At 34.4% G+C, this 72,089-nt stretch overlaps 3 protein-coding genes and 1 pseudogene across 3 annotated transcripts; 3 read left to right on the top strand and 1 right to left on the bottom strand.

The window, feature by feature from the left end:
• Positions 1 to 2,125: 2,125 nt before the first annotated feature.
• LOC125829263 (60S ribosomal protein L35a-3-like) lies at positions 2,126 to 2,488 on the top strand (annotated as a pseudogene).
• A 29,145-nt stretch (positions 2,489 to 31,633) lies between these two features.
• LOC125829242 (calmodulin-binding transcription activator 4) lies at positions 31,634 to 52,371 on the top strand. The gene is made up of 13 exons (XM_049508490.1): positions 31,634 to 31,779; positions 41,757 to 41,882; positions 41,969 to 42,084; positions 42,262 to 42,350; positions 42,638 to 42,683; positions 43,031 to 43,427; positions 46,162 to 46,292; positions 46,492 to 46,582; positions 46,680 to 46,903; positions 47,691 to 48,376; positions 50,234 to 50,813; positions 51,112 to 51,402; positions 52,056 to 52,371. The coding sequence occupies exons 1-13, from the start codon at positions 31,767 to 31,769 to the stop codon at positions 52,152 to 52,154; spliced, it is 2,889 nt and encodes a 962-aa protein (XP_049364447.1). The 5' UTR covers positions 31,634 to 31,766; the 3' UTR covers positions 52,155 to 52,371.
• Positions 52,372 to 53,413: 1,042 nt separating this feature from the next.
• Positions 53,414 to 54,352, top strand: LOC125829255 (uncharacterized). Its single transcript, XM_049508508.1, has 2 exons — positions 53,414 to 53,660; positions 53,778 to 54,352. The coding sequence occupies exons 1-2, from the start codon at positions 53,478 to 53,480 to the stop codon at positions 54,249 to 54,251; spliced, it is 657 nt and encodes a 218-aa protein (XP_049364465.1). The 5' UTR covers positions 53,414 to 53,477; the 3' UTR covers positions 54,252 to 54,352.
• A 99-nt stretch (positions 54,353 to 54,451) lies between these two features.
• Positions 54,452 to 57,196, bottom strand: LOC125829262 (nuclear transport factor 2B-like). The gene is made up of 2 exons (XM_049508514.1): positions 56,746 to 57,196; positions 54,452 to 54,761 (listed from the first exon to the last, which is right to left on the bottom strand). The coding sequence occupies exons 1-2, from the start codon at positions 57,040 to 57,042 to the stop codon at positions 54,687 to 54,689; spliced, it is 372 nt and encodes a 123-aa protein (XP_049364471.1). The 5' UTR covers positions 57,043 to 57,196; the 3' UTR covers positions 54,452 to 54,686.
• Positions 57,197 to 72,089: the final 14,893 nt, after the last annotated feature.

Here is a 72,089-nt window from a genome sequence, read left to right as displayed (position 1 = left end):
TACTGGTAGGATCACGCGGCTATCCCACTAAGTGCAACATACATAAGCCATTACAACATAATAATAACATGCATACACCGAACATATACAATATCAAAATCATTTACGAATAGCGATCAAGTTCACAATTCTCAATTACACAGTTATGTCAAGTCAATAGCCCTCTCATGGAACCCAAACCCAAATTGTTAGCATACCGGTACATGGTATCCGATCCAATATTTATGCTAGAACGTGGCAATCGATCTCATATTTATGCTGAAACGTGGCAACCAATCCAAGTTAGTGTGTCGGAACGCAACACTCGATCCATTAAACAAGCCACAATCACAAAGTACATTCTGATAATCATACAATCAAGTCATGATTCATGGCATTCATCATTCATCTATCCTCATTTACAATTAATGTGATCAATAATGCAACATTTGCATACATACATGTATCATAATGAAGCAAGAACAAACATACATCACACAATCATAGAATCACAACCATCACCTACCTCGAACAAAGCTTGAATCCCTTAAGAAACTTGATTCTTCCCTTTCCGAATTATTTCCATTTGTTCTTGGTCTACAAACAATCAAAATAACACGGAAATCAATAAACAATCACTAATTACCCGGATTACTAACAATCCTATCAATCCTAGATCAAACCCATGATCCCAATATCCAAATTAGGGCTTTTTCTACCATAATTCTCATATCAAAACTCTTCCCCATCGATAATTACCTATTAGATTACGTTCTACGGATCGAAAAACAGATTCGGTGAGTGAAAATCTTACCTTTAGCCTCAAGAATGGTGGAAAACTGTCAAGAAAGGCCTTGGGTTCGTTCCTTAGCTCTCAAGTTCGAAAATTGCATAATAAAGACGTTTTGGGGTTTATTTTTGACTTCAAGTCCCGTCTGCCCCGCCACAGCTGTACCACCCCGCTGCAGCGGCCCTGCGCTGGCGACACAAATTCCCGTCGTAGCGGCTTGCATGGAATAGTGAGCATATTTATTAATTCCAATACCCCCATTTCACAACACACCTTCAACCAATGACACTCTGAAACTACCCGTTCATGCCAAGATTAGTTTCGGGAGTTCTACTTGCCCAAATTCAATTCCGTAAAGTCGTACGGGTTCCTTAATGACTCATCTATCTACTAATGAGATAGAATCCATAATTAGATCACCCATGGCGGGACAGTGGCCTGGAATTTCCTAAATTTTTGTTTTTCCTAATTAACGATGGTTCGGGTCGTTACAATTCAATTTTTGGTAATCTATACACATTCTCACACTACCATCATTTTCCTTAAAAAAAAACTGGAGCACCGCATAGGGAAGCACTAGGACGAATAAATCCCTTATCAAGAAGCTCTTGGATTTGAGCCTTAAGCTCTCTTATTTCTATCGGAGCCATGCAATATGGAGGGATAAAAATGGGACGAGTACCAGGTTGTAAATCAATGCACAAATCTATATCTCTATCCGGAGGCATACCAGGCAAACCATTAGGAAACACTTCTCTAAATTCTGACACTACAGGAATAGACTCAATAGATGGACACTCAACCTCAACATCCCGAATATGAGCCAACTAAACCAACCAATCTTGCTCTACCGGTTTACTAGCCCAAATGGAGGATATGATCTTAGCTTGCTTAGGCTTGTACACCCCTTCCCACTCTAACTTTTCCCTTCCCGGAATTTCTAGAGTTACAGACTTAGTATTACAATTAAGCACAACATAATAGGGGACAACCAAGTCATGCCTAATATAAGGCAAAATGGTCTGGTGGACCCTTGTATTTGTACCCGTTTGTATTGTGAACTCTTCTACTTACCTCTTTGTCATCTGAACCCCCGAACTCATTTAAACTCAACTTGTTGAACCCTTTCAACTCATCGTGACTCTCAATCGCGCTGATCTCACATTCCATGTCAGATAAAATTTGCCACATCATTTTTTATTTTTATAATAATTTCTTTTTGGACAAAAAAAATCATAAAGTTTTGATGCAAATTTTATAAAATAAAATTTTAATTTATTCTTTTAAATTAAAATTTTAATTTAGGCTTCTCCACTATAAGGGATTTTTTTTCAGTTTACAACTCCATAATCGAAAATGGTGAAGGGACGCCAAGGAGAGTGTGTGAGACTCTGTACCAGAGGAAAAGTTCTCGGATACAAGAGGTCGAAATCGAATAAGTATCCAAACACTTCATTGGTTCAGATCGAGGGAGTGAACACTAAGGAGGAAGTAGATTGGTACTTGGGGAAATATATGGCTTATGTATACAAAGAGAAAACAAGAAGAATAACTCACATTATCGCTGTATTTGGGGAAAAGTTTGTAGGCCTCATGGAAAGAGTGGTGTTGTTAGATCTAAGTTCAAGTCCAATTTGCCACCAAAGTTCATGGAAGCTAAGGTTAGAGTTTTCATGTACCCAAGCAACATATAAGCAAGGTACCAAGGCGATGCATATGCTTGGACAAAAATGGAGATGGCTGAAAAAAGTAGGTCAATGGGTGAAGAAGAAGGGTTTCTTTTTTCTTTTTTAAGTTTATTATTTTACTCTTTTAATTTAAATATGATGTTCACTTGCCTTAATAGGCGTGTGGTCTCACACTCTTGCCAACTCAACCATATTAACGCCAAATAAGCATAGTCAATGGTCAGAGGGGTTTGATATATTGTGTTTTATTAAGTGTAAGGGTTCAGTTGATAAATTATTAAGTAAAAGGGCCCATAATACAAACTGATACAAGTATAGGGGTCCATCAGACCATTTTGCCCTAATATAATAGCAAAATCAGTCATATCAAAAATCACCAAATTAGCCCAAGTCTGAAAACTCATAAACAAAATATGACAAGCACGATAAACATGGGTGACTATGACAGAATCTCCAACTGGGGTAGAAACATGGATGGGGGCATCAAGTATATCACAAATCATAGCAAATTCTGAGGCAAATCGTACAGATACATAAGAATTAGTAGAATCCGGATCAAATAACACATTAGCCATCCGGTCACAAACAAGAATAGTACATGTGATCATTGCATAAGACGTCTTTGCCTTATTCTTGCTCGGAAAGGCATAACACTAAGCCCTATCATCTTGACGGGCGACTTCCCTGTCTGGTTGCGCTGCACCTCTACCTGCGTTACCATTCTTCTACCCCCAGGGCCTCGCTGATTACCTCCTCGCCCACTTTGTGGACGCCCTCGACCATTATTACCACTTCCCGCGGGTACCACTGCTCTAGTCTGCTGTTGCGCGGACTCCATCATACGTGGGTGGGGACAATCTCTACTCATATCCCCAGGTTCTCCACAGTTGTAACATGTACGATCAAAAGATGGCCTGTTACCAGTCGAAGGTGCAGCTCCTTAGCTATCCCAAATCAAATTATGAGGTGGATTTCCCGCGTAATTAACTGTAGAAGCGGGCATAGCGGACTGAATTGGCCTGGCTGCAAGTGTTGGCCTCCCTGGCCCTTTGGAATAAGAACCTTGAAAGTTACCCGAGTTCTTGGCCCTTTTAGCCAATGTCTTAGCCTGATCGTCTCGCCTCACCCCCTCCACTTTCTTAACAAAGTCGATTTCCTCATTAAAGCTTCTCCCTGCAGAGGTCATATGAACAGATAATACCTGCGACTCAGAATTTAGTCCCCTGATAAATAAACAGATCATTTCCTCCTTAGTAGTCACCAATTGGGTAGCATATCTAGACAAGGCATGAAACTTGGCCTCATAAGTAGCCACAGACATACCACTTTGCTCCAAAGACATGAACTCATCCTTCTTGTGATCTCTCAAAGTCCTAAGTACATATTTCTCTAGAAACAGAGCATGAAATTAGGTCCAAGAAAGTGGGGGTAAAGTTGAATAACGATCAAGTTCACAATTCTCAATTACACAATTATGTCAAGTCAATGGTCCTCTCATGGAACCCAAACTCAAACTATTAGCATACCAGTACGTGCTATCTGATCCAATGTTTATGCCGAAACGTGGCAACCGATCCCATATTTATGCTGGAACGTGGCAACCGATCCAAGTTAGTATGTCGAAATGCAACACCCGATCCATTCAACAAGCCAAAATCACAATTAAGTACATTCTCATAATCATACAATCAAGTCATGATTCATGGCATTCATCATTCATCTATCCTCATTTACAATTAATGTGATCAATAATGCAATATTCGCATACATACATGTATCATAATGAAGCAAGAACACACATACATCACACAATCATAGAATCACAACCATCACCTACCTCGAACAAAGCTTGCATCCCCTAAGAAACTTGATTCTTCCCTTTCTAGATTCTTTCCGCTTGTTCTTGGTCTACAAACAATCAAAATAACACGGAAATCAATAAACAATCACTAATTACCCGGATTACTAACAATCCTATCAACCCTAGATCAAACCCATGATCCCAATATCCAAATTAGGGCTTTTTCCACCATAATTCTTAGATCAAAACTCTTCCTCATTGATAATTACCCATTATATTACGTTCTACAGATCGAAAAATGGATTCGGTGAGTGAAAAACTTACCTTTAGCCTTAAGAATGGTGGAAAACTGTCAAGAAAGGCCCTAGGTTCGTTCCTTAGCTCTCAAGTTTGAAAATTGCATAATAAGATGTTTTGGGGTTTACTTTCGACTTTAAGTCGTGTCTGCCCCGCCACAGCGGTACCACCTCGCTGCAGCGGCCCCGCCTTGGCGACACAAATTCCCGTTGTAGCGGCTTTCACAGAACAATGAGCTAATTTAATAATTCCAATACCCTCATTTCACAATACACCTTCAACCAACGACACTCAGAAACTACCCATTCACACCAAGATCAGTTTCGGGAGTTCTACTCACCCGAATTCAATTTTGTAAAGTCGTACGGGTTCCTTAACAACTTATCTATCTACTCATGTGATCGAATTCATAATTAGATCACCCAATTGCTATAAGATTTTCCTAGACGTCACAGACTTCGATTTCGTCTAAATCTGGACTAGGTTGGAAAATCTCAAGTTACTACGAAAAAGTTTTTCGGCCCAAAATTTTTCCCCATTGGCTTTTCTGTAACAACGGAACCCGATCGTTACATTTTTCAACGACTATTTAAATTTATTATTTTGATATTCAAATTTAATTTTCAGTAATTTTCTTGTAAAATTTTATATAGATGCCCCAAATATAAGGTACAATAATAATTACAATATAGCCATAAAAGAAATATTTTTAAAAATAAAAAAACTTTTTTTTTCTTTTTTCATTCAAACTTTTTATTATATTTCTATTATATTTACAATAAAGAATGAAATAAAAAAATTAAATAAGAATAAAAAACTCAAATAATGATAATCAAATAAGTAAAAAAATAATGCATGCGTGGAAAATATCAAATATACAAATAAACTTTGCTAGAAGGATCATATATACCTCTACATGAATTTTCTTATAATAAAAAATAAAAAAATAAATTTAAAATAATATTTTTTTCTATCATTAGATGAAAATGTTATATTTGAGCCACTTTTGTAACAGTATGGTATATGTGAGCAAGTTTTATAATGGTAAGAATATATGTGAGACACTTTTATAACAAGGTAAGGACTTAGAATGTTTAGTAATTTCTCTAATCTTTTTTAGTTTTTCTAACACACAAAATCTCTTTCAAGAGATACTCTTCTTTTTCTTTTGGGAAAATGCACAAGTACTCCCCCAGCCTATGCCCAAAATTCCTAAGACACACCTAACCTTTACTAAGGTCCTATGACCCCCCGAACTTATTTTATATATAATTTTCTACCCCTTTTCAGCCTAAGTGGCACTATTTTGTGGGCCCAACGCGTGTTGACAATTTTTTCAAGGATAGTGCCACGTAAGCTGAAAAGGGGTAGAAAATTATATATAAAATAAGTTCGGGGGGATAATAGGACCTTAGTGTAGGTTAGGTGTGTCTCTGGGATTTCGGGTATAGGTTGGGGGGGTACTTGTGCATTTTCCCTTTTCTTTTCTGATACAAGTGATTATTATACTATTTAAAAAGTTACCCCATTAAATTTTAGGAAGAGAAGTTTTAGCTTTCCTCATTTTATTTAGGAAAAAAAGCCTAATATACCCTTCGACTTTATCATATAGAACTGATATAACTTTTCATTTGCAAGATTAAAAAGGTTGGAGAAATTATTAAACATTCCCTCAGATTTTATGTATTTGAAAAACTAAAAAGGTTGGAGCCAATAAACAGTCTAATAATCTGATACTCGAGAGTTGCCATTGGGGTGAGGTTGAAGAATGCCATATCATAACACCAATTAGCAATGCCCAGATATGTTGAGCTCCAAGAGTTGTAAAATGAAAGGGAAAGCAGTGCGCCTTACCTTGATAGTTACTGGTGTACCAACTGTTGAGGAATCAACTTCTACTACTATAATGATCTATTTCGTCGTTACTGAAAATATTTGCGGTAAAGATATACAAATCTCATTCGTCATAGGGTTATGATCAAATATTTGGTATGTGAGTGCATTACTTATGAATTAAGGTCGTACAATGCCCCAATCACAAAGTTAGTTGAAAGTGCCCTTACCGATTTAGTTTTGAGCATTAATTTAAACTAAGGTCAAGTTCAAATGACCATATCTTTTAGCTTATAATGAATTAGGTGGCCCATGAACTATCAAATTAAAGTTCTCCGAGTCTTCTTTCCAACTTCACCAAATTTGCATCACTTGGAGTTTGAAGCAAAAGGTTATGACCGTTTTACTAGAGTTTGTCTGTGCTAAAAAGTTGAGGTTGAGGCCGCTATAGCATAAATTAGGCCGCTATAGAGGAAATTAGGCCGCTACAGCGGGCTGCACGAAATTCAAAGTTATTTTCAGACCTAAAACGTTATTTTACTCCCAAAACTCATCCAAGGTCATGCTTGGGCAAGGGAGGGGTGATTTATTCAGTTTTTCAGAATTTCTTCTTCAAGGTAAGTCCTTCCATCAATCTAACACTCGTGTGATTCTTTAGTCCTTAGAAAATATAGTTGTGGTCCTAGGAGATGGTTTGAATTCATTCTAAGGTAGGGAAAATCCTATTTTATGAGGATTTTAGGGTGTATGACCTTGGGCTAATCTTAAGAATGTTTATTCTTGATTTATTTATCATATATTACTTGTATAACCATGAAATTTATAATTCTAGGTGAATTATTGGTGGCAAAGCCTTGAATGGGTGGAAAAATCATATGAGGTTGGCCTAAGATTTGAGATTTGAATATAATCTAGAAATATTTAGGCCATTTGTGATTGATTTTGTATTATATTATTATTTTAGACCAAGATCAAACTAAAGTTTCACAAAAGAAGTCAAGATTCGCGATCAAACTTCTGCAGTATTTGTTTAATAATAATTTAATATATACTTTATATACTTATATACCTAGGGGTTTCCCGCAGGCTTTTTTATAGAGAGAGAGTAAGGGGGGGGGGGGGGGGCATGGAAGATTGGTCCGCTCCGAAAAGCTGAGTTTTTCGGTTCGAGTGAAAGCATCATAATTCTTAACGGATTAACGGTTTATCCAATAAGGAATTGAATAATTCATCCCCGAACTGATAAGGAAATTGAGTAATCCATCATCCGAGAAATAGTTAATTGTAAAAAAAGTATCCGTTTCTCAATCATTTACTTGATAACCCAATACAAATAAGTTAATAAATTAACTTTGTAATAACTAACTTTTTTATTATGGTTAAATTTCAAGTACCCTTACTATAATGCTATATAATGCTTACTTACTATATTCCCTTAGTTAAGAGACGTTGAGAAGATAATCCAAACCTGAGAAGTTTTGGCTTAATTTAAACTAGTAGGAGAGAATAAGATGAAAACAAATTTTATGGGTGGGGTTTGCTTTAGGGAAAAGGAGATGAAAATAAATGTCAAACTTAAATGATAGGTTGTTGGATATAAAGTCTGAGGAGATGAGTGGATAACCCAATAAAGCACATAACATTATTGTAGAGAACTTATGGACATTAATGTCTCATTCAATCATATCCAAATAATTAACGTGAGGCTCCACCTTAATTATATTCTAGTAGACCAGTACCATGCTTATGTTTCATCATCATTCATGACTACTTTCATCTCAATTATTGTGAGATAGTTAAAATTTCTTCATATTTAATTAAACGGTAATGCTAAATGGTCAGAAAATATGGTCAGAATTTGACCAGAAAAATAAAAAATCTATTATATCTTTTTTATTTTAAAATAAATTAATTTTTTTTCCATTTTTTAGTTAAAAAGTATTAAAAGTTAAAAGTATAAAAATGTTCAAAAAGGTAAAATAGCATCAATAAAATACCATTCTAGTCAAATTCTGGCCAAGAGGATTTTTCCTTAATTAAAAATATTGAATTTGAGTCATGAATGCAAAAATAATATTGTTATGAGAGCTATTGTTGCTCCCAAGGGTCATACAATGCGTGGATTCAAATTAATTGAAGTTAAATACGAATATCAGATGTTGAGTAAAAAATCAAATTAATACATGAGACTACTCCCGCTGATTCATTATAAGTGGTATTTTAAATCTGGACACATGACCCTTTACACTTTGTTTAGATGATTGTTATGTATTTGATTAATCATGTAGCATATTGTATAGTATTGTATCGTATTATTTTAATTAATCCTATATTCGGATAGATTGTATCATTTTTTGTCGTTTCATAATGTCACACATGCCAATTTGAAGGATTATTAAATAATAAGTAAATATAAAATAAGAAAAGGTAACGACACAATCATACTGAATCAATTATTACACAAAATGAGACTTTTTATCGGTACCTAACGTTAAATTTAACGATACAATACAATAAAATTTAAATAACAATACAATAAATATTTTATTTAATCTTGCAATACAATACAATAACTAACAACTACCTAAACAAGTTGTTAAGAAATCTATTCACTTCTACAAAATAATAAATATTTTTATTTATTTTTAATTAAATAATACACACTCTCTCTCATATTACCTATTCACATTACTAAAAAAAGTTGTCTCATATTTCTTATCCATTTACAAAACTCAAGATTGAATTGAATAATTTGTTTTCCTTTAAAACTAATTCTTTTAAAAGTATAAATATTGTAAAGTTTCAAAAAAAGTTCTTCTATTATTAATCTAGATATTCATGGATAAAGAACAAAAATCATTGTATTAAAAAAGGGTTAAAAGGTAAATTGATTTAAGAAAAATATATTTCATATTTATGATTTCTTAAAGAGTATGTATATAAAAAAAAAAAATAGACAAATAATATAAAATAGAATGGGTAGCTATTTGATATCTTTCTTGATTACATAAAATTCTACTTATCGAAATAGAATAAATTAGAAAGAAGACAATTGATACCTCCATAATAATAACGAGAAACACTAATACTTATTTTGAATCAAAATAAAAAGTAAAAACACCACTTACTATATAATAAAAAGAATAATAAATAATTACTTTAATTCCAAGTCAGTTTCGACCCGACTCCTTTAATATGTGTGGATAACATCTTACCTATTGTTTGCATAGTGTTGAGCACCTAATAATAAAAAGGATAATTTCAAAAGCACACAATTAACTAATTTATTTTACAAAAATAAGTTTAAAATTTACATTACAAATTTTAGCCCAAAATATAATAACTTATTTTTGATTAAAAAAAAAAGTATTTTTATCGTTATAACAGTCTGCAAACAATTCATGTGATCTTCCTTTCACTATTTCATTATATTCTAACGAGAAAATGGTCTAAAAAACCCCAATCTATACCCGAAATCCCAACTACACACTCCAACTTTACGGGTGTCCTATTACCCACCTGAACTTTTTATTTCTCTATTTTATACACACCTAAGTGTTGACCTCAACACATAAACCAAATAATTAGGCCTGCGTGATTCCACACGCTCGGTCCCCCGCCTCTTCAACTCCCATTTCTTGTTTTTTCCCTCATTTCCCTCCTAAAACGTAAAAAAACAAAAAAAAATCATCCTTTCTCATTTTCAATCCTTCTCCATTAGCAATGCGCTCTGGTAACGAAGAGCGCAGGTTGACAGTTCCACCGAAATGGCCATAGCACCGTCGGCGACGGTCAGACGACCTTCAGACCAATGCGAAAATATACCCATGGAGGAGACGGATCTTCTCCAACAAGAATCACCTTCAAATTCCAACCACAGCTCCTCGAATTTGAATTACAATCCAGCGATCACTGTTCATCTTTCGGAGGAGGAGTTAAAGTGGGAGCAAGAAATTATTTCCCTAGCCAAATCTGGAGTGATTCAGATCGTTCCAATTGATGGAATGGAATCTACACCTCAAAATCTACCTAATACTACAAAATCACAACATTCTATCTTACCGTTTGAGAGATCTGCTCAGGCGATTTTGGGGGGAGAATCGCCAAAATCGCCTCTCAACTCAAACGGAGTTTCGCCGGCGATAACTGAGATTCAAGGGAAACAAATCACTATGATGGAATCCCCTCAGCCCAGCGCACCCAATCATGTAAGTAAAATCGATATGAACAGAGATTGTAATTCAGGCAAACTAGCCGGAGCTCAGGCAAACAAAATTTTGGAAGTCAGCTCAAAATTTTGGGTCTCAAATTTAATTTCGACCAAGAAGTTCGCAAATTCAGCAAAATTCCGTGTTTGCATCTCACTACAACGTTGAGCATTGGGTCTGATTCATCCATACAAAGCTTATTCAAGTTTTCATTTGCCATTTTTAATGAATTTTGAGAAAATTCAAAATTCAAATTAGAGACCTAAATAAGAAATTAGAGCAGATTACAAACTTTAAATTCAAGATTTGAAGTAGAAATGAACATTAACAACTAAACCCTACTTAATTTTGAGAGGAAATTGTGATTTTTTTATAAAAGGAACAAGGGTTAATGATAGGGAAGAAGAAATAATGGTTTATTTAAAGGTGGGGAAGATGACCGTTGGAGATGGAGGGTTTTTTCGTCAAAATTAACCTTCTAACGCGCCTAGAGGAGGTTACGCAAAAAGAAGTCCAAGATAATTGCAAGTTGCCTATTACACCCTATCTTATCCATAGTTCGGAAAGTTCAAGTTTGCAATATTTATACCATCCATAAACTAACTTCACTCTTCATTTGGTCATACGCCATGAGCACAATCCAACTCATTCTTATGAGACAAATGCTTCAAGTAAAATCTGCAAAAAGAGAAGATCAAGTCAGTCTACAAATGTCAGAAAAATGCACAAATGGAAAACCTAGTAAATTACCAAATATAAGCACACACTGTCACATGTATGGCTTTTAAAAGAAAAAACTCTAATGAAGTTATTACATTCTAATAAGATTGAAGTTGTTGATCCACAAAATAAAGAAAGAGTAACATTACCTAACAATCATTGATTTCAGATTTGTTCTCAGAAAATGAGAATTGTTTTAGCAAATGTAGAACCACATCGATGCAACATGTCAGTACTTCATATATCTTGAGATAGAAAATCTCCAACACTTGCAGTTCAAGATGCCCGTATGACAACACAACCTATTCATAATGAAGCAGAAATAAATATATGCTTTCCACCGAGTTTTTAATTTACCTATAATTACAACCTGTTCATACATGGAGCAGAAATAAATATATGTTTTCCATCGAGTTTTTAGTTTATCTACAATTGATTCATCGACTCTGTAAACTTTTCCCCCTTATTCCTTTCATTGGTAAAAACAGTAAGTTTAGCTTTTGGGATAAATATTTATCATCAACATTTGATCAAGATCAGTGAATTTCTGTGTTTCAATTTTTATGTTCTTTTAAATTATAGCTCCTTCCAATGCTAGCGCAAAAGTCTTGTAAAGTGTAACACACATATTACTACCATCATGGTCAAATAACTATTATTTGTGGTCAAGCTGATTTTGCACTCACAAAACCATCTAAAGATCTATGAAAGACGTGAAAAATGTGTTAACTATAAATGTGCTAAATTATTAGCACCAAATGCACGGTGCAATAACATAATTATACATTCAGAACCTATTCAAAGTAGTGAAGAAGATAATCACATTGAGAGCAACTTACTTGAAATGCTTTCCAAACCATTCCAACATGTCTTGATTAGCCTTGCCAGATAATTTTACACCCATTAACATGTACTTCTCTCTTTGCCAATTCCGAAAAGTAAAATTTGATGAGTGTTGTGAAATCACAAAGTGGCCACCATGTAAATGCTCCCATTTTTCTACTCGCAAAGACAGTGGATTTGTTCAATTTGCACATGTTTCCAGTATAAAAAAAAGAATGAGAAAAAAGAAAAGATTTCAAGGACATAAGCAAATAACCCATTGAGAATTGCAGATTCTTCAAGCAAAGGAGTGTTGCCTGTCTCCATAGTACCTGAAAGCAAAAAAAATAATCATGTTATAGATTGGCAGGAGTGTTGAAGATGAAGGCATTTTTAAATTGAAATCGTTTATCTACTCCATCCGAGGAAAGCTCATATCTTCTAATACTTTTGCAATTAGGTTCACCATCTTTAATTCATCTGCAAAGTACTCATTGACTGAGTTTCTTTTAGTATCACAAAGAGTAAACTGTTGTCCACTCTAGAGCTTTAAAAGACACAAACCAAGCAAGTTTTCGCACTACCTTGTCTGAGTAAAAATAGGGCAAATAGGAAACTACATAAAGCTCACTCTTATCAGCTAAATATTATGACGACAAAGCAGACATTGAATGATCCAGTTTCCCGCATTGAGAACAATGAATCCGGTGATTTCAAATGAACATCAAAACATGCAAAGATTACCTGATATATGGATTGTGTGATGTGATGCAACTACTCTAAATTACTCTAATTTCAAAGTCATAGAGGGTGATGAAACTACAATATATTATCTGCAAAATGATATACTAACACTATAGATAATATCTATGTTCAGAGTAGAGATGTAGAAGACACAAACCACAAATCAAGCTCACTCTAATCAACTAAGTTTCAGGATGATATCTGACTAATATATGAACTGTCACATAGTTGCTCTAAACTAATCAAATTTCAAAATTACATAGGGCAATGAAACCACAGTGACCCACACGATCACATCAAGCTGTCCACAAATATAATACAGATAAAAACCTCAAAAAAAAACTCATACTGCTCTAAAATAATTACATTTCAAAATCTCTGCGAGCCTTGATAGTTCAGTATCCTAGCAGATACGAAGACAATACAGATAAAAACCTTCAAATAGAAACTCAATTGTTCTATAAATAATCAAATTGCAAAATCATAGAGAGAAATGACACTACAATATCCTAAAAGATCACATTAAACTATCCACGAAGACAACACATATAAACAACCTCAAGAAAAATAATAATCAAATTACAAAATCACTAAGAATGATGACTATAAAGTATCCTAGACGATCAAATTAAGCTATTCATAAATACAATAAAAGTCCTCAAATTGCTCATAAATAATCAAATTTTAAAAATCATATAAATCGATGGCACCACAATACTCTAGAAGACCACATTACGCTATCTACGAAAACAATAAAAAACACTAAAATTGCTCTAAAATAGTCAAATTTCAAAATCATAGAGAGCGTGAAACTACAGTATCTTAGATGATGACATAACAATACACAAAGAGAACACAAAAAAAAACACTCTAGACTTGCAACTGAAGAATTGTTGTTGAGTTGACGGTTAAAGATCTCCTTGTAGCTGTAGAAAGTGTTGATAATAAGACTGAGAAGCTGATTGATCTCAGCTCGAAAAGCAAACGTCTCTGTGTCCAACATTTTTTGTAGATCTAAAGAGTTGTTGCTACTACGTAAAAGAATCTCAGGCAAAGTGAAACATAGAGGAGCTCAAAAGCAAGAGAGGATTAATGGACAGTTTTAAGCAACTTCGTATCGAGGGCTACTTACTTGGAATTCTTTGGAATGCTTTCCGAACCATCTCAACATGTCTTGTTATCTCCTCGTCAGCTAATTTTACACTCATTCACATGTAACTCTCTCTTGCCAATTCCCAAAAACAAAATTTGATGAGTGTCTGTGAAGTTACGAAGCGGACACCATGTAATACTCCCATTTTCCTATTCCCAGAGATAAAAAAAAAATTGGTTCAAGTTGCACCTATTTTCAATACAAAAGGAAATTAGAAAGAAGAAAAGATTCCAAGGACACAAGTAGATAATCCATTGAAAATTACACATTTCTGAGAAATTATGAAAACGAATCCTACAAAACTTGATACTCCAAGTAAATGAGTGTTTCCTATCTCAATTATCTGAAAGCAAAGAAAACACTCATGTTAGATTGGCAAGGACTGCTGAAGCAAAAGGCATATTAAAATTGAAATTGTTTATCTACCCTTCGATGCCGCATCCGTTTCACATTCTTCAAATATACATTACTTTTGGAGAATCTAACATGCACCCATTGCCATTTTTGAAGAGTCCGAACAACATAGGTGAAAACTGAATGAAAAGGTCAGTCTCACAAAAATGGACTCACTCCTCTAGCATATCTAAAGACTAAAAGTAATCAAGTAGTTCGTCAAAGAGAAGAGCAAGATGCAGATCAATTTAGGGGCCAAAGTGTTTTGAGTCATCAATAAATTTTTCCCATGAAGCTTAAAACTAAAATAGCTCAGAATGCAAATATTTTAATCAAACATTCAAAAAGATAGTTAATGGGCTGGAAGATTGGATATAATACATTAAGGTTAATTACTTGTATTTAATTAGGTGAGTTTAATCAACCAAATGTGCCACAATCCCAAATTAGTTGGAGTATCTTTGATATGCCCATTCACTTATTCATAGACAAAACTATGAAAGATGGAAACTTTGAGACAACAATACCTTTTTTGAACGAAGATCGCGTCTCCCTCTTTACTCTTTTTATTGTTCTTTATTTTTTCTTTAAGCATTCTAGTAAATCCTCGGCTCTATCCTCCTTTAGGCTTCTTTTGTACAAATTTGATAGTTTTTTGTATAATTTGTTGAAGCCAGAGTCTAAATGATAATATCTATGCTGAAAATATGAATACTACACTGAAATGCTATAAATGAAAGAGTGATTTTACTTGATACAAATTTTTCAACTTCTCTCACAATATGGTTCATTCCAACCTTATAACCCAAGAAGGAAGTTACCTTGCAGGGTTTGCTTGTGTCATCCTTAGGCACTGGAAAAAAGGGAAAAACAAATTAAAATAGATGACGGATAAGGAAAAGCTTAAATATTTACTAAAAAGTAAAATGTGCAGAAGTTGTAAAGAAGCTAAAAGCCAAACAAAAAAAAAGAGAAGGCTGCAAATGGTAATTTGCATTATGCAGCTTCTGGTAACTCAAAGATCTTGGAACATATTAGAGAACACACATATGTTAAAAGTGATAAATTCAAGAACTGAATCCTACGCTAGCTTATTGTCTTCTTTAATATTGTCACGTTTGAGTACAAAGAAATTTATTCTATCAGATAGTTTCTGTTCAATAGGTTAGCTCCGATGTAGGTGCTTAATGGCCTTTATTGATTCAAAATTAGAAAAATAAAGTGCAATTCACTCATCAATGTCTCTTTATATACTAATCTTTGGCAACGATTGTTTGGCATATGGAGGATGCAAGAAAGTTATCCTTATGATTCACTCTCTATACTATCTCATGAATCAGAACAACTTCATATAATCAAAGATCAATTCAATCAAAATAATGTTCGGTTTGTAAATAAATAACAAACATAAAGTTTTTCTTAGGCAATCATCAAACACTAAATCACTGGAAGGCCGCAACTAAAAGATGGTAGTATTTCATGAATCTAATTTGACGAATTTTACTCCAAAAGATAGATTTCATCTCTTCTGTCAAAGTCGAAGCCATAAAAGATTTGCAAAACACTCACCTTTGGAGCATGATCAAGATTTAGGTTCAAATCTAAAAGTGTTATAGTCTTTTCAGATTTCGAAAGTCTTAATAGAAGAGTTAGTTCTACAGGGCTTAATAATATCACTTACATTTTTGTGCATTGTGATTTGCCTCTTCCAAATAGAAGCTACCTACATATAAATTTATAAACATGCTATTCATTTTCATCAATTGTAATACGCGGTGAAAGTGAACTCAAAAGTTCTGTTGAACTATATGTAATCATTATAAGTAGTTCGAGTACTTCTCGAGATGAACAAACTTTGTTTCAGTATAAGTAGTCATCGAGCTCTTAAAAAATTATTACATGAGAAAGCGGACATTTATATAATTCCACCGTTCACTATAATAATATCTACAATGCAATTATGCTTAACATGATATTGAAACCTTAATACATAATAGCACCACACAGTAGGAATAAGCTTAGAAGCAACTATTTCCCCTGTAATGCTTCCAATTTTTAGAAAACATGAGCAAGAATTGGTGAAACACTCACATGCAGTAACCTTGAACAAAATACAAAATTCAAGAAACTTCAAACGACAATTAAGAGACTGCATGAAAATTGATGAGCAAACACTGGAATAAATTAATAAGAGAAGTACTAAATTAGCAGTACAAAATAAGGTACGAGACTTTCTGCACATTATCCGGTTTAATCTCGACCTATCAAAATTTCAGAAAAATAAACTGACGAAAAAAAGGAAAAATGCAAAGAGCTCTTTGACCAACCTTCTTCAAGGAATGCATCAATTTTAGACACTCACTTCTTCATGAGAACTTCAGCAAATTTGGAGCAAAGGATTGCATCAATTTTTTTTACAGAGAAGAGAGAGAAGTAGAACTGTAGAGAAGCCTTGAGAAATTTGGGGACTAAGTGAAAAATAAAGGTCTCTCACAAAGATAAAAAAAACAAATAAGGATGTTACTACGTGTCTGCCAGAAAAAGGAAAATTGGAGGACATTGAACTTAAATACATACACGTGTAAGCAGGAAAATGCAAGTTTATGGTACAATTTTTGTTTCTTTCGGTACAACTATTTAATGTTGTGTTAGTCCTTTTCTTGTTCACTTATAAATAAGGGTAATATTATACCTCGATATACAATAATATACAAAACTTTTTTATAATAATATTTAAAATCATGATATACAACATACTATAAAATTATAAGAGGTGTTTTGTCACGACTCTGACCTTCTCAAACTATAATAACATATTTTCGCTAAAAAGTATTTTCTTTCATTATAACAGTCTGCATAAAATCACACATCAAGTGATCTTCCTTTCATTATTTCATTATATTATAATAATAGTGTTTAATTTTTTTATATATATAAAACAACAACATTATACCTCGATATACGATAATATACACAATTTTTATAACAATATTTAAAATCACGATATATAATATTAAGCGCCAAATATACAACATTATATATATGCATATATATATCTATATCTCTATATACATATGTATGTGTGTATATATATGTATATCTATATATACATATAATGAAATAGTGTGCAGACTGTTATATTGAGGGATTTGTGGCTAAGTGTCCTAATTGCCAATAAGTGAAGCTTGAGAATCAGAAACCGGGAGGTTTATCCCAAGACATTAGCATTCCTACTTGGAAGTGGGAAGATTTGAATATGGACTTCATAGTAGGGTTGTCACGTACTCGGCACCAATATGATTCGATTTGGATTATAGTAGACCGTATGACGAAGTCGGTCCATTTTATTCCTGTCAAAGTTTTCTATTCGGTGGAAGATTATGCTAAGTTGTATTTGAGGGAGATGGTAAGGTTGCATGGAGTGCCTTTGCCCATTATCTCCGATAGAGGTACTCAGTTTACTTCTCAGTTTTGGAAGTCTTTCCAAAAGGGTCTTGGCACGAAAGTTAAGCTTAGCACAACTTTTCACCCCCAAACCGATGGGCAAGCGGAACGAACAATCCAAACATTGGAAGACATATTAAGGGATTGTGTCATTAATTTCAAGGGAAATTGGGATGACCATTTACCTTTGATTGAATTTGCCAATAATAATAGCTATCATTCTAGTATTGGTATGGCTCCGTTTGAGGCTCTTTATGGTAGAAGGTGTAGATCTCCTATAGAATGGTTTGATGTGGGTGAGTTTGCTTTGATAGGACCCGAGTTAGTCCATGAGGCTATAGAGAAGGTTCGACTCATTAGAGAGAGGTTGAGAACGACCCAAAGTCGACAAAAGTCTTATGTGGATGTTAGAAGAAGAGACCTTGAATTTGATGTGCTTGATTGAGTTTACTTGAAAATCTCACCCATGAGGGTGTAATGAGGTTTGGTAAGAAAGGGAAATTTAGTCCCCGTTTTGTAGGCCCATATCAAATTGTGAGACGTGTTGGTAAGGTTGCATATGAGCTTGATTTGTCAAATGAGTTGGCGTCGGTGCATCTAGTTTTCCATGTCTCTATGTTGAAAAAGTGTGTTGGAGATCCGACATCCATAATTCCCCTAGAAGGGTTGGGAGTAAAAGAGAACCTTTCTTATGAAGAAGTTCCGGTTGAGATCTTAGACCAACAAGTTAAGAGATTGAGGAACAAAGAAGTTGCTTCCATGAAGGTGTTATGGAGAAACCATCTAGTTGAGGGTGCTACTTGGGAGGCCGAGGCCGATATGATGTCCCGGTTTCCTCATCTTTTTCCCTCTATTCTAGCTTGAGGTAATGAGTTCCTCTTGGTTTGCTTTTGTTTGAAGTCATGTGTGTTTTATGTGTTTTCATGATTTCCTTAAAATGCATGTTCATGAAAAAGCTCAAGTTTTGAAAGAAAATGGCTTTTATGATTTATTTTCATCATGTTGTTGTGTATTGAGTATGAGTTGCTTATGGACTTCATGAGATTAGTTGTTGAACATGCCCTAGCCTGGAGTGGAGATTTCCTCCTTGAATATGTGTTTTGTGTATAAATTTCATTTAGGCTCCATGAGATTGTGTTAAGCATTGCTTTTAAGTTTGGAGATGGTAATTCCTCCTTGAATGAAAGAAATCTGAAAATTCATGCATATTGGGTTGTTAAATATAGTTCCTACTTCCATATGGTGTTTTGAGTATGTTTAGCTTGGAGTTGATATTTCCTCCTCGGTTGTGTGCATTTTGATGAGTTGTATGCATGATGGGTTGCTAGTCTTGAGTCTTTTCGTTTAGAAATGTGCCTAGAATCTCATTCGAAGACAAATGATCCCAAGGGGAAGATAATGTAACACCCCAGATTCAAAAGAGGTAAAATAGAATGAAAAGTTGCAGGTGCAATCCACGACGGCCACCCACGGCCCGTGGACTAACCCACGAACCATAGGTAGGGGTCCGTGGTTGGTCACCGAGCCTAGGCTCAGACTCCATGACCACGGCCTGACCAACAGACCATCAGTCAGACCACGGTCCATGGTCCAAGGTCCGTAGGTCGAAGCCCCATTTTCGAGTCTCTGACCACGAACGATGTACGTGCAGGACTGATATATATATATATATATATGCATAACATTATACATTGGTATATAATAATATACAAAACTTTTTTACAACAATGTTTAAAATCATGATATACAATATTATACTCCAAATATACAACAATATATAAAATTATAAGTAGTGTTTTGCCATGATCTTGACCCGTCATTATTGACACCCTCACTAAACCACCCGGTGGGAGAATCATCTACCAACCTAACTCAAATATATAATAGTCGAATGAAACAATTTTTAAGCAAAATGGATTCAGTTCCCACAAACTAAATCAGTTGTCAAAATATTATGCCGAAATTGACCCCTCGAATCTGATAGTCATAGTACCAAAACGTCTAACAAGTCTGAATAAGGAGTTGCAACCCCAACCAGAAAGCATAAATCTAAAGTTTAAAATGTTTGTGTCTAGAAAGATGAACAATAAAATAGGGAATAATCTATGGCAGCCCGGAAGATGTAGCTCACCCTTGGATTCAGACGTCGCACGTCTAACAATTGAGGTCTTGAAGAAGACACCCGAATATGTCTTGTACTCAACAAACAAGAGCAAATGTAGTATTAGTACACAACCACAGTGTACTGGTAGGATCATAAGCTAATTTCAATATATGAAATATGAACAAACAACCATAACATAGTAATATATAATAAACAATAATAACACAAAAATACATATGTCTGGATTCCCCGTCCTCACAATGAAGTAATATTCACGATAACATGAATCATTATAGCATAACAAGTTAACCAGGTTCTCTCATGGAACCCACACATATAGATTGCTAGTGTACCGATGTGGTACTCGTTTCCATTGTTAGTATACCAGTGTGGTATCCATTTCAACAATAATATGTGTCAGCTTGACACCCAAACTGAATCATCAGCACACAACACAATCATAATCACAATGAATAGTAATCACATTTGTACGTTCAAGTAAACATATTCATTGCATGCGATTGACAACATCTTTGATTTCATATCATATCCTTTTCGACTTCCCTAACATATATCATGCATTACTAATGATATAGTTAACAAACACATATAGCATAAATGGGAAAACACACAACCATCACATATCTTGAGTCAAGCCATGAAAATTTTCAAAATTTTGAGCTTTCCCCTTGATGTGAAACCCAACTTGTTCTAAGTCTAAAACAATAAGCAAATACAAAAAATCAATGAGTAATGACTCAACAGTACCCGAATTATAATTAAATCCTAAATCCACATTATTCCCATGATCATTCTATTCAAGAGGGCTTTTACGCATCACTAATTCAAGTTAAAACCTTCCCCAAGAGTAACTCCCTCGATTCTAAGGCTTAAAAATTGAAATACACATTAGGAGAGTAATTAATTTACCTTTATCGAAGAAATTGGTGAAAAAACTGAGGAAAACTGTCATAAATCATCCTTTCTTTTTTCAAGAATGAAGTTATAGAAAATCAGAGATTTTGAGACTTTTTCTACACAAAAACCAAACTAAGCAAGAAACCTACTAAACAAAGCAAAACTAGAAGTGAATACTAAACAACACGGTACTCAACAAGAAACCTACTAAACAAAGCAAAACTAGCTAGAATGCGAGCACTACTTTCATCCCAACCGAACCTCCTCAAACTACAACCTGCATAGTAATCAGCTTAACCTAACAGTTTTACAATACACAACTCACAATGCTTAACAATCACAGTCCAATAGTTACAGTTCACAACCAATAGTTTCAAGTATATTGATCACACTTATCAAGTAAGTCATTCACAAGTATCAAGTAGATCAATCACAAGTGTCAAGTAGATCAATCACAAGTGTCAAAATACATTAAATCACAATAGTCAAACTCTTGCTGGAACCACTTCCCTTCGAAACAATATTACTAGCCGGATCATTCCCTTTGTCTTTATATCACATCACTAGCCGGAACCATTTCCCTTTGGTTTGATATCACATCACCTGCCAAAGTCATTTTCTTTCGGCACAATATCACTAGCTGAAATTATTTTCCTTCGGCTTTATGTCATATCACTAGCCGGAATTATTTCCTTCGACTTTATATCATATCACTTGCCGAACCATTTTCCTTCAACTTATTCATCACATATATCATCATGGTGCAACAAAATCAATGTAAATAAGCAATTTCACACCATAAGGAATAGACAACAACTCAACCAATTCAAATTCACAATAATGCCATCAAAGCATTTCATCAATCAACAAATTAGGATCCACAACAAGGGAATTCACAAAGCATTATAATCAACACGTGCCTTTTTCATTAATTCCATTTTCATTTATTAAGATTAATCAAGTGGAATAACTTAACCATTCACCTCATTCTCATTACACCCCAACAAATACATTGAAGAGAAATATACAATTCTACAAATTTTACATGGTTTAGAAGATCACTTGCCTCAATTTTGTCATTATTGATATATGATATGTATACATACACAAATAAATATAAAAAAATTGTATATGGCCCGTATACATATAAAAAGTTCTTTCGCTACCAAAATTTGATATAAATATTTATTTTAAATAAAAAAAGTTGATGTACACAAACAATAATAGCGGTAAAAGTAACAATTTTTTTATTACTTATATGTATGTAATAGAGAAAAATTATCATGTGTTTTTATATACAAACATCAAAATCGTCAATTTATAAAGATTAAATTTGAATAAAAAATTAGAAGACTTATGCCATATAAAAACTGATGAAAGCAGGTCAAACATGTATATATAAGCCATAACATATAAGATACGATTAAGATTACAAACGCAATTGTACAAGTTCTTCAATTGTATAAAATTAAAAACCTTAAACAACTCAAGGCTTATTTTTACATGAACGCCTATTGTGACCTGCAACTCCACATGTACTACATATATTTTTCTCCTTAGTCCCAAGTAACTTTTTTGCCTTTTTTTCGTGAGTCTTTTTATTGACCTGCTAGGAGGTCTCTTGAATATTGGAGGCATACTTCATCAGCCTGTATATATTCTGGTATCACCCACTCAGTTATATATGATAATAAATTTATAGGCATCTCATAAATTTTTAACACAGTCATATCCGAGCAATATGCATCTAGTGTTAGATTTTTCGATTTCAATACAGCCCAAGCATGTTCACATGATATTTTTTCATACTAAAACCTGTCACAATGCATGTTTTTTTCAAAGAAAAACTACGTAATTTCGACCATCATTATTCACATTGTGCACATATTCTTTTGACGGTATAACCTGTTCATATATATATATATATACACACAAAAAAAAAGCAACTTGTATATACAAATATGTAATACATAATTATTTATATATAATTAAATATTAATACAATTATACACAAATCATACTGTCATCCGTGTGCTCATTGCTTCATTTACTGTGAGTATCTCATGATATTTTTCAATCAATGGTGTAAATATGCATATTGTCATGATTCCATCTTACAAACATCAGCCTGACCTTCTATAGAAAATCAAAGATAGAGAATTTTCTCACTGATACTAGTGCAACATTTATACTTTCTGCAATATTCGATGTCATACTTCACCCCGATGAACTTGTGCATAACACCGATCCGACTTATCATATCTAACTAACTATAAGTATTCTTTAAATCTTATATCTACCTTTTCTATTGTCTCCATTCTATTGTCTCCATTAGCCTATCAAATTCGTTTTACGTGCACGTCTTGGGAATTGTACGGAATAGAGCAGTTAGCTTCTTGTGTGACTTTCTATATTCTTTTAAACCTAATTCACAAGTGTCACCTACAATCATAATGTGTCACTTTGTCATACACTCTCGTAACAGCTTTTATAATGCTCTCAATTTTATCTGACAAGACACACATATTACTCATCATAGAGTAGCTCCTTAACCATGATTCATACATGTGCGAGAAAACCTTTCACCAATCATGATTTCTTAATATGTGAGAATTTTTTTTACAATTTCATTGATGCTTATCTTAAAAGCAACCTTGTTTCATAAAACATCTTTTTTTTTCATAAATATAATCATGCATAACTCTCACAAATCATACTTCAATAATTCATATTCTTCTTCCATAAATTCATTATACTTGAGTAAAAAGCATGGGTATATAAAAAAAATCATTTGGAAATCATGTAGTTCAATCAGAACATGCATAGAAAGATTGAAATTGAATAATTAAATCAAAATCACATAAGATCCATGGAGATTGCATCAACCCTAATCAATTTTAGGTGAAGTTAAATTGGAAACTTGGAAATCTTTTGGGACCAATGGATGAATGAAATCCATTGGTGAATTCCCACATGTCTTGATAAACAAAGCTCAAAATCAATAGAGAAAAAGGAGACTTGAAGCTTGAAACCCTAAGGGGTCGTTTGGTAGAGTATATAAAAATAATACTCAATAGAGTGTATTAGTAATGCTTGCATTAGTAATGCATGTATTGATTATACTTGCATTAGTTATGCATATGCTATTTCTTATGCATTGTTTGGATTGGTGTATTAAAAATAGTATGCATTGTATAAAAATATTTATTTACAAAAGTATCATTTACAATTATGGTGGAAAAGATGTAAAAGTGCTTTTGAGGGGTAATTGGGTCTTTAACCATGCTAATGCCTGTATTAAATCATTTGCATTACTAATACCTAAAAATCTATGGTATTAGTAATACACTCCTCAATACACAATATAGTGTATAACTAATGCAAGCATTAGTTATACACAACATGAAAAAATGCACCAAATAAGGGACTACTAATACATATAGCAAATGCATGCATTATTTTATCTAGTACACTCTACCAAACAACCCCTAAGTGTTCTTCCTTGAGCTTGAGAGAATTTGGAGAGGATGAATGTGGATGAGATTTGAGGTTTTGAGAGAATGAGAGAGTTGGGTTAGTTTGTGGAATAGAAAAGTAGGTATAGAGCTTAGGATTAGAATCAAAATGACATATTATAGATTTTAGATGCATATGAAAAGACTCAAATATCCTCAATGAATAATTGTTGGACAGTACTACGGATTGGACCTACAGTCTGTAGGATTTTCTACGGCCAATACTGATCACCTATAGAACTAACTTCAGAAACCCAAAAATTCATCCAACTTCCAAGATACCTCTCTACGGTTCATCATCTTGTCTACTGTCTATAGACCTCACATGTAGACCTTAGATTACCAATCACTTAAATCCAATCATCATTTCACGAGACCTTTCTATGACTCGTAACTAAGACTACGATTCATAGTCCCTAACCGTAGATCACGCATCTACCAAAATCTCTAAGTGTGGAACCATCGTACGAATACCACTTACGATTTATAGTCCATTTGATGACTCTTCCTGATCAAATCGTAACTTATCATCAAAGACTTGACAATTTTTCTCAAAATTCATATCAGTGTCTAGAGAGGCATCCTACTCCCCACAGAACTAACTACGACCCGTAGGTCAATTCGTAGAACTGGATTTCTGCAACTTCTTCTAATCTTTTCAACCCAAACTCCATTTATGATTTTCCAGATATTACATCTTATCTGAATACACTTCATCCTTTGAAGGACATGTATGCTCCGTGTTGAAAGTTCTAATTCTGAACATTCTAATTTTTTTTATATTTGATGCCTTTATTAACCAATCGCAATCTTCAGAGAAACATTCTAGTGTATAACTACATACAAAATACACTATAATGCATCAGTTTATATACAATAAACAAATATATACAAATATATTTCTTAGTATACAAACAAAACCACATATATACAAATATTAAGAAAAAGTACGAATGACATTATCCGATGGAATTTGACTTCACAGTTCTATATTGAAACGTTTTTGTGATTGTAAGTTGCTCCATCACAAATTTTAAAGTTGCTTTGTCCCGATATACTTGATCAATTTCTACATATTTGTTAAATGGATCTGAAATCACCCCATTACAGTCGCCTGATAAAAATGCAACAATTGGGTCTACCAATTGTGCAATGGTCAAATGTTATGTTCCATATCCATCAATTTCACTCATACAACTTGACACCAAGACCCCCCTTTCTTCCTATGCTGAAGTTTTGCACAGTTCATTGTGTGTATTACACGTATTCAAAACATATACACAAATTAGAAATTTGTTAAAATTAGTGTTAGCCTTTTTAAGCATTACATACACCCTCACATCCTTGACATTGTATATCACTGTTGGTGTATTGCTTTCTTCAACCTTGTACTTGATCTTCAATTTCTTTCTAGTCACATCAACACCAAGTTAATTTGCAATTACATTATAAAACTCTTATGATATATTTTCTTAAAGACCACTCCCTCTATAATATAATCAATGTAAACATTTTTATCGCCATTTTCTAGAATGCATAACCAAAATAGTTAAAGAAGATATTTTTGTAGAGATACAAATATTGTAATTATTAATCAAAAAATAAATCAATATACTATAACCCAAAATTATACATATACATATTCACACATCAAATCCATACATATGAAATATATACATTCGATCACAATCACTATTACACAAATAAAACATTTACATTTCGCATATTGAAATCTTACCCCGTAATTATACATATATATACATATTCACACAACAAACACATACAAATTTTACACATTCATATACACAAGTTTCAAAATGCATATCAATATATTTATTCGACAAGTCTTCATACAAATGGATAATCTTTTATCCAACATATATACCATTTATCTATACATATGCAATATATACATTCGATCATAAATCCAGTCTTAGCAAAAAACATATACAAAAATAAAACATATAAATTTTCACATTAAAAAATTAAATTTTATTGCTAATGTACAATTCAATTTGTTTGTATACAACAAACACAAAACTGAAAATCCATCCACGAATCAAACATCAAATTTGTTTCTTAGAATTTCAATTGTATATGATCAATATGAATTGTATATTGTTTTTCGTTTAAAACATGTTTTTTTTTAAAGGCCAAAGTCATCTGCGGCCCCTTAAAGTTGTTCGCATAATTCACTTAGACACCTCAACTAAGAGTTGTACCTATTGAACACTTCTATCGTTCAAAACATGGACCTATTGAATACTTTTTGGTGACATGGCATCATGAGTGTAATACACATCCAAAAAGGCAAGTGAAGCCAAATATTTTTTTACGGACGAATCAAAATTAGACATGTCAACATTAGAAAAATCATAATTTCTATATAAAAAAAAAATTAAATCTACTCCTGCATTCTTTTTTTTTCTCAATCCAACATACTTATTTGCCTTGCCACCATCCTCGACACACCCATCTACTCCTGCATTCTTTCTTTTTTTCTAGCATAATCCCGTCATCATCATTATCGTTGTTGTTTTCTTCATCAGAAAAGCATTAATTAAAGAAATAAAAATCAAATTGACTCAAAAATAATTCCGGCAAAACTCCATTTTTTCCGACAAGACTAACATGAATCTGAAATTATTTTCTTTGAAATTGCTACAGAATTCAATTTCTAAAGAACCCACAACAGTGAAGAAGAAAAAATATCAACAAATCTTGATTGTTATTCGAAAAAAAGAATGAGATTGAGAAAAATGACAACTACAATACTGAATTAGAATTAAGGAGAGGACGTAGGTGTACGGTTATCGGAGTATGCGGTTTTAGCCGGAGGCCGCTGTGTGTTTTCCGGCGAAGAAGAAAATGAGGAAGAATGGAAGTCGGGGGTGGGCGTTTTGGCGAAGAAGAAAAGGTAGAGAAGAGTTTTTCTTTTTCTTTTTTTGGCCAAAAACAAAATTTTATTTTATTTTATTTTTTAATATATATTTTAATTATTATTATGGACCCAACGCCACATGTCCTTTTCTGATTAGTTACTATGCCACGTCATCGCGAGTGTATGACACACAATTTCTATTTTTAGTTGATTGTCAAAAAATGTTTAATTGGTATTTTTTTCACTAATAAAAGTGTTCAATAGGTACAACTCTTAGTTAAGGTGTCTAAGTGAATTATGCGAACAACTTTAAGTGGCTACAGATGACTTTGGCCTTTTTAAAAGAACACTTACCTAACGTTGAATAATCAAGAATAGAGATCAATCAGTTTTTTTTCTTTTAATTGAGCTTTTTCAATATGACGAATCCATGTGTTATGATGTTATTATCGTAGTAGAAGCCATTTTAGGCAATATATTTTATTAAAAATATGATTAGCGTGAATGATGAGATTTTTTATTATTAGTGTTATCGTATTTATCATCCATGTAGTCATTTTTTTTTTCTTTTTTTTTTATATAAATTTATAAAAAGAAACTGAGACATACAAACGTAATTCTCCATAGCAAATTAATCTAGATATGAAGCGTAATTAGATAAACTATAGCTATGGAGCATTATTTAGTTAAATCACTTTGACATTTATGAAATTTCCCCTTTATTTTTTGTATGCCATATGTATTTACTATTTGGACAAAACTCTTGGCTTGACAAGACATTAATCGAAGATGTATGAACACTAGCACATATGAAAAGAAAGAATAACAATGCTCAAATCTATCGCATGACTTTAACCGGTAGTGTGTATTATGGATGGTAGGAAGGAAATTGTAGACTCTTTCAAGGGAAGGCGCGGAATGCAAAAGTAATTATAAGGCTCATCATTCAAGATGCGCATGGATTGTCACGACCCAAATTCATAGGTCGTGATGACACCTATATTCTCAATCGATAGGTAAGTCAATCAATACTTTTACCAATTACATTCGATATAAGTGACACAATAAGTAAGTGACAAGCATAATATTCTAAATACTAAGTCTTTTAACAGGAACTGCGAAAGAGCTAAAATACCACCCCAAGATTTGGTGTCATAAGTACAAGAACTTCTAAAATAAGATGCAAGTCTAAAACTAATGACAAGTATGATAAAAGAAGTATCATGTCGGAATATTAAATAATAGAATAAATAAGATAGAGGGAGGTGTGGGCTACGGAACAGTCAAGCAACTCACCACAACTCCAAGATAATCCAAGCTTGGAGTCAGAAAGCTCCACAAGATGTGCTCGTATTCGAAATTGGATCCGCACTACAAAAAGGTGCAACAAGTGTTGTAGTATGAGTACAAAATTACGTGTACCCAGTATGTGTCATAGACCGACAATGAAAGAGTAGTAACAGAAGTATATAGGAAATTCATCCCTTAATTTTACAAGTCTGCTCTATACTTATCAGTCAAATTTCATAAAACAGAGATATTCAAATGTCACGTAATGTCCAACCACTCTATTAGCACATAATCAATTAAGAATAAATGACGTAACGAGATGAAATGCAATACAACACCATGAAATGATATGCCTCAGATGTCAAGTACTATTTTAACCGTATATACATGATACTTCTCAGAAATACATCGAGATTTCATGACCCACGGGGGACTCGCGAGGTCCATATACCAACGCAGACGATCTTCACGTGTCTGTGTAGGCGATCTCAATGACTATCATAAAATCAAACAATTTCCAACACAAACTATCTCCACATGCCCAACTTATAATCATAACATCTAACAATTTCCAACACATACGATCTCCACGTGCCCAACTTATACCCAATCTCATGTCTAGGCATGTGCACAATATGATTTCAATAAAAGGGGATGATGATACATCTCAATCAATCAAATACCGATATGATATATAATCACCTCAACTATTACATATATACGGGTTCAATAAAGAAACACAATCACACAAAAGAAATCAAGTTAATAATACATCAGCTAATGCCCATATGTTTTGAATTTCTCGGATTACAATCCGCATTCTATAGTAATAATTTTTTTCTTTATAATCGGTACTTGTACCAATGCTCGTCACATCATTGGTATGAGAGACTCATCTTTCACCCTTACCCATTTTCTATTCTATTTTTAATCTTTAATTAGGACAACGTCCTTCAACAAAGTCTGAAAGTCTTAACATACCTCGAAAGTTGAACACATGCCACAAATTCCTCAAGATTTTTCCTTTTCCTTTCATAAAGCTTCTGAATGTTTTCAATCTATCAAATATGCATAATTCGTAAGCAAGTGAGTCCGTAGACACCCGTATTATTATATGTCTATCCTAGACCCAAAAACTCACTCAAGTCTACCATCAAATTCCTAACTTTGGTGCCCCATGTTTGCTAAATTTCAAGTCTAAAGTTAAGTATCTATTCCTCCAAATATCATAAATCTAATAGTATTCATATAATACAATACCTCTAATATTTAAATATATACCAATATACCCAAAACCAACTAAACTATGAAAAGCTCACGAATTCTCATGAAGTTGGCGAGGAAAAAAAACTTTATATGTTATCCATTTTGTTTTTGACTAGCTCATCTTTTAAACTAAATTTATAATCTTAGGATAATTACTAAAGAAGAATTGAAACATCATAAAATTTGATCCACCAAGCAATTGGAAATTCACGTATTAATATGGAACAGAATGAAAAAAAAAAAAGATTCTTGCCCAACTATTACTAACACTTACCCTGCCATTAATGCACCATATTGCCTCACTTATTCTTGCAACAAAACAATATTCTAATAATAATAAATTAACTTTCTATCCTAAAAAATATTCAATATACATTCAAGTTGAATGATTACCTGCAGCACATAAATAATTATATTGTTTGCGTTGCAGGTAGTTGCTCTTCTAATCTCTTTCTTTTTTTTTCTAAATAAAATAATTATGTATTAAAAGTGACAAATTTCACTAACTTAATTTAATTATATGGTCCAAGTGGTAAGGCGTATTAAATAATTATTGACTTGACCTATTAACTATCAATTATATTTATTATTTAATAATATTCGTTAACTAAATAATCATAGTTACCGAATAGCTCAAATTTCCATTTAAAATTTTACGGGTAGAGTCAAAATAGTCCTAGTGCTCAAAATGATCTAACGGGTCATTAAAATGAGGTTCTCAATATCCTAGACTGACACATTGGTAAAGAAAATTGAATATGTATTCCTGAGTTAAGGTCTGTCTCATAGAGATTTAGATATTAGTTGCTGAAGCAAAACTTAGGGTTATTTGTCTAAATTTGTTGTGTTTTTTGGATCTGTAATTATTACTTGGTAAATATAATCTCACTTATAAAAAAAATATTTATCAAGATACAAATTATGATATAATATTAAGCTCTTTTTAATTTATTAGGTTTGGAGGGGACATTTTATCTAAAGAATTTTCATTAAATGAAGATTATTTTTTTAAAACTATTTTTTTTATGGTGGACAAAGGGGCAAGACAACTCTTATAAAGAGCATTTATGAGTTTAAGCCAATAATATTAACCCAACCCTATTAAATTATCGATTGAACATGATCTAGCTCATATTGATAACTTTACTTTTGGTCCTAAGATCTAACATTTCAAAAAAATTAGTGATAATTAAAAAAATTAAAATCTTATATTTTCTTTTCTTTTTTATTCAATAAAATAGAAGTTCACTAACGGTTGAAAAGTAGGACGAAAACAAAATGAGATGTTAAAAAAATATTACATAGATGGTGATAAAAAATATCAAAAATAAAATAAACATTGTACAGAATAAATGAGAAAAAAAAGTCTACTATTAAAAATAAAAGAATTTTAAAGAAAAATCAAAAAGTTAAAATAATTTTGACCCAGCATTTGTACATAAAATATTTTGAGACTATATTTATTAATTAATACTCATGCTGAAATGTGGGATAAAATAATAAAGTCCTATTTTATCCCCAAATTGTTACGGGTAATCTCACCAACCGAGCAATATTATAGATTATGAAACTAATTTATTTTTCAGTTACAAACTGGAGTCAGCTGTAAACCAGCGAACTTACACCTTCAGATAGTCCATTTTGTTCCCCAAAAGAACAAACGAAACTCCATTTCTGAAGCTTGGTGGTAGCTTTCAGGCTCAGCTCGTTATATCGACTCTTACAAAATTCAAGCCGTCGTTTTCCAGTCAAAATACTCTCTCTCTCCTCCACCACCACCACCTGCCGCTGTTGTCGTTTCCGTCAAGGTCGATTTGCGGTGGCGATACGATCTGTTCAACTTTGGTTGAAAATTTGATATAAAAGTCGTCAGGAATATTTCTCTGCACTTCTGAATTTTCTTATTGAGTGATACAAATCATGGCCGAATCAGGTAAAATAACTCTACTTGGATCACTTATGCGTTTTACTGTTACAGTGAGTTCACTTATTTTTGTGCTAAATCTCTTCGATTAGTTTTGTTTAGATCAATTGACTTGTGCGTTTCAGTATTTTTTGGAGTTGGTTAAACCCTTGTATGTTCAATTTTTAAATATTTAATCATGACATAAGTTTGACTGATCTGAGATACCTGATTGAAGAGCTTCAATGGATGTTAATAAGCATCGTTCCAAGTACCTTTCTCGAGTATTCGCTTGTAACGACTTATCATAAGTCTTTATACGGATCATGAAATTATCCTCTTTATCTGAACATGGGACCTACTATCCTCTGTCAGCATAGTTAGAAAAGTATGACCATAACATATTTAATTTGAGGAGGGTAGATTGTATGCATATCTCACCCTTACTTTAGAGGAAGAGAGACTCTTTCTAATATATCCTCGGCTCAAGGAAAAATAATCTAAAATAATCTAAAATAATCTAGGGAAAGAAGTAACGGAAAAACAGCACATAGTAACAAAACTACAATAAACTTATACGATAGCTGAGCTACAAGTAATCAAAATATAGTAACATCAATCGAAGGACAAGAAACTACAAGAACAATACTATGACTTCTAATATGAATGGACAACAAGACAATGTATTGCTACCTAATACCCTTCTACTCTAATCTTGTGACCTCCACACCCTCATAAGTCCTATCTAAGGTCATGTCCTTTGTAAGCTGAAACCGCACCATATGCTGACTAATTTAAGGGAAAAGAATTGAGCATTGGAAAGAAATAAACGTGAGTGTACCAAAATGGATATAGAGGCTTAGCATAGCTGACACCCACTAATTTGAGACGGATGCATGAGTAGTTGATAGATCGACCATTTCTTGGGCATGATTTCCTTGGTTAGTGGTGATCTAGAATTTTGTGGTTCACAAATGCTAAACGCATGTCAGACTGGAAAAATATGAATGTGTTTGGTGAGTGGATTGTTGTGGTTGTTGCACTCTATGACTTTGTGAGTTGTAAGTTTTAGAATCTTTATTTACTGATTGAAAAGATCATACAAAATTGGCAAAAGCTTGTATAGGAATGAGTTCATTATTTTATCGTTATGATATATTCTCTTTGGAGTGACAGATGCTGTGCTCTATCAAACAAAATTGTAGTATTCTATGCCCAAGTGAAAGAGAATACTAATATAGAAAAGCAACAAGCTTGTCTCTTTCAGCTGATTGACTAAAGTGAAAAGGTTGTCTCATTCAGCTAATTGACTAAGGCCACAGCAAGGGCACACTCACTTCTGATTTAAAATGATTCTTTTTCCTCTGTCCCATGTTAGAAGGGCTTTGGATTTCCTTCGTGCTTGCCTAGTCAGTCAGTCAATCAAGGTGACCGATAATTGATTATCTTGGCTTTGTCCAATGGGAAGGGCTAATTAAAAGATTGGCCTCTGACCGACCCTCACTAGAAGCCTAAAGATCCCAGCTAGTTAGTAGTCCCTGGTTAACCACCTCTTATTGCATGGATTACAAACGGTGCAAAATAAATTCCTTTACTCATTGTCTTCAAATAGGGGAAATTTCCCTCCTACAAATAATGGAAGGTCTTAACAGAGTAGCAGTTTGATGGCATCCTATCCCATTGTCAAATAATGCAAGAAACCTCACTTGTAAATGGTTAAACACTAAAATATTGCTCTTAATGCTAGCATAAGTTAGATGGAGTTGTAGTACACATTTGCTCGAATACATCTCCGCAATGGATATCATTGCTCTTCTAGCCCTCATCTCTCTTGTGCTAGTGAGCTCTTCGTATTCATGCCTTTCCCTGGATTTGTCTCTTCTTCCATCCAAACCATTTCATGCATATACCAGTTGTGAGCAGCGAAGGAGAGCCCATTAATTTGTAAAGCCATTTCACATTAAGGCTCATTATTTGATCAGGGGAGGCTCAACATATTTGGAGGCCTAAAGTGAAATTTCCATTAGAGGCCTAAAATCTTAACAAACTTTAAATGTATTTATTCAAAATTTATTTTTCTTGTACTTTTTAGATGCAAATTATTACTCAATATTTTTTTATAAATGATTTCTTCGAATTCTTTTTCAATTAATAGTCTTAGGTAAGATTTTATCAATTCAACATAGATTTTTTTTCACCAAGACAATTATTATATGAACTGTTAACATAATTCTATCAGTAATAAGTTGACAAATTTTATATAAAGATAAGAATTAGAACCATAGAATCTGATTCAAGGAATTGATAACTTGATATACTTTGTTGTAATGCTTGAATAAGAAATAATAATGAATTTGCAATTCACTTAGTTTAACTCTTTTCTACTATTGATTCATATGTTTGACAGAGTATTACTCTAACTTATCAAAAAATTGAAGAAGAAGCGTGCAAAAGGAGTTAAAAAGAATAAAATAATATGAGCGTTAGCAGAGAGAATATAAGAATGCAAACAACATTTTTTTGATTTCTTCTCTTTGAATGGGATTAAAGAGAATAAAATAATATAATTTTTATTTTAAAAATACTTCTTATCATTAATAATTACATAATTTATTATTGGCACATGAATAATGACATAATAGACTGACCCTGCATTTGATTGACACATGAATAATGACATAATAGACTGACCCTGCATTTGATTGACACATGAATAATGACATAATAGACTGGGTTCTTATGATAAAACATGGCTATTCAAGCTGCCTTTAGAAGTAAGAGAACATAGCTGCCAATCTAAAACCTTATGGCAATGAGTGGAGTGAACCAACAATTTTTAAACCACTTTAGACGTCATTTTATACTTCATGTGTGACACTATATAACTCAACACCCTTTGGCAAACATAACTCAAATTTGAGATTTACATGTTGACATATGAGTGGAGAATGGGCTTGCAAAAGGTTGATTTTGGTGCCATGTGAAAAGAATCTAAGCATTTAACACAGACTAGGTGAATGGGCAAGTTGCCTGAAGTCACAATGGTTAGGAGAGATCAGAAACCTGCATGCAACTTGAGAGACTCAGGCATGCAGAAACTTAAAAAGAAAATCTGTTTGCAATTTGAGCCTTGTAAAAAAGGTTGTTTGCAACTGGAGCCTTGCAAAATAATGTTATTTGCAATTTGAGCTTTATAAAAATGTTATTTGAAACTGGAGAGAGTTAGACATGCAAAACATCTATGGGCTTGCAATGCATATTGCTTGCCCAGTCTTTGTTGACCTGCAACGTTATTGCTTCTACTTTTGGGAGAGGTCTTAGTATGTCTAGTAGTTGTTAGTATCTCTATTGAATTTGCTTATTTGCTTGTTTTGAGGTAATTACATTTTAAGTGGCACTTGTGACATAAGTAGGCTTTTCATGTTAGAGATCGGAGGAGCAGGTGTAGACTTGTATTCAGTATCTGGTATTAGAAGGCAATGTGGAGTTGAGAAAAAAAGGAAACTATATGCGACCTCTATTACTGCATTAATTTGGGTAGAAATCCAACATTTTCCAAACCTGTCAAACGGGTCTATCCAAGCTGACTTGGTACATTACGGGTTTGGCTCGTTGGGCGTGGTCTGTTAGGTTCAGTTCAAGTTCTTTACATGCCGGGTCTAACCCCTTTATGAAACACTAGGACCCGGTCTGGCCCCTTGACCACTAATCCCTTTAACCGGGTTGAACTGTTAAGGGGTTTTGATTATTTTGTTTTTTCATATATGTTATATTTTATATTTATGTTATATATTTAATTTAATAATTTATCATAGTTAAGTTGTTAGATAATAATAACTTATAAGAGACAAATACAAAATGTTACCTTCATAAAAACAAATACTCCCTTTGTCACATTTTATGTGAATTACCAAATTTTGGAAATGTGTAATTATTTTTGGGACGGACTAAAAAAGAAAGAGTGTTGAATGCCCTTCCTACTTATATGATGGTTATTTTCCCTATTCCTAAAGGGTGGAGAAAAATATTGATAATTTAAGAAGAGATTTCTTTGGTTGATAGACAACAGATGGCATTCATAAAGGGGAGACAAATTATGGATGCCATTCTAATTGCAAATGAGCGTGTGGAATCAAGACAAAGGAGTAAGCTACCAGGTATTCTATGCAAACTAGATATCCAGAAAGCTTATGATCATCTAAACTGGGGCTTTCTAATTCAGATGATGAAAAAAATGGGGTTCGGAGCTAGATGGGTCAAGTGGATTAAGCATTGTATTAGTACAGTAAAATTCTCAGTCTTGATGAACAGGACACCAAATGTCTTTTTTCCTTCTCATAGAGGATTAAGGCAGGGTGACCCCTTGTCACCTTTCTTGTTTATTCTGGCAATGGAGGGTTTGAGTAGCTTACTGCACACAGCTAAGGTGAAGGGATGGATTAGAGGTTTCCAAACCGGTGATGTAAATAGTTTGGAGATCACTCATTTGCAATATGCATACGATACCCTAGTTCTTTGTGATGCAGTGGAAGAACATATTTTGATTGTAAGGGCTATCTTCATTATCTTTGAAGCTGTGTCAGGTTTGCATATTAATTGGAAGAAAAGTTTCATCTATCCCATAAATGAAGTTGTGGAACTGGAAAGCTTGGCCACAAAGCTAGGAGGAACGGTGGGGAACCTCCCAACTACATATTTGGGTATGCCTTTAGGGGCAAAAAGCAATTCCATAGTAATATGGAATGGTGTACTGGAGAAATGTGAGAAGAAGTTGTCAAATTGGAAGAGTCAATACCTTTCTAGAGGAGGAAGGCTCACCTTGGCGAACAGTGTATTAGATGCACTGCCTGCATACATGATGTCTATCTTCCCAACACCAGAAAATGTGATAACAAGAATTGACAAAATCAGAAGAGATTTCTTTTTGCAAGGCACTGTAGACAAAAACAAATTCCACCTAGTTAAATGGGAGGAATTGACAGTGGGAAAGAAAGCAGGAGGGGTTGGAATGAGAAATTTGAAAGCACAAAATCAGAGTCTAATGATGAAATGGCTGTGGAAATTTGGAACATATGATAACATGTTGTGGAAGGAAGTCATTATTGCCAAATATGGGATGGAAGATAACTGGACAACAAACATGGTTTCCATACCATATAGTTGCACAGTTTGGAGAGCTATCAGAAAAGTATGGCCTCTGTTGAAGAGAAGAATTAACGACAAAGTAGGTGATGGACAAAAGATTTCTTTTTGGAATGATAACTAGATAGTGGGTGCACCACTACAACATCAATTTCCAGATCTCCACAACCTTTGTATTCTTCAACAGGCCACAGTTGCAGAGATGTGGACCGGACAAGGATGGAACCTAAACTTAAGGAGAAACCTGAATGATTGGGAAGTGGGAAGAGTAGCAACTTTTTACACCATTATGGCCAGCTTCAACAATCTATCTGTAGAAAGGGATACCATAGTATGGAAGAAAGGAAGGAAAGGTATTTTCTCTGTCAACTCAGCTTACAGAGAACTGAATAGATCAAATCATTGGGAGGAAAACTGGCCATGGAAGATGATATGGAAGACCAAGATCCCATACAAAGTTAACTGCTTCATATGGCTATTGGCTAAGGAATCAGTACTGACACATGACAATTTGAACAAAAGGAAATTTCAACTATGTTCAAGATGCTTCTTATGTGGGGAACAAATGGAGAAAATTAGCCATCTCTTCTTGCATTGCAAATGGATAGAACAACTTTGGAGGATGTTCATTAACTTGAGGAAAATAAATTGGGTAAAGCCAGGGAATATCAGAGGAGTCCTCAACAGTTGGAATAGTGATGGTAATGCAGCAACGAAGGAGGAGAGATGGAATATTGTCCCAGCATGCGTATGGTGGACTGTATGGAAAGAGAGAAATCAGAGGTGTTTTGAAGACAAGTAGAATGGACTTCAGAGCTTTAAGATGAATTGTCTAGCGTTATTTTATTTTTGGTGTAAACAAAACATTTAAGTCCAAGTAGAAGATATCTTGGATGTTTTAAGATTATTTGTAAGAAATAGAGGTGATAGGCAGCAATATGATTAGTCTGTAATACCTTTTGAAGGGGAACTACATATTTTGGATGTAGTTTACCTGTGAATATATAGATTAGTGTTACTATCCTCAAAAAAATAAGAGATTTCTTATGGCATGACAATAAAATGAACAAGGGCTATAATCTAGTAAGGCGGAAAATCCTCACTTTAAACAAAAAGCAGGGTGGTCTGGAAATCAAGAATCTGAGTTTACATAACAGGAGCTTGCTACAAAAATGGTTATGGAGGTTCTACTCAGAAGAAATGGCACTATGGAGGAACTTTGTCATTCAGAAGTATGAGATTGAGATTCCGTGGATCACTAAAGAAGTTGAGTCCGTTCGGTAGGTTTGTAGGGAAATCTATAAGAAATCAATGGCAGAATTTTCGGAGGAATGTGGTAATCATGGTGGAAAATGGTAAAAAGACAACCTTTTGGTTAGATCACTGGCTGGGTCATATCAGCCTCAAATCTGCCTTCTCTGATCTCTATTCCAAAAGCTCTTAGTCTCATGCTCAGGTAGATCAATTGCGAACTCAACATGGATAGGACTTGAATTTTAGAAGAGCCCTGAATGATTGGGAAATTGTCACGTTTCCAGTCTACTTCAGATGCTAGGATCTTTTGGTGTAATCTCAAAACATTCAGATATGCATATGTGCAGACTGAACAGAGGTATCTTCTTTGTGAAGTCTTTGTATCGGTTAAGGTATCCTGTTTTGTTTGGCTGGTGGTAAGGAAAGATTGTTTATCTCAACAAAATCTACAAAGAAGAGGTCTCCAGATTTGTTTAAGATGTATGGTTTTTGGTTAGGATGGAAAAAGTATTGAACATTTATTCATGCATTGTAGTATAACTACCAATTAGGGGACATGTTTCTTTTGTATTTTGGGTATAAATTGGGTTATGCTGGTTCTATTAAGGAGTTGTTGAGCTGCTGGAAGAGTGCGGGGAAAAGGAATGTTGAGGAGGATTGGTGGTAGATCATTTTAGTATATATATGGTGGAAAATATGGTAGGAAAGAATTCCATGTATTTTGAAGACGAGCAGTCCCATCCGACTAAGTTGTTCAAACTCTCCAAAAATGTTGCCGCACCTGTGTTGATCCTTCAAAAATACACTATTTTTGGAAGATCCGACACACACTTGTCGACATTTTTGTAGAGTCCGAGCAACATAGACATCCGTGAAGTTTGGATGAATTGTCTTAGTTTTTTTTATTTTTGGTGTAAAACAGAATATGTGGGGGGAAGTACGAGACTTGATAGATGTAACTGTGTAGTATTTTGGATAGGAGTTCCTTTTTTCCCTTTTTGCAACAAAGAGTTCCCCTCTTAACATGTTTTTTTGTTGTTAAGAATATAGAAATACAATGGTTTACCTATTTCAAAAGAAAAGAGTGTCACATTAATTGGAACGGAGGGAGTATAAGAATACAAATGAAAGAAAAACTTTATACTTTATTAATTTTTGAATTTAAAATTTGAATGATTAAAAATTTATTCTTAAAAATTGGCCAAGTGAAAATTTGAAATAAGAAAAAGAAATAAGTATTTCTCATGGAAATAAAAAATCACAAACTTTACTAAGGGCCCGTTTGGCCATGCGATATGGTATCATGATATGGTATCATGAGATGAAATTGAAGGTTTGTTTGGACATGCGATATGTAATTTTTGTGTTGTATATTTTCTCATAAACACAAAAATCTCATAAGTTGTAAACCGCAATGTTATCAAAGGCGCGCTTAAGTCCTGAAGCGATGCTCAGAACGCGTCGAGCGCTTTGCCTCGCTTAATGTGCGCTCAATGTCATCATCAAGGCTCTAAGACAACCATTGATATTTTACTTTATCGTAAAAACAATTAATTTCTTTGTCCTTATATTTGTTATTCATGCTTATAATTATTAGTCTTGGATTATATATATATATATATATTTATATATATGTATGTTTTCTCCATTTGCACCTTTTCTCAATAAAGCCCACACTTTATTTGCGTTTTGCGCTTAAAGCCCCAACGAACCATAGAGTTTTTTTGCACTTTTCACTTTTGTTAACACTAAGATATACATTCTACCCTCCCCAGACTCCATTTGTGGGTTACACTAAGTATGCCGTCATTGTTGTTGTTGGCCTATGGGCTATGGATCGAATCTTGAACCGATCCAATTAAGGGGACAAAATAATGGACACAAGTTAAACCCCTCAAGTTAGAGGGTCACATCAATTAGGGTTTGAGGAGCATTTGGGGGCCTAGTTTGAGAGGTTATATGAAGAGAAAATTAAAGCGAATGGCCAATCAATCATTATTTTAACGAAAAATGACCTAACTATCAGCTAATTATCGAATATGGCCCAAGCTTTTTCTCCACTCTTAGCTAGCGTTTGGTCATAGATTTCCAAATATTTTGAAAAACCAGATTTGGGTGAAGATTGGATTGAAGTTTGAACACATGTTTGACCATAGTTTTTGGGAAATGTATTTCACTTTTTTAACAAAAAAAAATGAAACATGATTATACCCCATAAGTTCAAAAAACATTAAAAATACTCATAAATTTGACAAACTTATCATTTTTATAATGAACTAATAATTAATTATCCAAAAATCATACTACGCTATTTTGATAAAAATTACTAATAACACAAGTACCAGCTATTACAGTTCATCAAGTTACGATTTGTTACGAAGATCCATCGAGGCAAAAAAATAAATATAAACAACAGTAGTTACTAACTATTCTTGAACATAATCTTCCCACATTCTAAGAACGATCTCTTCACGGTGAGTATGTATTTCCAGATTCCAGATTAGATGATCGAGAAGACGAAGCAACATTGTTACTGAGGGGTTGGGTAGGTAGAATTATAGTTGGAGTTATAATTAATGCGCATTTATTTGTAAAATATAAAATTTGGGTTAAGTTTTAAAAATTTAAGAGAACTTAACAAGTATATTTTTGCCCCAAAACCACTTTCTTGTAGATTTTAGGGTTTTTTTGCCAAAAGAAAAATCCCAAAACTTGATAGATTTTATGGCCAAACAAATTGTGCCAAAAAATTTCCCAAAAAAATGCTTGCAATATCTATGGCCAAACGGGTCCTTATTCTTTTCTCTTCCCATTCTTAAAATTTGTTTTTTTTTATATTTGTTTCTTTAAATTTGTTATCCCATTAAATTAATATTAGAATCAATGGTCACTTTTCTTCATTTGATTTTGTATAATAGTGTGGATGCATTATTTATACAACATATATACACAGATATACAGTATAGATACAGTACATATACATTATATAACAATGTGTAAATATTGTATAACAGTGTATATAGATGTATATATATTTCTTGTACATAGTTATACATCATATATAGACGGTTAACACTATTTATACAATATAAATACATTACATATACATGCGGCTGTTAGCTGAATATTTTTTGATGCCTGGTATATTTGTATTAGAAACCCTTATATGAACCATTTCGTGGGTTGACTTCCCACTTGACAAACTATGGTAAGAACTACTTGTACACACTCTGACAAAGGCTTCAAATGTCTTATGATCTTCATTTCAGAGACATGTAACAGAACAAAAGCCAAGAGTTCTGAATTTCTAGGATAACATATGTCAAAAAAAAAAGAAAAAAAAAGCATAACATATTTGTAATTTAAATTTGTAGTGCACAGCACACCAAATATAATCCTGTTGTCACTATTGCTATTATTGCTATTATGATTCAACTTTCTCATTTGTAGTGCACAGCACACCAAATTTAAAGTGTTTCTTTTTAAATATAGTTGTTTTCCTTGGAAACTACTCATTGACCTTATGAATTATGCCACTTTGAGAATGGGTTGTAGTTATATGTTTCTGCTGAACTAGATGATTTAGCAACTGCTGTTATTCTATCTTTCAGGATATGATATCAATGATTTGGTTCGAGAAGCCCAAATCAGGTGGTTAAAACCCGCTGAAGTTCTCTTTATACTGCGAAATCATGAGAACCACCAGCTCTCCAGTGAGCCATCTCAAAAGCCACCCAGTAATCTCCTAACCCTATTACATTGGAGCCTTTGTTGTTAGATTGTTATCCTCTTTCATCATATCATCCTGATATTTTATCACCAGGCGGATCATTGTTTCTCTTTAACAAGAGGGTCCTCAGGTTCTTCCGTAAAGATGGTCATAGTTGGCGCAAGAAGAAAGATGGAAGAACTGTTGGGGAGGCACATGAACGCCTTAAGGTAACCCCTTTTATGAAACTTGTGTTGTTGATATTGCAAATGACTTTCTAAGAAAATTTTGGTGTATTTTTCACATGGATATAATCAATCCCAAAAATGTGCATCTGATGTTCATCTCGCGTTTCCCTAAAAATTTTCATTGAATGAGAAATTCCAATTTGGCTCTTCCATGTTCAGGTTGGAAATGCTGAAGCCCTGAATTGTTATTATGCACATGGAGAGCAAAATCCTAACTTCCAGAGACGCAGCTATTGGATGTTGGATCCGTGAGTGTACTTTCTTTTATTTATCTGTAAAATGGTGTTTTATGGTTATGATAACTTTTAAGAAAGAGGCGTTAAACTCTCCATAATTTCAAATGATAGCGAAATTATCAGGAGTGGCAAAAAAAAAATGAACAAAAGAAATGTGGAATGCACTTAAGCTTAAGATTCTAGAACTTCCTTTTTTGTCATCTCTCTCTCTCTCTCTGAATCTCTTAGAGCAAAAAGTTGAACGGTGACTGATTGTCGTTTTTTCTTTTAATTGTTCACAACTTTGCATGCTTGGGCAGCGCGTACGACCACATTGTTTTGGTTCACTACAGAGACATAACGGAGGTCAGTCTTCTGGAACCAGTATACACAAATATGATGCCATGATAAGATTTCTTGGCACCACCTGAAATTACTTTTCATAAAAGGAGGTCTATTCACCATTATGTTTTTGTTCTTCAGTTTCAACCATCATGTATGTAATTTTATTCCCCTGTGAATGCCACTAGAATGTGATGTTGGCGGTGCTTCCATGATATCTATTGATCTGTATGTTCAGCTAAATTGGAGGACTAATGTCTGTTTGATGCATCTTATCAATCTGTTTATCATCTGAAACTTACGTAAGCTGCAATATAATATGTGAAAAGTATAATTAGTCCCAACATCATTTGTTTTAAATATGAACACAGGGTAGGCAGAATCCAGCCTTCATGTCAGAATCTTCTCCAATTTCTTCTGCTTTCTCTCCCAGTCCAAGCTCCTATTCTACTCCACATACGGGCTCTACTGGCATTGCCAGTGAATCTTATGACCAATACCAGAACCAACCTAGCCCTGGAGAAATTTGCTCTGATGCAATCATCAATAATAACGGGACGTCAGACACCATAGGGAGAACAGAGGAGGTCATCAGTTCTCCGGGGCTTGAGATGAGTCAAGCATTGCGAAGGCTCGAGGAGCAGTTAAGTTTAAATGATGACAGCTTCAAAGAAATTGATCCCCTCTATGCTGATGCAATTAATGACGACAGTTCACTTATCCAGATGCAGGGGAATTCAAACAGTCTGCTGTTGCAACATCATTCAGGTTTGTCATTTTTATGCCTTGATATTATTGTAGAATGCATTCTAACCTGTCTTTGCCGCAAGATATGTCTAGTTCTCCCTCTGCTTTCCTACGTCAATAGGAAATTGGAAGTGTCTGATTTTAAAGAAAAAGCTGAGGTAAGAGCTATACCTTCTGGACATATGGATCCTTATGATTCTCTGCTTTGGATTTCTAGGATTGGCAATTCAAAGCTTGGGGATTTTCATACTTATTTGTGCCTTGTCATTGTGAGAAATATTGGAGAAGTATATTATTGAATTGTTGTGTTGTCTACATTGTTACATTGAGACCTTATTTATAGACACTAGAATACAATCCTTTACAAAGTAGAATACCCTTTACTATTCCTATTTCTATTTGTATTCCTATTCCTATTCTAAATAGGATTGTATAAACCTATTCCTATTCTAATAGGATTGTATAAACCTATTCCTATTCTTATAGGATTGTATAAACCTATTCCTATTCTTATAGGATTGTATAAACCTATTCATGTTCTAACACTCCCCCTCAAGCTAGTGCATGCAATTCATGTACCTAGCTTGTTACAAATGTAATTAATACGAGGATCGATGAGGGGTTTGGTGAGATATCTGCAAGTTGATCAGTTGACTTCACAAAATTGACAGTCAATCTCAATGTGCTTGTCTTTTTATTAAATACTGGATTTGATGCATAATGTCAGTCAATCTCAATGTGCTAAAATCTTCTCATGAAATACTGAATTTGATGCATAATGCCGATAAAACAGTGTGATAAAATTACAGTGTTGAACTTCCCAAACCAAACTTGCAAAGACTGTTTCATACCATAGAGTGACTTACATAATCGACAAAGAAGGCTACTAAACTCCCCCATGTGCAACAAAGTGCTCAAAATCTAGTATAAAGTATATGGATCGTGTTGGAATCAATAGATGAGTCGATATTAAACAAGAAAGTCACCGAAAAATTGGTCGGAACATGCTTATACGCCGGAGTATTAGATTTGATGGCTGAAAGTGGTCACAATCTAAGAAACAAAATTATATGAGTAGGGTCAAAATGATGGCACGACCCAACTAGAAAATAGAAACTATATAGGGAAGGTCGAATTGACGACATGACCCTATTGAAGAAAAGAAATAATATGGGTAGGGTCGGAATGATGGCACAACCCTATGCAAATCAGATTTGAGGAGTCACCGGAAAGACATATGGAACTATGCAAATCAAATCTGAGGAGTCACCAAAAAGACACACGGTGCTATGCAACTCAGATATGAGAAAGTAGTTCGGAAAAATCCACAGTACTACGCAAGTTAAATATGAAAAATAGTCCGGAGAGATGCACGGTGCTATGCAAATCAGTTATGCAAAAACAAAAAGTAGTCACCGGAAAGATGGCACGGTGCTACACAAATTAAATATGAAAAAGTAGTCACCAGAAAGATGGCACAGTGCTACACAAATTAAATATGAAAAAGTAGTCACGGAATGATGGCACGGTGCTACACAAATTAAATATGAAAAAGTAGTTACCGGAATGATGGCACGGTGCTACACAAATTAAATATGAAAAAGTAGTCACTGTAATGATTGCACGGTGGTACACAAATTAGATATCAGAAAGTAGTCACCAGAATGATGGCACGGTGCTACACAAATTAATTGAATTGTTGTTGTGTCTACATTATTATATTGAGACCCTATTTATAGACACTAGAATACAATCCTTTCCTTTACAAAGTAGGATACTATTTACTATTCCTATTTCTATTTGTATTCCTATTCCTATTCTAAATAGGATTGTATAAATCTATTCATATTCTAATAGGATTGTATAAACCTATTCCTATTCTTATAGGATTGTATGAATAGGATAGTTCTAACAGTCATGAACTAGGTAGATATTTCTGTCAATTTGTTTGGTGTGGTTGGCTGCTTGTTCTTGGACTTGAAACTGTTGACCTGGATTCTTTAGTTTTTTTTTATTTTGAAGTGTTTGCAACTGGGTGTTTTTTTCTTTTATTTATTTTATTCCCTAATCATTTTACCTGAGGTTAATGTTGATTGGTACATCAGCATCTGAAGGTCCTTTTAGAGTTAGTGAAAAACTGTACACACATTAGAGTTATTCCATTAAATTTAAACACACAACTAGTTATAGATTTTCATGGCACAAATAGGATTTGAGTAGTACCATTTTATAGGCTTTTATAGGTTCTAATTATCCACTAATGAATATTGTGTCTATGATTGTGTTGTGGAATACTGCTTGTGTGAAGATCTTCCCATTATTCATAAAATTATTTACCTAATCCAATAAAAAGAAGTGAAAGTGTTAACTTTTAAGATCGGGCACCAGTCAACTTGATGCTTCCTCTTGGATATTTACTTCCGTGTCTTTTGTATTTCTGTTGTTGTCTTTACTCCCTTCTAGTAGACTTTGCACTGTTTTTTGTTGCTTACTATCTTTTCTTCACTTTTGCCTTTTTCTTCACTTGAGCCGAGGGTCTTCCGGAAACAGCCTCTCTACCTCCATGAGGTAGTGGTAAGGTCTGTGTACATTCTACCCTCCCTACACCCCACTTGTGGAATTTCACTGGGTATGTTGTTGTCTTTTGTATGCGTTATTTCTTGTACTTATTTTTATCTTTAGATGGAGTTCTCTTCGGTTTATTGTTCAGAAGCAATAAATGTGAAGGTATGCTGATAAGAGTGTGCCTCTGTAGGTGAGAGCAGTGAATCTCATCATCAAGATCTGACCCAGGATGGTCACATGTGGAAGGATATGCTGGATCACTATGGGGTTTCTGCATCTGCTGAATCACAAACCAAATATTTGCACAAGTTGGATGAGAATGTGAGAAACGTATACTTTGTAGTTAGCTCTGTTTCATTAGGACTGTAGATGCATATAACATCAAAATATAGTGTGAGATTTGACCTTATTTCAGGGCCTTCTGGCCAAATACAACATCTGCCTCTTCTCATATACTCATATCAGCTATACAATTCAATTTTAAACCTAGTCATCTTTTTTCATGTCTTACGTACCTTAGGCAATGCTTCAAACCTCATCAGAGAGAAGGGCCATAGAAGCATATGAAAGTTACAAGTGGCGTGATTTCAGTGACAGGGAGGCTCAGACAGGTAATAATTTTTTTCACCTCCAGAGGATAATTTATGTCGACTAACTATAGAATGTCAGGAATTAGTTAATTTCTGGAGAACTTGTATTTCCTTGCAGCTCCTGTACCAGCTTTTAAGCAACTCGAAGATTTCAAGTATACTACATATCCTCCTGCTATCACTACTTTTGGATCCAACCCTGACGAATATACAACAATATTTGACCAAGATCAGATTGGTACTTCTCTTGAAGATGAGATGAGCTTAACTATTGCTCAGAAGCAGAAATTTACCATTCGACATATATCCCCTGATTGGGGGTATTCATCTGAGGCAACAAAGGTATATGTCATGATTTAGTTGATTGTTGCTGTTTGTACCACAAAATTTGTCTGCGCTCCATGGTTTTGGACTTGTGGTGTTCGTTGAACTTTTGTTTTCTGCATGTGCAAGTAATGTTGAAATGTCTCCAGCGGATTGCTTGTATGTTTACAACAACATACGCAGTATAATCTCACAAGTGAGGTTTGGGGAGAGTTGGGGAGAGTGGGGGTATACAGAGACTTCACCCTACCTTTGTTGGGTAGAGAGGATTGCTTATATGTTTGTTTAGTCATTTCAAATTTCAGTATTTTATTTTCTATGCCCCAATATCTTATGATTATAATGGCTTCCAAAGCACACAGATCTCCATTATTTTGCAATTGGCTACTTTAAATGGTATTACTTCAATATCTTAGATGGAATGCTTTTATTTGATGGCTTAATATGGCTCATTATTGCTGGATGCTGAAAAATAATATCGCAATTTAAAGGAATAGAAAGGTCAAAAGGAAGAAGAGCTACTGCTTGCTCCAGCAACCATGCCATGATGGCTAATTCAGCTGTCTTTTATCATCCTTTGAAATGCTCATGCTCGAAAACCCCTTAAAACTTAGATATCCCGGTAAACTTTGATAGCTTTCCAAGAAAGCTGTTTTAAATCCTTTTGTATGTACCTTATATGTATGACCATGCTCAGGATATCGACAAGTTAGTTACTATGGTTGTATTTAATATTTTTCAGCTGATTTGCATCTAGTTTTTTAAAAATTATTATTATTTTGAACGTTCTAGCTGTTCAATGCAGATTGTTATCATTGGATCTTTTCTTTGTAATCCTTCAGAGTGCACGTGGACTTGCATGTTCGGTAATATTGAAGTTCCTGTTCAGATCATTCAAGAAGGTGTCATCTGTTGTCAAGCTCCTCGTCACTTGCCTGGTAAGGTCACCCTCTGTGTTACTAGCGGCAATCGGGAGTCGTGCAGTGAGGTGAGGGAGTTTGAATACCGGGTTAAGCCTGATGATTGTGCTCGAAATAATCAGCCTGATGTAGAAGGAGCTTATGGAAGTACAGAGGAACTGTTGTTACTTGTCAGGTTTGTGCAGCTGCTTTTATCAGACTTATCTGTCCAAAAGGGAGAAAGCTCTGAATTAGGCAATGATTTCTTGGAAAAATCCAAAGCAAGTGAAGATTCATGGTCCCAGATCATTGAATCTCTTTTGTTTGGATCTTCAATGCCAATGATAACCATTGATTGGCTTCTTCAAGAGCTTTTGAAAGACAAGTTCCAGCAGTGGCTTTCTTGTAAATTGCAACAAAAAGATAATCAGATAGGCTGTTCTTTATCTAAGAAAGAGCAAGGAATAATTCACATGGTTGCTGGATTGGGATTTGAGTGGGCGCTGCACCCAATTCTAAATGCTGGAGTCAGTGTTAACTTCCGTGATATTAACGGCTGGACGGCCCTGCACTGGGCTGCACGCTTTGGGAGGTAATCTATGTTTTTTGCTGTTTGGTAAATCACTTCTCTATTCACTGTACTTCAGTTCGCATGTTATGTTGGTATCAGTAGCAATAGAAGCTGGATAAAAAACTTTTAGGAAGTCAAATATGTCTCGCTTCTAGTCCCCAGGGCTTTGGTCTAGTGGTAAGAGATGCAAGCGTGATATGAGGGTTAGGTACGTAACCTGTGTTCGAACCCTGACACAAACAAAAGCTTGTCATTTAAGTGCAGAAAGGCAGAGGGGCATCAGCCAAAAAGTTTCGTTCCGTGCACCATCGGGCTATGGATTTTTCAGTTATTTGAAAGATTAAAAAACCATATCTCGCATCCACATTCTGTGTACAACATAATACCCAGTGTAAACCCATGAGTAGGGTCTGGGGAGGGTAGAGTGCGCGCACCTTACCTCTACCTTGGGAGGTATAGAGGTTGTTTTCTATAGAACCCCGACTTAAGGAATAGCATATCAAAGCATATACTAGAAAAATGCATGACAAAGCATTCTGAAAACAAAACAGTAGCTACAACAAATAGTGCAAAATCGAAGTACAAGAGATAGTAGATAGTACTAGAAATCTGAGGACAAGCACTATTGGAGAAACACTATGACTACTGGAGGGAAAGGATAAGCAAGACTACTAACCTTCTACTTTTTGTGTATGCATACAAAAAGTATGAGCATGGATGATATTTTGAATTTTGCCTCACTCACTTAGTTGCAGCAGTTTTACGGAAACTTTTTGTCTCGTTCCTAATTTGCCTATGATTCGGGCTACGAGGTTGAGATGGTTTGGGCATGTGATGAGGAGATGCACCGATGCCCCAGTGTTGAGGTGTGAGAGGTTAGTTATGGATGAATTTAGGAGAGGTAGAGGTAGACCAAAGAAATATTTGGGAGAGGTGATTAGACAGGACTTGGCGCAGTTGCAGCTTACCGAGGACATGATCTTATATAGGAAGGTGTGGAGGACACGAATTAGGATAGAAGGTTAGTAGGTAGGATTGTGTCCATACTAGTAGGGTGCTTTGTCTTGTTGCCCTTACTAGTAGTCTGAGGACTACTCTTGTAGTTTCTTGTTCTTCGATCTCTGTGACTATCTATTGTTTCATGTAGGTTGTTTGTAGTAGTATTTTGCTGTAGTACTGTTATGTTACTATTTATTGTCTATTGTACTTCCATTATGTCTTTTCTTAGACTATTTTTGTCTTGAGCTGGTGTTTTATCGGAAACAACAGTATTTTGCTGTACTGTTATGTTACTATTTATTGTCTATTGTACTTCCATTTTGTCTTTTCTTAGATTGTTTTTTGTCTTGAGCTGGTGTTTTATCGGAAACAACCTCTCTACATTATCACTGAGGTAGACGTAAGGTCTGCGTATACACTACCCTCAGCACTGTGTGGGACTACATTGGGTATCTTTTGTTGTTCCTAATTTGCCTTTGTGAAATTTTAGAGTTGAGCACATTAGGCAATATTTTCAACCTTTTAAATTCATTGTGGAGTAATATATTGATCAAATGGACAGAATTCAGCTTTGAAACACTTCATGGATGTTGAGATATCAGGGTGGTGTGGGTTAGGCGCACGTCACAGGCCCATTAGGCACCAAGTATCGAATTTTACACCGCTGACAGGGATTTCTTGATTATTCAAGAAAGGAACATAACAATAATATTAAAGAGAGAGTTATCAGGGTGAACTCCTTGAATCTTTCTCCCTTTATATGTCTGTCTATGTTTGCATGTGTAGTGGATTTTCTTTTGACAATCTCTATTCTCTACAAGGGCCTTATGTGTGGTACCCATAAATAGCCACTTGACTAAATATCCATATCTGTGACAGGGAAAAAATGGTTGCTTCGCTCATTGCATCTGGGGCATCGGCTGGAGCTGTTACAGATCCCTCTTCACGAGATCCAGTTGGTAAAACTGCTGCATCAATTGCTTCCAGCTGTGGTCATAAGGGACTTGCAGGATATCTTTCAGAGGTAGCTCTCACCAGTCATCTTTCATCCCTCACTTTAGAGGAGAGTGAGCTCTCAAAAGGTACTGCTGATGTGGAAGCAGAGAGAACTATTAGTAGCATATCAAACACAAGTGCCACCATAAATGAGGATCAGCGTTCTTTAAAGGACACGTTAGCTGCAGTCCGTAATGCAGCTCAGGCTGCTGCTCGTATACAGTCTGCATTCCGAGCACATTCGTTCCACAAAAGACAACAGAGAGAATTTGGTGTCTCTGCTAGTGGAGATGAATATGGTATCCTCTCAAACGACATTCAGGGGCTTTCAGCTGCATCAAAGTTGGCATTCCGCAACCCGCGAGACTACAACTCAGCAGCCTTAGCTATTCAGAAGAAATATCGAGGATGGAAAGGCCGGAAAGATTTCCTTGCGTTCCGCCAGAAAGTAGTGAAGATACAGGTGCTTTAAATGTTTGAAGTCAAGATTGATATTTTAAGCCTCATTATACTCGAAAATATGATAGTTAAGCGGTGATAGACTTCAAATACAATCTCTCACTAATAAAGAAGTGTACATCATATTTATCTTGGGAGAAAAAATAATATATATAAGTTGGGAACATTCTTCAATTTTTTTTATTCTTTTTTTTTTTTTTTTGGTTTTTGGGAGGGTGGAGGATGGAGGATGGAAAATGTTTGGAGATTAGAAAATAATTTGTTCAGCAGAGAAAGTGACTTCCAGGTGATTTCCATGGCAGGCTCATGTACGAGGCTATCAGGTTAGAAAGCAATACAAGGTATGTTGGGCTGTTGGAATCTTGGAGAAGGTGGTGCTAAGGTGGCGTCGACGAGGTGTTGGTCTCCGGGGATTTCGACATGACACAGAATCAATTGATGAAATTGAGGATGAAGACATTCTAAAGGTGTTCCGCAAACAGAAAGTTGATGCTGCTCTTGACGAGGCTGTCTCGAGAGTTCTATCAATGGTTGAATCTCCAGGGGCACGTCAGCAATATCATCGGATTCTTGAGAAGTATCGGCAAGCTAAGGTAAGCTAAAGAATCATTCTACTACGTCATTTTTGTGATTCATATACATGAGCTAGTGAACTTCCAATAGGTGAATATTTACTTAGTATTTTGCATGTCGAATGCTTTATGTACATTTTGGGAATGAATTAAATCCGTTCTGTATCACCTTTGTGAGATTTTAGGGGCACAGATGCAGTAAGTATATATTCCATTATGCTTTCAATTTTCTTTTACCTTTTCTTGAAAGGATGGAAAAAAAAAGGTTTTTGTTATTCCCATCTCCTAGTGTCACATAAATGTAAATATTTGATTTCATGGCTTTAGAGAAGATGTTGTCGTAAAAATAGTCAGGTTCTGGAGTAGCTACATCGTATGCAATGGAACAAGGACAAAGAAAAATCCAAATATGAGGATATTGGTGGCAGTGTCTATGCAACTGGAAAAATATGAGTGAATTAATGTTCTTGTGTGCCTGAATTATTTACAGCTTATCTGGGATAGGGGTGGAAACATAATTAGCTTCTTGATCCATGTGTTTTGTCCACAGCATACTCCATTCTTTTGAAGGAAAAATTCCTTTTTTAAGGAGGGGGATAGGGGGCATTTAGTTCTCCTTTCATAGTTCGAAATCAGGAAAATCGAATCAACTAATAATCTTTGTTGCACTGCAGGCTGAACTTGAAGGAGCGGACAGTGAAACAGCATCAACTGCTCATGGAGACATGTCTAACATGGAAAATGATGACATATACCAGTTCCCTAGTTATTAATCCAACTGACCTCTTCATTGTCATCCAAACTAGTTTCAGTAGGTTCAAGAATTATACATTGAAGTTTGGTTATTTCAATTTGTAAGTCATTGTAAGGTATGTATTTTTGTAGGTGCTCCTGTTCATAATATGTGTATAGGTTTTATAGGTTCAAAACTTGAACTTTATAATATTGGATTCCTGCAAGATTAGCTTGGAAGTTTTATTTTTCTTCTCTAACATGTACTTTTGTGCTTGAGCATCTTTTAGGTGCTAAAAAAATGATCTTTAAAAGGGTAAATACTAGGGGTAGGTTGTGGTATAGCCACTTGCATGACTGCCTATTTGGTTACAAAATCAATCTCAACCCTTCTAAATTGACGGATTTCACTATTCGTGTGGAATCTCACTTGTTGATACTCAAACTTGAATGAAGTTAAAAAATGTATCATTTCATTATCTTGATAGGAGAAACGCAACTAAATTTACTTTTGTGTAGTTGGTAAAATATTTATTTGTTTTTCTCCAAAAATTGATAAGTGAAACCCAAAAAAAATGTATTAGTAATGATTCATTAATTATAGATAGATAGATTATTTTTATGCATTATTTGGTTTGGTGCATTAAAAATATCATGTATTACATAAAAAAAATTATTTACAAAGATACCCTTCACAATTATGGTGGAAAAGATGTCAAGAATGTTTTAAAGGGCAATTGGGTCTTTAACCATGCTAATGCATGCATTAAAATCATTGCATTACTAATATCTAGAAATTCATGGTATTAGTAATACACACTTTAATATACAATAGAGTGTATAACTAATGTTTACATTAGCTATACATAGATTGGAAAAGAGTACTACACAATAAAGTGTATAACTAATATTTGCATTAATTATTCATAGGTCAACAAAAAGTACTAAACAAGGCATTAGTAATACACAAAGCTAATGCATACATTACTCTACCAAACGACCCGTCCTGAGAAAGCGTTTGGTTGTTAAAATTGGAGAAGTAATTTCCTTGCAAAATTCAGCATAATCAATACCTTGTTTGTTTGAATAAAAGAGATGAGTTATGAACATATATATCAACATGACTTAATACTTGTTTGGTTGCAGTTTTGCAATTAAAAATATATATGCAAAAGAATTGATACGTGTGGAGTGATGAAACGGCAGAAGCTGAAGTGGATTGAGGTAGCTGTTGACTCTCTCTCACACTCTATTATAAACCATTTGTTTTGTATTGTTGTATAATATTGTATGACCCACATCCACAGCCACAGCCACAAATCAACACGTCTCTCTTTGAATGAAAGAAGAAGCAACTGGAAATTATGGAAAGGGAAAGAGAAAGGGTGAAGAAAGTGGAACTCATACAGAAAGCAATCAATCAATTAATAAATCATGAACAACTCCAATCAAAAACATGTCATCTTCTTGATGACAGCTTCGTTGCCGTTGATTATGATGAAGAAACCGACCACCGCCACCAACTTCTCTCACAACTTTTAACTCAGGTATGAAATTTTCAACTATTATGTTATGATCATAAAGAGATTAAACAAGTTCAGATCCCCATATTGCGCTACTCTTAGTGCCCAGTTTTCATGAGCTACTACTCTGATTCTTTACAGCTGGATTCACTAAAAGAAGAATCTCAATTTGATCAAATGAATGAATCAACCAACTTACAAGAAGCACCAGTTGAACTTGAAGCTGAAGAAGAAGAAGAAGAAGAAGAAGAAGAAGAAGAAGAAGAAGAAGAGAAGGTTGTGAAAGAGCTAAGGAAGATACAGAAGCAGAATTTTATCACTCAATGTCTTTTATCAGCCATGATTGTCCTCACCTTGACATGGCAACTATCTGAGGTTTCTATCATTTTGAAAATGAAAGATGGATTAAATCATCCCTTTAGATCCATTACTAGTATGCTTACAGGCTGGATTAAAGGCCCTCCACCTGTATTAAATGGTCGAGACGACGATCTAAACAACTCTGCAAAACATCTTAAACATCAAGTTGAAGCCATGTCTCTCCCAAAGCTAAAAGTTCCGGAGCTTCCACATATGGAGTTGCCATCTTTCGACTTCATCAATGAAGAAGACTAGCATTTTCCATTCTGTTTTTACACAAGTATTTCAAAACACAACAACTCATGCATGTAATATTGTAAACCGTATATGAATAATATAAGGTGGTATTATTAGGATTGGTTTGGTTGAAGCATTGATTCATGGTGTGCAGTTTACTAGTATACTTTTCCATAATTTGTTTTCAGCATAAACTTAACAAACCAATGACACTCATATTTTGATCTTCAATACAGGTGGTAGACTGATGTCATCAAAAAGTCAATTCTCCAACATCAACAGAGCAGAAACCGGAGCAACTCAAAAAACATTAAATCATAGCATTTTCTAAAACAAGTACATGAAGGAGAGACACAAAATCTCACTATTTCAAGAAACTTGAATTTCATCCAAAAGTCTTAAACTTGGAAAAGACGGAACAAATTAACATGAGTTGCATTCATCGTGAGCGTATCAGCCATAATTCAACCGGAAAATGTCATTGAAGACGTAGAAGCTTCCTTGTGGTGTTGGCATCAGATGAAACATCTGCAAGAAAAGGAAAATTGGAAGTTTAAGCCACAGAAAATAACAAATTATCAAAGTGTCATCAAGTACAATCTTTTGAAACGAATCCTGTGAGTCACATACCAGGAATGTAATAAGTTCTTTAGAATTCTTTGCTTTAAATGTAACAAGTTATATAGGAACAGTTGGTGTTATTTAAATTCATTGCCGATAAGGGGTTAAATTTAGCTGAGGGCCATTCACCACATATATGAAAGTTTTACCAAAATTTCCATCAGAATAAAGAGGTTAAATCTGAAACTAAGTCATGCCTGAGTCAAGATTAAATTTCTGTTTCTTTTTCGTTAAAACGCATTATTGGGAGTTTGGCCACGGCTGCCCAAAAGCGTTATATAACATGTGACAAAGGTTCCCAATAATTTACACATTGAACAAAGATACCTTCACCGGGGTGGTACAAGAGATACACTCTACAAGCACAAGTTCCACAGCGATCGATCCCGGTACCTTTAACAATAAAAACTGATTTTCTATCAACAATTCCTAAAATGCTAACCCAAGTTCCACAGAGATCGATCCCGGTAGCTTTAACAATAATAACTGATTTTCTATCCACAATTCCTATAATGATAACCCTAACAAAGCTAACGTCCAATAAACTCACTGAGAGTGCATCAATAAAAATGTTTGAGAATAAGAAATCAATTAAATCAAGTTGCACATTAAAGTCTACTATGAGGGAGTCTTACATGTAAGTACACTACCCAACTATGGGAGGTTTTCCTAAACATCTCTGGCCAAAGCTGGACCATGCCAGCACATACTTCCAACCTCTTTAGCTGCTGGATTAGAAGAGGGGGGGCAACAAGACTCAAAAGAGATGGTGGAAATTGATTCCTTCGTGTATTGTATTTGGCGGGCTGTCTAGAGAAAAAGGAATGGTAGATATTTTCAAGATAGAATCAATTCCATCCACAAAGTCAAATGGAATTGTTTAGTATCTTTACTCTTATGGTGTAAACAATAATGCATAAAAGATGTAGATCAAATAAAAAATAGGAAGCTGTAAAAAAAATTTTGGAACATGGTTGTAACCTATTTTGATGGTGGCCAGCCATTGCTAATGCTGAAGAATACTACTTGCCAATTGTCAAAAAAAAAAAACTCTACTCAAAGGGAGGAGTCATTAATTAAAAAATCTACTATGACGGAGACAATCATATGAAACTTAACAAACCCAAGCTCAATATATACACTAACCAAGCCCCTATCAATATTGTATTATAGGTAAAGAAAAACACCAACCCTTTTATGGTAGTGAGAGGCTGTTACAAGCACTGGAAACAAAAAAGAATACAGTATTACATTTTGATAAATGAAAAGAACATCATATACACCATGTACTTTGAAATGACACGAAACGGAATGTAAAGATGTTTGAATTGAAGCACAGTCGTCGTATCAGACTAATGCAAACTTGTAAGTTCTGAAACTAAGCAATTTCTGCCCTCTGTTATTAGAATGAACAATGCCCATGTTTGCACAAATAGAACATAAATGTAATCTGAAGAGATTACTAGACAAGGAAGAAGTAGAAGCGTAACTGTGTTCGTAGTACTTTATCAGCAAAAGACTCTAGCAGCAAGCAATATTAGGAATCAAATAACCTTATTCACATTGCTCAGAATTGTTAAAAATTGCTCAGGAAAATTGTTAATCCAAATACCAAAGTAATTCAACTCAAGCTAAAGGCCCACCATTCTCATTTCCACCACTTAGCATTCAAAACAAAACTTTATATTACATTTCCTGAGTATGAATTTTGATAAATTTCCATTATAATATTGATTATTTATCTCAACTTTTTTCTATTCCCAAACAAAATTCAGCTTCAATGCAGGCAACCCTTAAATAGATAATTCTCGAAAAAATAAACAAACCCCAGTAAAGAATAAATCATAAATTGCACTAACAAAACAAACCCAAATCAGAAATTTTTTAGAACCTGGCCAAACTTAAGAGCATGTTGTTCGCCGGCGAGCTGGAGATGACCGGAGACGACAACAATCATGCCACCAGCAGGACCAGAAGGCTGACAATCAGTAGTAGTGATAGTATGCTGACACTGCTGAAAGGGAAGGCTAGTAAGTTTAGCCACAATATTTTGTGAACCTTGAGTTTTAATGCCTTCAAACGTCAACATGGAACCTTCCTGATACAGATTTCCAAGCCCAGCCCTGTTGGTATCGAAGGTGGAGTAGTAGTGCTCCACGAATGCCTTTGCTAGTTCGTTAGGGTCCATTTTCCGATGAACTTGTGTAGTTACTAAGCCCAAGATAACCAGTCGATGTTGGAGGTGAAGAGTTTTTCTATATATAGGAAGGAACAGACCGCCGCCTACGGTGGCGTCAAATCAACGCTTGTTGTTGTGGTTTTTTTTTTTTTTCTTATGATTTAGGGCAAAAATTGTGAAAGGAGGACTTTATTCCTATTTTTTTTTAAATGGGTAGAATATACTTAAAAATTCTTTAATCTTGTGATTTTAAGTATGTTACATGTAAAATTGAAATTAAAGAATTGTTAAAAATAAACTAAAAAAGAGAAAGTAATTTATCAATTTAAGTAGGAATATAGTTATAACTAAGGTTAGAAAATATTTTTTATGCAAATATATGCGTTATTTATTTATTAGTTTAGTGCAAACCTTGAATTTAGATAATTTATAATTATAGCTCAATTCAGAACTAGAGCTAAGTAGTTATAACCCCAACTTGCACACTCTTATTTTAATGGTAATATATGACTTTCACTTTAGTGTAATCGTTTATAAAATAGGCTGTCATTTTGGTTAATAGTATAATTTGTTAAGATAGGGTTAAAAGATAAGTGGATTAAATCAATTAAGTTAATTTCCTTTTGTTTGAACCAACAAAGTAGAGACCGGGTACAATAGTGTAAATTACTCAAAGAAACTAAAAGAAAAAATACAAAAGAAAAAACGTCAAAAATTTTCTTTCATTAGAACCTTAAGAGAATGGATATAATTATGTTTTTAGAGAGAGTTCTGATGTTATCCCTTCATCTGAAAGAGCACATTTATAGGCCAAAAGGTCAAGTCTAAGTCATAATGTGAAAAGACTATACATTAATTTTGGAAGGCTACCTAGCACATGTTTGATCTGGCATTAGGCTCGAAACTTATTAAGGGCAGGTCAATGCTAAACTCAAAATAGACTGGTGATCTGATGATGGTCATTATGAGAGTATTTCAGCTATAAAGCGCCTTGTTTTCGATGAGAGATCATGCAAGCTATCCAGCTACGGAGTGGCCAATTGATTGTATTAATGATATACTGATCTTGGTCATGTCAGAAGACGAGATCTTGAAACTTTCTTCGATCTAAGGTAGAAAGAATCAATATTTCTCTAGTTTTGATTTAACCATGTACCCTAGTCTAGATCGCCCATTTGTCGAGGGCAAATTTCCTCCCAAACAAATGATTCCCTAATTTTTTTTAATACCAATAAAATGTATACGAAAAGTGAAAAAAAATTGTTCTTCGAATCGGGTCAATAACACCCTGATCTTGCTTTAGTATTTCTGCATCTGTTCCTCTTTAGCTTTGCATATGTTATGGATTTTACATACCTCCTCTTTGATGAACTTGTTGCAATAGAAGGGAATTAGTTGTTTTTTTGTTTTATTGGAGGGTGATATGAGTCTACTGTGAACTTATGGACTGCCTCATTCGGAGGAATATCTGTGATGTCTTTTTTCACCAGGAGGTCTACAAAGAGGACTGTCATGCACCAAATTAGAGGAGGCAAAATTGACATCAAATACCTTATTCAATCGAGTTAGCCCCTACAACATAATGGAAAGGGAACGAGGGCCATTTAGGCCATCACAATAAACTGTTGAAACAAGATAACTGAACTGGTGAGGTCACAACAACATCAGTAACATAATGAAAGGGTCAACAACGCCAACTTAACAAATAAACAACTAGCAAGTTGACGATGCAATAACTGAAATCATATATACAGAAGCCGACAAGGCCATAAATGAATGTTGAAAAGACCTAATAGAGTATGTTCATAAGTCTTTGCGAATACTGCAACTCAATTGATTCAGACAAAGCCCCGACAGTATCAATAACTATATGCAAAACACAAGTATGCAAAATCTACAGACAACCAACAACTTCAAGAAGAATGGAGTAGCTGAGACAACTCCCCTATTGGAAAGGCCAATCAAGACATTGTTCCCCAGGCAATGGAATGTCTGTACGAATTAAAATGTACTGATATATAAGACATAAAGTAAGATCATAAGTAGCTGAGGTAAAAATAATAATAGAGATACCTCTTGAAACTGGAACTATAATAACCTTTATGACCGACATCTGACCGAATAGTAATCAAATATGCATGGTATATAATTATACGTCGTAAACACACACACTCTTCATTTGTCTCAAACCCATAGCAAATTTATCTTTAAAATATATCTCATTTAGTCCAACACATAAAATTTTCTAGAATACCTCTTTAATGACCAAAGTAGCCCTCTTTTAATTTTTGTCAAACCAACCACCATTTTTGGTGAAATTACTAACCAAGCTATAGTATCAAAATTATCTTCCACCATTCCGTCTGTTACTTACTCTAACTCGCGACTCCTTCTGTCGAAATTTTGAATTTTAAAAATCCTGCCATTCTTCTCATATAAATACTACATTTTATCTCTTCGTCAAGGGGCAAGTTTTCACACTCTTACATTTGATATTACTTAAATTTTCGAATTGTCTCTCGATTACACTTGACTTTATTTGAAGAACGAGGGTAGTTTCGAGGTCGATACTTTCCAGTTCATTGACCCACAAGAGGTAAATATAACTCCATTATGTGGGAAAACTTTTATTTTAGGACAGTTGGTAATGGTTGGAATCATGGGAAGGGATAATTTTGTATGATAGCGGTACGTGATGATATGAATTGTATTTCCATTTTATTTGATATTCATTCACTGATAATGTGGTGTAAGTGCCTAATTTTGTGTTGTTGGGTAAGATCCTGGAGTGACTAATTCGATATCGACCAAACAAAAAGAAACAAAAAATTATTTTCATTAATAAAGTTAGAAAGAAGAGTTACACCTGTAATGATCCGGTTGGTCATTTTTGGTAATTTATCATTTTGTCCCTTTCGATATTTTCCCTATATTAAATGTACAGAAGTATTAATTATCTCTCTAACATGATTTTTTGTAACTATTTACCCTCCTTATATGACACATGCCAAAAAAAATCATTTCATCTTACTCAGATTGGTTGTACATTCTCTCCCATAAAAAAAAAGATTTTTTAACCAAAATAAAATTCTTCACCTCCTCTGTTTTGAAAGTTTGTTCAATTATGGATGCAAACAATTAATGTTTCAATTCTAATTCAACACAACAGACGATAGGACCATCAAGTATATGTGATAAATCACGACTGAAGTGGTGATTAATTTACATAATGTATTTAAAATATTTGGTATTTTGTTCGTGATTGTTAGTTCTAAATCTAACCGTATTAGTGTTGTATGTGATGCTGTTTTTAGGTCGTTTATAAACACAAAAGTTCATGATTGAATTTTAGTAGATGAGTTGGTGTAATTGATAGTGTTTATTAGGTTGTTAATGAACACCAACTTTCGCTATTGTTTTTTTTATATATGTGATGGTGTAATTGATAGAGTATTATAGGTTGCTTGTAAACACAAATTTCATGATTATTGTTTAATGGTAGATGAGTCGGTATAATTGATAATGTATTTTAGTTCGTTTATAAACACCAAATTTGGTGATTTTTTTTTGGTAGATCTTTGATAGTGTATTTAGGTTGTTTATAAACACCAAATTTCATGATTATTTTTGGTAGATCTTTTGGTATAATTGATAGTGTATTTTACGTTGTTTATAAACACCAAAAATTGTGATTGTTTTTTGGTAGATGTTTTGGTGTAATTGATAGATTTTAGGTCATTTGTAAACACCAACTTTCGTGATTGTATTTTGGTAGATGTTTTGGTATAATTAACACTCTTTTTGGATCATTGTTACCAATTGTTTCATAATGTACTGTACTGTATTGTACTCTATTGTACTGTAATGTATGATAGATATAATGTTTGGCTAGACTGTATTGTTTGTTATTGTTTAATAACATTTTTATTGTTTGATTTGACTATATCGTACTGTATTGTAATTTATAAATTTACTAAAATATCCTTAATTATTCTAGGGTAGGAGGTTTGACTAGAATTAAATAATATATGGTAAAGGGTAAAAAAATATTATGAAATATTATGCCATGATATAATTGAAAAAAGAAATTAAGTAACAATGGGAACACACCAAATTGATTGTTCCATAAAATGAGGGTTTTCATTGTTACGTAATAACGAAATTTAACAATACAATACAATACATTTTAAGTAACAATCAAAACAAATATTGTAGGTATAATAACAATACAATACAATGGATAATAATGATTCAAACAGAGTGTAATAGATTTTATGTTGTTTATAAACACCAAATTTGTGGTATATGAACTGGTTGTTAAATAACTTTGTTGTTTTTTAGTGTATGTGATTTTTTTGTTGGATTAAGGTATATACGTTGAAAGTTTAGAGAATATATATTAAATTGGTTAAAATTACTTATTAGTTTGTATTGGTATATATCATACCAAAATAAAAACAAAACTAGTATACTAACTTAAGTCGTAAAATCATTTTGTATACCAACATGAATAGTATTTTTATATAAACAAAAACATATTGTATACCAGTCTTTAATATTTGATTAAACTGAAAACACCATTCCATTTATATATGTATTGCTTAATTTCTTATAAATTTTAAATTGTATTATGTTATATATGTAATATTTACTTGTAAACTCGCTAATTATTTTGGAGATTAATTAACAATAAGTTGTAATGTAACACATGTAAGTACGTAGATTTCAATATTGAAGGAGTGATTAAACTGTCATCATTGTTTTTGGCCTCTCGAGAATAATGAATTTGTACAACCCAATTGATGAAAAAAAGATCTGTTGTAGTAACTCTTATTCTATTGTCGGGACCATACTTGCATAGTTTACGCATGTAGTATATTATCACATCAACATGTCGTATTAAAATCATGTGTTATTAATTAATAGGCAACAAGATATATATAAAGATAATCACATTGATGTTCATTGCCCACGTCTGACCATTATTAATAGCAATTATACCTATCAGGTATTATAAATAAAGCACACCTACATAAATTATATCAAAAAGGAAGAAAAATTAAATAATATTTAAAAAATACAATAACGTGTGTATTTGAAAGTGTATTTGGAAAGATTAAAAGCAAGAAAATTTAATATCATAATTATCATCCCAAAAAATTAGGCACACAACCCCAAAAAGAAGGAGAGAAGTAAATCGAAATTAATTAATTAAATAAAAATTGAAAATTATTTTTTCTATTACGTTTGTAATTAAAAAGAAGTATGTGCATATATTGTTAATAAAAGTCTTAAGTAGTACCCCATCCGTTCAATTTTACTCGTCAGACTTTGACTTGGCACACACATTAAGAAAATAACTATTGATATAGGTACTTTAATTACCAAACTATCCATATTAAATGATATCTTGAAAAATGATTTGGAAAATAAGTATTTAATGTTGAGGATAAAACATGGAAAAAATTATTGTCTTTTCTTGATATGTCAAAAGTGACAAATAAAAATGAAAATCTATTTTAGGAATAAGTGACAAGTAAAAGTGAACGAAAGGAGTATATTATTGTAATTTTCACTTTTCTTTTTCCTAAAACATATTGTTTCTTTTACTAAATTAACAATAGTAATTAGTCAAAAAATTCGGTAAAGAAAATATAAAATTAACACAAGAAATATCGTCCTCAAACTTTAATAACCAACTGTTGGAATTGAATAAATTAGAAAGAAAAATTAAAGAGAGAATGAATGATAACTCTTTGTATTGATTCTTGCATTGACTCAAATAGAAGAATACATCACTATTTATAAATAATTAAAGAGAATAAAATATATTATTTTCCTTTTAGATACTAAACTAAAAGGAAACTGAATATTTTGCAATTAATGTAAACCCTAGACTTGAAAGGAAATTAGATGCTATAGAATATATTTTTTTTAGACTACAAAGAAAAACGTAAAAAAATTCTACCAAATTTTAACACTCCCCCTCAAACTCAAGTTGGTGTTTCTAACTTGAGTTTGAACACTTAATTATTTTTAAAAAATATATTCTCCTTGTTTTTGTTGTGGCAATTAATAGAATTCATCCTCACATTTTTCTTTCTACTAATAGTGCATGTGATTTATCTTGAGTGTCTTGGAACTTGCACACTTTTGTAACATGACCTATTTGTTTGCAATTTCCACATAATGCATCAGATCTCCACCAACAAAAAAATTTCAAGTGTGTTTTCTTTTTGCAATATTTGCAAGGAGGATAATCAACTTTTTTTTTTGATAGTTTGCATAAATGATACCTTCAACAACTTTATCTTGTTTGAAAGCTCTTCTTTGATTATTGCATTGATTCAAATAGAAGAATACATCACTATTTATAAATGGTTAAAGAGAATAAAATATATTAGTTTCCTTCTTAATACTAAACTAAAAGGAAACTAAATATTTTGCAATTAATGTAAACCCTAGACTTGAAAGGAAATTAAATACTATAGAAGATTTTCTTAGACTAAAAAGAAAACGTAAAAAGATTCTACCAAATTTCAACACCAATATATTCTCAAATAGAGAAAGATTATGAAAAGAAACTCCCTCCATATCGTTCCCGAACTCTAATTTTCTTCACCTCATTATATATAAAGTTCTCTGATATATATGTTCGTTTCATAAATTCATCTAGTTTAATGTGGACAATTTAGTTAATTTTTAAATTATAGATAGCCATTTTTAATTAGACACACTATTTAAAATACTAATCAAGTGTACATGTTTTGTACGAGTGTATCACGTTATTAATAGCTTTTTTTTAAAAAAAAAATTTAAAAATTTTTAGATTAAAAAGTTACTTAAAAGTGGAACATGATAACTCACTATCATACTAACAATTGAGGAACAACATTAAATGTAGTGAACAAATTTTTGTAATTGATATCAAAAGTCAAAATTATGTTGATATTGATACACAAAAACACACACTAAATGATAAGGTAAAGAAAAACGAACTAAAATATATAAGACTAATAATATAACACATTTAGTTATAAAAAATTAACAATAACAAAAAAAAAAGAAAAAGGTCTAAAATATATCTGAATTTTGACCGAAATTATTGTAACAATTCCAAACTTTGGGCAGGACCTATTACCCCCCATGCACTACTTAATAGTGTATTTTAAAGAGGGAAAAAGGACAAATATACTCCCAAACTATCGTAAATGGTATGCAGATACCTTTCGTCATACTTTTGGAATATTGGTGCCCCTACCGTCCAAAAACTAAAACATATATACCCTTTATACTAACGGACATACACGTGTCATAATCTTATCCACCGACCTGATATTTACTAAATTTTGGATCGACGGATAAGATTGTGCCACGTGTCCCTATTTAGTCTTTCGTTAGAGTGAAGGGCATATATGCTCTAGTTTTTGGATGGCAGGGGCACCAATGTACTAAAAGTGTGACAGAGGATATCTTCATACTATTTATTATAGCTCAGGGATATTGTCACGACCCAGGGGTACCCCCTAGATGAAACAAGGCGTATAGAACCCTGAAGGACTCCATACAAGCCACTAAGTCCTCATAACATAAGAAATAAAACAATTTAGAGTAAACCACTATTCCAAGTCTAAAAAAATCTTTATAAAAGAAAGCGAAAGTCTAGACACTTATCTCATCATAGACATGTACTACAATTGAATGAAATTGGGCCTAGTGATGAGTCCACGATTTGGATTCATTTAGGGCTTTATTTTAATAGATTTAGTGTCCTCAAATACATATTTTGTGCCATTAACTGATGTAAATCTGTGAATTTCAAGTATTTAGATTGAGGAACAAAACATGGACACAAATAAGCAAAAAAGAACAAGGCAGCTGAAAGAACGAAGAAAAGAAGGCCTGAAGATCGCCTAAACCATTGGGCGAGTCGCCGAATGGCCTTCACCTCGCCTAATGTTCCAGTGTGCCAAGCCCTAAAGGAGAAAATCAAGTCGGCGATAGAAGAGAGTTGTCGGCGAGTCGCCGAATAGTTCCGCGATGCAGTGCCTTATGCCCAAAGTTACAGATTTTCAAGGATGCTGAAGGCAAAAGCAAAACGGCGATACAAATGACCAAAGGACGGATCGCCGATTGGATCGGCGATCCCGACTAACTGCGCCGATTGGACCTTCGCAACACATTTTTTGACAAATATAAATACTTGTTGGAATTTTTAGTTTAGTATGCAATTTCAGAGATAACATTTTATTTTCTAAGTTTTAAAGTAGAGAACATTTTGCTTAGCTTTTAAAGATTTGAAGATTTCCAATTCCAAGAAATTGGAAGTGGGTGTTGAAGATTCTTCATCTTAGACTCGATTGAAGTGAATATAAATCATACCCAGTTGATGTTACTTCGATTTGGTATCATTTTCTTCCTTTTTTCTATGTCTAGCTAAAACCCCAATTCATGGGGTGTGATTTTGTGAATACGGGTTAAATTTCCTGTTGGGTATTGCTTATTGTTTGTCTATTTGTTGTTTAAATGTGATTTCGTTTAGTAGTATTGTTTGAACTTAATGGGATTGTAGTTGCAAATACAATTTCATCTTAGTGTTTTTGGCATGCTTGAGAGAGAGGCTTTAAAACTAAGACTACTAAATCGAAATCGGTGGTTATTGGGTCGTCGTGGGTTCAACTCGAGAGAGTGAATCCTAGGAATTTTCCCACACATTCCGCTCGAGAGAGTGAATGGGCTAAGGCGGAGGCTGTGCTTAAAAATGGCAACTCGATGTTCGAGAGAAACCGAGTTGATTCAGGGTAAGTTGCTCGAGAGAGAATTTACCCTCACTAAAGTCTAGCCTAGTTACAAATGTTCAGCAATTGACTATCAATAGCATTTACCCAATTGTGTAGTTTATCCCATATTCCTTTCACATCCTAAGAATCCCGTCTCCTTAATTCTCATCTTCTTATTTTCGCTATTTTTGTTTATTAATTAAATACAAACACCCCATTGATAATTGACATTCGTGTCAACCCCTTAATTTATTATGTTTTTACTCGATACTGTATTTAACTATGGTTAACTATAGTATATTCGTGCTTAACTCTTATTTCTTAGAAATCGCTCCCTTGGGACTCGACCCCAACCTTGGTTGGGTTATATTACTATTTTATGATCGTAGACACTCGAATTGGAAGTTTTTTCTTGATTACGCAAACATCCAAAGGGCACCACTGCCGGAGAGTGGTGTTATTTGAGAATCTTTAGTTAAGTTGAATTTCGTTCTTGTTAATTATAGTTACACTTACTTAATTTTTAGTTTTGTTTTGCTTGTTTGTGCATTGAAACTGGAAAGCTAAGTATGAATGGTAACTATGGGTACCAAATGGACCAAGTGTTATATTCTCTCTACCGAGAACCAAAAGAGGGGTTGCCTCATGAAAATGAGGAAAAGCTCACTAATGGAACTTGAGTGAAAAGTTGCGTCGTGCCACGATGTTAAATAAGGCGCTTCTTGGGAGGCAACCCAAAGTTTTACCGATTTATTTTTGCTTTAAGAAATAATGGTTTGTTGTTTGTGTTGGTCGAAGTATGGAAAGTGAGTGAAAAATGTAAATTGGCGAGCCAAAGGTCCAGTCGACGCATCGTCAAAGAAGTCAGCGACCCCGACTTAGACCGACATTGGACTAAAGATAACTTCAAAGTGGATTCTGTAAAACTCGGCGTGCCCAGGAGATTATTGGCGAATCGTTGACCTGGTTGATGATTGCGATCTAGTCCGCCGTTTGGACCCCCAGTTTAATTGGAGGTCCAGTAAAACTCGGTGAGGTAATTATCCACTCGGCGAGTCACCGAATGGATTGCGACCATGACTAATGTCGCCGAATGGGTGAGAACTGGAAGGTTTCTTAAAAGGCCAAAGGTTTAAACTTTCAAACTCTACACTTTCCCTCATTTTAGACCTTCACAAACTCGCACCCGTTTAGTATTTTCAATATTTCTTGCGTTTTAATGTATTTGAGTTGTTGATTGGTGCTCTGAGTTGGATTACATTGCCGCCTAGCATTTCAAAAGTATTTTAATTGGCATCTAAGGTTAGTTTTCTGAACCCCGAGTATATTTTTATCAAATTTGTACTCATTTGCAATGATATTATCTTGATGAAGTGTGTTGGGACTCTCTGATAGGATTAGAATGTTTGAATGCCTCTTTTAATTTGATAATCCTGCCCGTAATGTTTTGATTATTGAAATCCCTTATTCTTGTGTTTTAAAATGAATTAAATTTTGTGGGGTTGTGCTTGCATGTTGTTTAAGTTAGTTGGGTGAAGTCTGAGTAGCCCGTATTTGTACCAAAAGACATAATTTGCCCAATGATAGAGTGAGTGACGTCATTCTTAAGGGCAATAGTCGTCAATTGGTCAAATTTGGCAAAACCTGGAGAAGTCCGAATATCCCAGAGTAATGGGTGCTATGGGTCTAGTCTTAATTTGAGTAGTGTATGTTTTGATTATGTTTTCGGGGGTTGCGGGGTTGAATTCGAGAAGTTAGGTTGAAAGTAGGCACGTTGGGTCGTTTGGCGAGATGGGTCGAGCTCGCCGAACCACTCGACAGTTCGCCGAAGGTCCCCATCTCGCCTTTAATTTCATACTTTATGTGTTGTTGGGTTCTGTAACTTTCGGCGAGAATCCTGAGGTCGCCGAAGGCACTAGGCAACTCGCCGAAAGTCATCTTAATTGCCTTTTGTTTATACCCCCAAATTCTTGTTGCACTGCAACTTTCGGTGATCTGACCCTTGCTCACTATAGCGATTCGGCGACTCACCAACCGGTTCGGCGAGTCTGTCTACAACTGATTTTCTGTGTTTTTCTTTGAATATTTTCTAACTCTTTCTCAATGTTTTGCAAACATGGCCAAACCTAAAGTTGTAGGAAGAAACATGCCACCCCGAAATATAAGAGCACAAAATTACAAATTAAATAAAGGGAGGTGAAATCCTCCCAAGAAGGGAAAACAAGAACCTCCACCCGGAGACAAAGGCAAAGACAAGAGTCCTATTTCTGATAGGGAGACTACTCCCCGAAGCCCCCCTATTCTTTCATGGGCCCGGGGATTCTATGCAGGTGTGCGGAACTTTTTGGCAGATACACCTGTGGCAGCTCCTGGTGGATCTGGTACAACTGTTCCTCCTGAGGTGACCCCGGGCACTGATGCGCAGATCCAGAGTACTACAGCGGGCACTGATGCCCAAACAGATGGAGTGAATGCTTAGACAGGAACCCTCTTTACTTTCGTCTCTATCTCACTTTATTTTAACTTTTGGATATTTTTGTTTGCATTTGAGGACAAATGACTTTATTTGTGGTGGGGTGAGACCTACCTTTTATGTGATTTTTTTGTGAATATTGATGTTTTATTTTTATATTTGGGTTTTGAGCTGAATATGTGTTATTTGCTGTTTTTTGTGGAAGGTTTGAGCTTGTAGCTCTGTGTTTATAATTGTAAATGATTTTTGACCCTTTCGAAATTTTTTTGCCACATTATGTTTATGTTGAATGTGGTTGTTCATTTGTAAATTTGAGTATCAGTTTTGATAAATACCGACGACTTGAATAATCTAACAAACATGAATGTGCGGCTACGATGAGACCAAATGAAGTTGCATAGTCAATATATGAACTCTTTGCATCTCGTTGTGACTTGCCAAGCACCGGATTGAGTCTCTTGTGGTGAGCTTTGCACACTAGCGAAAGTGTGGAGTCTTGTTTTGAAAGTGGGATTGATACGTTGTGTGATGAGCTTACCGTGAACCATGTATGATGACACCTAGAATTTGCCCCATTAGTCCGGTTAACTAAGTGAGGCAATTTCTTGAGATGATCTTAGGCAACTTTAAAGACTGTGAACCAATTTGACATTATACCTCTTTTTGTGGCCTACCTTGTGAGTGTGTGAACCCCGCTTAAGCACCCTTGAACCTTACCCTTTTCTTGGAAGAAACTTGATGAAAACATAACCTTTCTTGATCCATTACCCATAATCCTCATGATTTGTGGTATGTTTGAATAGCCAACTTAGGCCAAAAGCCTAAGTTGGGAGTGTGGTGAATAGAAAAGGCAAATCAAGAAAATGCAAAGAAGTCCCTTTTGCCTATGTTTTGAGAATAATGGAACCCATCCATATAAAAAAAAAAAGAGGAAAAGAAGAAAAGAATGAAAAAGAAAAAGAAAGAAAAAGTTGTGGAATAAAGTTGTGAAAATACAAAGAAAATGGGGTTTTCAACGGTCCAAGGAAGATGAATAAGAAGTGACTTTCGAGCTTGAATGAAAATGATGAAGAAAAGGAAAGAAGGTGTTGTTTACATCATATTTAATGAGGATTACAACCTATGAGCCTAAATGACCATACATTTGCACTCAGCCCCATTACAAGTCTTCCAAATATCTTTTTGATCTTGAATAAGCTAAACTAGAAGTCGATTAGATAGTACGGGTAAACCTATAGGTGAAATCATACACTGTGTTCATCTTTGTGAGTGTGAGTGTTGCATTTGGTTTCGGAACTTTAAATTGTTGAATCATTGTGCGTTAATATGGAGTCATTATTTGTGTGAGCGCATTTGATCACCTTTCTTGAGCTTGAAGTTGCATTTGAAGCAAGTAATGTGAGCTTGAGATTCTTTGGTAATGGTGAGTCACAACTTTAATCTTTGAGTGGACAATTGATCCTTGCATGAGTTAGTTGAGTCTTTCTGTGTGCATTCATGATTGAGTCTTGTGAAGCCCTATTTGAGACATCCTTTTTGAACTGTTGAACTTGAGTTTTACTTGAGGACAAGCAAAAGTTTAAGTTGGGGTGTTGATGAGTCCACAATTTGGACTTATTTAGGGCTTTATTTTAATAGATTTAGTGTCCTCAAATGCATATTTTGTGCCAATAACTGATGTAAATCCTTGAATTTCAAGTATTTAGATTTAGGAACAAAGCATGGACACAAATAAGCAAAAAGGAACAAGGCTGCTGAAAGAATGAAAAAAAGAAGGCCTGAGGATCACCCAAACCATTGAGCGAGTCTCCGGATGGCCTTGACCTCGCCTAATGTTCTAATGTGCTAATCTCTGAAGGAGAAAATCAAGCCGGCGATAAAAGAGAGTAGTTGGCGAGTCGCCAAACAGTTCCGCGATTCAGTGCCTTATTTCCCAAAGTTATAGAACTTCAAGGATGCTGAAGGCCATAGAAAAACAGCGATACAAATGACCAAAGGGCGGATCGGCGATCCCGACTAACTACACTGGTTGGACCTTCGCAACACATTTTTTGACAACTATAAATATTTGTTGGAATTTTTAGTTTAGTTTGCAATTTCAGAGATAACATTTTATTTTCTAAGTTTTCAAGTAGAGAACATTTTGCTTAGTGTTTGAAGATTTGAAGACTTCCAATTCCAAGAAATTGAAAGTTGGTGTTGAAGATTCTTCATCTTAGACTCGATTGAAGTGAATATAAATCATACCCAGTTGATGTTACTTCGATTTGGTATCATTTTCTTCCTTTTTTCTATATCTAGCTAAAACCCCAATTCTTGGGGTGTGATTTTGTGAATATGGGTTAAATTTCCTGTTGGATATTGCTTATTGTTAGTCTATTTGCTGTTTAAATGTGATTTTGTTTAGTAGTTGTGTTTGAACTTAATGGGATTGTAGTTTCAAATACAATTTCATCTTAGTGTTTTTGGCTTTCTTGAGAAAGAGGTTTTAAAACTAAGACTACTAAATCGAAACCGGTGGTTATTGGGTCGTCATGGGTTCAGCTCGAGAGACTGAATCCTAGGCCTTTTCCCACACATTCAGTTCGAGAGTGTGAATAGGTTAAGGCGGAGGCTGTGCTTGAAAATGGCACCTCGATGTTAGAGATAAATCGAGTTAATTCGAGGTAAGTTGCTCGAGAGAGAATTTACCCCCACTAAAGTCTGGCCTAGTTACAAATGTTCAGCAATTGACTATCAATAACATTTACCCGATTGTGTAGTTTATCACACATTCCTATCACATCCCAAGAATCCCGTCTCTTTAATTCGCATTTTCTTATTTTCATTGTTTTTATTCATTAATTAAATACAAACCCCCCCATTGATAATTGACATTCGTGTCAAACCCTTCATTTTTTATGTTTTTACTCGATAATATTTTTAGCTATCGTTAACTATATCATATTCACACTTAACTCTTAATTCTCAGAAACCGCTCTTTGGGACTCGACCCCAACCCTTGGTTGGGTTATATTACTATTGTACGATCGTAGACACTCGAATTGAAAGATGTGTCTTGATTAGGCAAACAACAAAATGGCGTCGCTGCCCGGGAGTGGTGTTATTTGAGAATCTTTATTTAAGTTGAATTTCGTTCTTGTTAATTATAGTTACACTTGCTTAATTTTTAGTTTTGTTTTGCTTGTTTGTGTATTGAAACATGAAAGATGAGTATGAATGGTCACTATGTGTACCAAATGGACCAAGTGCTATCTTCTCTCTACCCATATCCAAAAGAGTGGTGACAGCATGAAAATGAGGGAAACCTCACTAATGGAACTTGAGTGAGGAGCTGCATCATGCCACGACGTTAAATACGGTGCTTCATGGGAGGCAACCCAAAGTTTTACCGCTTTATTTTTGCTTTAAGAAATAATGGTGTGTTATTTGGGTAGGTCGAAGTTTGGAAAGTGAGTGAAAACTGTAAATTGGCGAGCCAAAAGTCCAGTTGGCGCATCGCCAAAGAAGTGGCGACCCCGACTTAGACCGACGTTGGACTAAAGACAACTTCAAAGTGGATTCTGTAAAACTCGGCGTGCCCAGAAAATTATTGGGGAATCGCCGACCTGTTCGGCGATTGTGGTCTAGTCCGCCGATTGGACCCCCAATTTAACTGGAGGTCCAGTAAAACTCGGTGAGGTAAGTATCCACTCGGCGAGTCACCGAATGGATCGGCGACCACGACTAATGTCGCCGAATGGGCGAGAACTGGACGACTTCTTAAAAGGCCAAAGGTTGAAACTTTCAAACTCTACACTTTC

Source organism: Solanum verrucosum, unplaced genomic scaffold (assembly GCF_900185275.1).
Source record: "Solanum verrucosum unplaced genomic scaffold, falcon-dt-bn FXZP01000028.1, whole genome shotgun sequence".
NCBI classification, from domain to species: domain Eukaryota; kingdom Viridiplantae; phylum Streptophyta; class Magnoliopsida; order Solanales; family Solanaceae; genus Solanum; species Solanum verrucosum.
Note: the sequence above shows the minus strand (reverse complement) of the source record. Positions and strands in the feature narration are given on the sequence as shown.

Coding starts and splice junctions, on each gene's coding strand:
- LOC125829262 (XM_049508514.1), bottom strand. CDS start 57,042: ATGGACCCTAACGAACTAGCAAAGGCATTCGTGGAGCACTACTACTCC. Junction 54,762..56,745: donor ATGCTCTTAAGTTTGGCCAG/GTTCTAAAAAAT, acceptor CTTTTCTTGCAG/ATGTTTCATCTGATGCCAAC.
- LOC125829255 (XM_049508508.1), top strand. CDS start 53,478: ATGGAAAGGGAAAGAGAAAGGGTGAAGAAAGTGGAACTCATACAGAAA. Junction 53,661..53,777: donor TCTCACAACTTTTAACTCAG/GTATGAAATTTT, acceptor GATTCTTTACAG/CTGGATTCACTAAAAGAAGA.
- LOC125829242 (XM_049508490.1), top strand. Junction 46,293..46,491: donor TGCACAAGTTGGATGAGAAT/GTGAGAAACGTA, acceptor TACGTACCTTAG/GCAATGCTTCAAACCTCATC. Junction 50,814..51,111: donor AGAAAGTAGTGAAGATACAG/GTGCTTTAAATG, acceptor TTTCCATGGCAG/GCTCATGTACGAGGCTATCA.